Source organism: Camelus dromedarius, chromosome 28, assembly GCF_036321535.1.
Source record: "Camelus dromedarius isolate mCamDro1 chromosome 28, mCamDro1.pat, whole genome shotgun sequence".
In the NCBI taxonomy this organism is placed as follows: Eukaryota; Metazoa; Chordata; class Mammalia; order Artiodactyla; family Camelidae; genus Camelus; species Camelus dromedarius.
In genome coordinates, this window is record NC_087463.1 from 3,593,015 (window position 1) to 3,652,116 (window position 59,102).

Genomic DNA, 59,102 nt, shown 5'->3' on the forward strand with positions numbered 1-59,102 from the left:
GAGTGCATAAAATGCATTAGGAGTTATGTTAATTCCTCCCCTCTGTGGAAGTGTTTATGTAAGATTACTACTATTTCTTGATTAGTTGGTACATAGAATTCAATGATTCAAGCTATGTGCGACTGAAATTTTGTTTTGGAAATGGTGAGATTCTAAAGAGTCATTTTATTTATGTGTTAATTATTTCAGCTTTTAATTATTTTTTTCTGTGTGTTTAGAAAGTTGTGGGTTTTTTTTTTTATAGCAGTGGTCCACTTTGTTTCAGTTGGCAAGTATACTGTCATAAATTCCTTTATCATATTTTGTTATCTTTTTAATATCTATAGAATCTGCAGGGTTGACCCTCTCTTTAAAGTGGATTCTGACAATTTGTTCTTTCTCTCATTTTTTCTTAATCCATTTTGCTAGGTTCTTATCAGGTTTATTAAACTTTCAAAGAACCAGTTCCTGGTCTTAAATAGTTTCTCTATTTTCATTAACTTCTATTTCAATGGCTTCAGTTTCTACAGAGTTCTCTGGGTTTATTTTAATTTTCCTTTTCTAGTTTCTTGAGACAAAAGCTTAGTTCATTCCTTACAATATTTCTTGTTTTCTTATACTTGCATTTAAGCTATAAATTTCTCTCTAAGCACTACTTTAACTGCATCCAGTTGATTTATATATAATAAAATGTATTATATTACATATAGATTTTTATGCATATATATTTCATATTATACCTTTCACATATATTTCTATCACTACTTTTGTCTTGAAAATGTACCTTTCAAAATGTTCATGATTAATTTAGGCATACGTTGCTTAATTTGTAATTAATTAGAAACATATTTTTGTTATCAATTTCTAGTTGAATTACATAATTGTAAAATATATATGTAACAAATATATGTATATATAGCTATAAATATTTGTGCTTTATTAAGTCCTTTGAAATGTATTGCAATTATGTCATGGCTTAGTGTATTGTTTACTTTGGTGATTGCCTCATGAGGTATTTGAGATGAATGGAATAGTTCCACAAATGTTTTCTTTCCCCATTTCCACACTAACACGGATTCTACCAACTTGCCTGTCTGAAAATATATGACAAAGTATGTGACAAACTTTATCTGCATGTGAAACAAACTTCAAATGACTTATTCAGAAATTAGCATTCATAATGTTTTGATATCATCTTCAAACAAAGCTTAAATTTGAACAGATTTGTCTACGTTGAAGGTCATATTTTAAACAAGAGTCTCTATATTTTTTTCTTGCCAATTCTGGACTTTTCCCTTTGGGCAACATGACCTCATTTTTTTATACTTTCCCCCGGGGGACATGACTCTATATAAGTCCTGTTCTACATGGTAATTATCCTATTGGCATCTCTGGAGATAAAGAGTCACCATAAAAATTATAATTAATGTCCCATTGAATTTAATTAGACAAGTATCACCCTTTGAGATACACCAACTAAAAGACTCTGTAACATGTACAGTAGTTCAAATGTAGGTAAAGTGTTTACAAATCTTTGCCCTTACCTCACAGGACACTCTTTCATGAACTGAAATGATGGACTCAAAATATAATAAAGTATGTATATGAAACTGTTCTCCATCCTTCAGGAAACTCAAAGCTCAACAGTGCTGTATGAAGCCAAGAGAGTATACTGATTGAGAATCAAAATATTGGAAAGATTATTTCACTATTTCACTTTCATTGGTATAAAAGACAAAAAGAAAAATTTGTATGTAAATAATTCATACACAATTTACAGTTTTCTCTCCAATCAAAATGTTGAATTGTATTTGTTAGTGATATGAACAAATCCTGAACAACAATGAATCTTTCAATTCTCTGTTCACAATCAAGATTCGGAGTTCTTTAGTAATGCACCATTGATATTCACTTTGAAAATCCCAACTTTTTGAAATGGAATGTTTTTCCAAATGATTGAGATGAAATAGATTTCCTGCAAACATGGAAAAAGCTAGTCACATGGAATCAGTTCAACATGCTGCATGAATCTTGCTCTCTGTGTCCTCAGAGATGGCATCAGTGGGAGAAGACCAAGGGAGAAGACAGAAGAGCCCAGAACGTGGGTTGAATGTCTGTCTGCTTATGCAGGTAACCCAGGAAGGGTATTTATACACAAGATTCTGAGCCAGGCTTTACACTTTGCAAGAGTACATTGGTGGTGTGAGAATGCACTCTTTCAGAAGTCCTCTTTTGTTAGGAATCCTTTGTGATTACTAAGATATGTGGAAATTCATTCTATCCTCTAGTATTCTTTTTAGATGTTTTTGCATTACAATGATCTGGAATAAATTGACCTTCTCTAAGATAAACTAGTCTTAGAAACTAATTTCAAGTGTAATTAACTGGGGATGTGTTCATGGGCAGATAATTGTAAATCTGATGATAGTCTCAATTAATATGTTCTCTACATATTGCTTATTAATCTGATAAAAATTAAAAGATGATGTAGCATCTATAGACCTTGATTGAATGGGTTTCAAGAACCCAAGGTAATGCTGCAGTAAGCAAACTGTTACTTCAGTTTCCACTTTTCTGTTCCCAGCTGAGCTTCAGTGTACTATTATATGTTTGTTGGCCATTGAGATGTATTCTTCCCTTAATTTTTAAATTATATTTTAAATTTCTTTTATATTTAATTTATATTTTTATTACATAAGTGCTTAGAGATCTTTGTCTATTTTAGATAGACAGATCTGTGTAAATCCTCTACAATGTAAATCTCCAAACTACTTTTGTCTATTGACATTGTATCTTTTACTAAATCCTTAATAATTCTTTTTTTGAAATTGTTAAATATATCTCTTAGGAATTGCAATGATCTGTTAAGAAGATTTTTCCACTCATAGAGATGAAAAAATTATCTCCTTAATTGGTAAAAAGTAAAATAAACCTAGCTTTGGCATTTTTCATTAAAACTTTAATTCATTTTTATTTTTGTATCAGGTATTAGCTATATGTACAATTTTATTACCTTACAGATGGAAAGTGATATATGGCTACTTGGTTATTAATAATGTGTGCCTTTCCCATGTATGTCTCTTAATTACTTGCCTCTCCATTACTCTGAAAAAATTTGTGAGGGTAGTGGTAAGGTTTTAATCAACATTGTATGATAATATCTGAAAGTACTGGAACATAAACCATATTGATATTTGCTGAAAGAATAAACAAATTATCTTAAGATTTCAGAAGCTTACTGGTAATAATATTTACAGGTAACTTTGTCCTGATCTCTGCAATAAAACATACAGAAGATTCTATGGAACAAAGGAGGAATGTGACTGAGTTTGTCCTCTTGGGGCTCACTCAGAGCCCCCAGGGTCAGAAAATATTATTTCTTGTGTTCTTGCTCATCTACATGGTGACAATGGTGGGCAACCTCCTCATTGTCGTGACTGTGGTGGTCAGCCCAACCCTGGATTCCCCTATGTACTTCTTTCTTGGCTATTTATCATTTATGGATGCTGTTTATTCTACTACATTCACCCCAAATATGATTATAGACTTATTAAGTGAGAAGAAAACCATTTCATTCCAAGCTTGCATGACCCAGCTTTTTATAGGGCATTTATTGGGTGGTGCTGAGGTTTTACTCTTGGTGGTCATGTCTTATGACCGCTATGTGGCCATCTGTAAACCTTTGCATTATTTGACAATCATGAATCAGCGAGTGTGTGTACTGCTGCTGCTGTTGGCCTGGGTCGGTGGGTTTTTACATGCTTTAGCTCATCCTCTCTTTGTTTATAACCTTCCCTTCTGTGGCCCCAATGTCATTGACCACTTCATCTGTGACATGTACCCTTTGTTAAAACTTGCCTGCTCTGACACCTACACTATTGGCCTCACTGTGGTTGCCAATGATGGGGCAATCTGTGTGGTCATCTTTATGCTCTTACTCATCTCCTATGGTGTCATTCTGCACTCCCTGAAGAATCTTAGTCAGGAAGGGAGGCACAAAGCCTTATCCACCTGTGGCTCCCACATTACTGTGGTTGTCTTCTACTTTGTGCCCTGCATTTTTATGTATGTGAGACCTCCTTCTACCTTACCCATTGATAAATCCTTGACAGTGTTTTATACCATTATCACCCCTATGTTGAACCCTCTAATCTATAGTCTGAGAAATGGAGAGATGAAAAATGCCATGAAAAGGCTCTGGGCAAGTGTAAGAAATTGAGGTGTCAGGGATAGATATAGATAAAGATAGTGTATATCACCTATTTTCAATGAAGAATGTGTTCATTCCAGTAGAAGTCATGTGTGATTATTTAACTGTGGTAAATTTCTCCTCAGGTTTTATAACTTGGGCATGATGAAAAATATTTATTATGTGAGTATTTCAAATGATCATAATAAACTTTTAATACTTTCATAATTTCCTATATATATCTATATATATAGATATAGATATGTATTTCCTAGATAGATAGATGATAGATAGATAGTTTGAAATATATTTTTTAAGATTTTTACAATTTCCCAGGACAATATTTATAGTTTGGGGTATATAATGTCTCTTTTGAGAATATAGATTTATGTTCTACATGATGAGTTAAGCAAGAGTTAATATTGTAGATTTATTTTAGTTAGTGGAAGATTTTCTCTTTTTACTCTCTTAAATTATGTAAACTTTCTCATGATTATTAGGACTCATTGTTAGTTTTCAGATAACAATAGAGGTATGACATAAAAAGTTTATTCACTCCATTCCACACAGAGACAGCCCATATTAACCTTGAGGGATATATCTTTTTTGTGTCTGTAAGGTACTTTGCATATTTTATTTTTTTATATTGCTTAGCATGCTAACATTGAAGAATAGTGATGTTTCAATTGAGATACTAGTCATAAAGTGGTTAACTTTATAAAAATCAGCTGAATGAACAAGGTGTATATAGAGAGGAATAACCAAATCTCATTTATTTTCCCAGTTGGGTAATCATATTTTCTCCTCAAGTGGAGCAGCTTTGTTTGGATTTATATTTTCATACAGATGATCGATTCGTCTTCCCAGTGGTTTAGAATATCTGGTAATACATCTGCTCCTTTCCATATCCCTGGCTCCTTTTTTTTTTTTTTTAACTTACTGTGTTTCATAGCCTTCTACAGAGACACAAGCTCTGCCTCTCATCTGTAAACTTATCATAAACCATAATCCACAAACTTCAGCAGGAACTACAGAACTTGATACCAGGTATTTTGAGTGGTATTACTGTTAAAATAAATGCTGACTATATATGCAATTCTTGTCTCTCTTATTAATGAGATACAGATTGCTAGGTAATCAAGAGATCACTATACACTGTTTTATGTGACATATCAATCATAAAATAGTCTCTCTCTCTGAATCAAGGTTGAAATAAAATATTATCTGCCTCTAAATGGTCAGAAGCATGTGGCCAAAGAAATTTACTATTCTGCCTCCATTAGTTCATCTTGATTTATGAGGGGCAAAGTCTTTGGATCAGTGGGTAATTTTCACTAGTAAATCACACTGTATGAGAAACCTCATACCCTGACTTTTATCCCTGTTAAATGGAGATTTCTTATATTACCTCAAAGTCTTCTCAAATACAATGCTATTCACTAAAAATACCAAGCATTTGCGTTTATCAGATTTTAAGTAGTTTTTTCCTCCACTTTTCAATGTTGCTCAAGACCGAGAGTTGTGTCCCTCTTCAAAATCAGAAGTTAAATCTTTTATAATATGGTGGTATTTGGAGGTGGGCCCTTTAGGAAATGATTAGATCATGAAGGTGGAGTCCTCATGACTGGGATTAATGCCCTTTTAAAGAGACCCTAGGACCCACGACTCTTCTGCCATGTGAGGACACAGCAAGATGGACTGTCTATTAACAGGAAGGGACCTTACCAGCTAGCACCTTAATCTTGGACTTATTATCCTCCGAAACTGTGAAAAATAAATGTTTATTATTTACACCACTCAGTCTCTTGTATTTTTTATTTAGTTATTTCTTCAGCTGATGAGATAAATGTCATTATTGTGTCTGTTCATTGGTCTATAATCTCCCTGAAGTCAGGGAAATTTTCTTAATTGTTTTAGTGTTCTCTGTTTCTTGAACAATATAGAATCCACTCTATAGACTTTGTCAATTACTTGAATTCTTGGCCTATTGAAGTGAGTATTTTTTCCTGATAAATTTTGATTAACACATTCTACATTAAAGATATATAATATTGCTACAAATATTTACTCTTTGATGTTTACTATAAATATCTTAAAATTTTATGCCTTTTATGTTATAATTATGAGTGTTTTTATATAAAGATGTTATTTTAATATTCTTCTACTTTTTGATATTTTATATCACACCACTCTTGGAAAATTTCATAACCTTCCAATGATTTTATCAATTTTAACATTTTTTCAAAACAAAACTTTTCAAAACATTTTATTTTTTAACCCATCTATCATTTTTTTTATGACAAGGAAATAGCTAAGCCCAAACAGTAAAAAAAAAATAATTATTAATTTCTGAAACAATCTGAAAAATTTCTATTTAGTACCTCAAGCTTTACACCATCAAGAGGGTTCCATTTGGGGAAATTTTCCTCATCCTCCCCATCTCTTCCAAAATTTTATGATCATTTTGCAAAGTTTGAAATCTTCCCTTAAAGTATGTTTAGAATGTCATGACACTACATGTTTATTTTGAGGAAAAACTACAAATTTTAATATCTTGTGTTCCCATTCAGGGAAAAAAAAAAACATATTGTGAATGATTGATGCCTCAGTAAAAATTTGCAATCACTTTCATAGAGTATACATAAATCTTCCCTTGTGGTTTTCTTATTTAAAAAGAGGACCCTCTTATTTACATTTGACTCACATTTTCAAAAATCAAGTCAGAAAAGGTTTACTGTCTTTTCCCAGTGTGAATTACAGAACAATGCTCAAAGTCTTAGACATATATCTATTTCCAAACAATCATAGGGTTTTATCGAAAAATATATAATATGTATCCCATCATAGCTCAGATCTGTATCCAACCTCATGAGAATCTCTATGACCACTTGTACATATACTTTTAATGATATGTAGTTCTGTATCTAATTGCACCATGTGTCTATACATAAACACACGTAGGAGCGTATATGATGACACATGGATCAGTAACTGCCTGTCTGAAAGTATTTGCATATGTACATGTTTATGTATTTGATATGGTCACACACAAGTCTGTGTCTATCCATACACAGCTATTTTGCCATTCACTAGTCTGTATCTGACAACATATAAATTTAGGCAGAACTTGACTAAACAATTCTTCTCTTCCATGTGGCATAGATTGAGGTCACTCTCTGGTATTCAGCTGATTGCTGGACTTTTAAGGAGGATCCAAGATGAACTGACTTATATGAATGGTTCCTTGCATGGATGGCTATAAGACTGGGCTCTTCTGGTTCTCATTCCTTCTCCATGTAGATAAAAGGCAATGCAGACAATATCTGCCTAATGAGGCTGTCAGACTGGTAAAATGGCAGCACAGGGCCCCAAGGAGGAGGCAAAAGCTATCAGGCCAGTTAGTTCTCATCCTATGATGACATCAGCTTGAGGTCCAGAATCTCAAGCTCTAAATTCACACTGCTCCTTCACACTGAATGAAACAATCAACAAAATAAAAAGTAACCTATGGAATGGGAGAAAATATTTGCAAACCATATATCTCATAATGAATTAATATCTAAAATATATAAAGAACTTCTATAACTAAATAACAATGAGACTAACCCAATTTAAAAATGGGCAAAAATCTAAATAGACATTTTTCAAGCAAGTAGATATTTTTCATACAAATGGCCAATATGCACATTGGAAGTTGCTCAACATCACTAATCAACAGAAATGCGTATCAAAACTAAAATGAGATATCACCTTACACCTGTTAGATGGCTATGAGACTTATAGAAGACAAAACCTTTTGGTGAGGATATAGTGAAAAGGGAACTCTACTATAGTTTAGTGTGGATATAAGTTTGTTCAGCCACTATGGAGAACATTTTGGAATTTTCTCAAAATATTTAAAAAAAAAAAAAACTACCATATGATTCAGCCGTCTCACATCTTTGTATAAATCCAAGAATATAAAAGCAGGAATCTGCAGAGATATCTATGTTCATTGCAGCATTATTCACAATAGCTAAGACATGGAAAGAACCAAAATGCCCATTGATGGATGAATGGTTTAAGAAAACATATGTATATTCATTTTTGTCAAAAATGCTACTTTAATTCAAAAACTGTTTCTTTTTTCTAGATGGAAAAAATGATGGGTTAATCTAATATGGCTATATAGATTAATTTATGGAAGTTTTATAGAAAGGAATCCCTGAAAAAATAACTTTGTCCATGATCAGCCTGAGATTAGATTAAATTTGATTAGGTAAATGGATATTGTTACTAAAAGTAGGCTGGTGCAGTACCAGATTTAGTTTTTTTGCTAAGAGATTAAGTTGACTTAAATGTTGCTTTTGGATAACAGATTTTGGGAACTTCCTTGCCTTTAAGTGATTTGTATTTGCTCTGGAAAACTTTCGTCGCTTTGGTTTAGCAAATACATATTCACAGTGACCGATGATCCTATTTGACCAAGTGTTTTGAAACTTTTGGATGTTGTTGACAGACTTTCTATCACATTCTAGTTAAATCTTCCAGCAGACCTTGGGATGATTCAGAGGGCTCCTGAGGCATCTCAGAGAGAAATATTACTCTAACTAGGATTGTTTGGTATGCTAAATTACACGGGAAGCATTGTCAAATGAATGATAAGCCACCTTAGATTTTATGGTATGGATAAATGTAATTAATAGACATTCTAGAAATTATATATGTTTTCTTAAATTTAGATATGTTCTGGTATAATGTTTTCCATCATAATCTAGTGTTATCTTAAAATATTTTATGTCACGGAACCTTGATTAAGCTTCTTTGTCAAAAACATTGTAAAGAGATAGTCAATATTGTCTTCTTTAGTCTTTCATCATTCATAGAAGTAAAGTTCATGCTTTGTAAAATTACTTCATTTTCAAGAATATTCATAGAATGAACTTTTTGACAAGTACAGGTTTCTGATAACATTTAAATCATACTGATGAACTGGGTAAGATTTTTTTTAAATCTAATGAAATCAGTTTCATAAAATTGTTATCAAAAATGATTAATTACTTAGGATGGGATAAACTGATGAATATGGTTATAATTTTTTTTAATTTTGTCTGAAATATTACTGACTTTCAATCTATGATTTCCAAATGCAGGCAGATCTTTCCTCTTAAGCTAATTATGATTTGTAGCTACTTTATTATACATTTGTAAGTAAAATTGAAATATTTATCCTCTCTCTCTTCCCAATTTCTCCAAAATTTGGAAACTTTAAGGTTCCTAGCAGGTTTATCATGTAAATAAGGAAAGCTACCTCATGACTGGTGATATTTTGGGGGACTCAAAAGGGGAGGAATTCACCTAAGTCCGTAAGGCAAAATCTTTGACAAGCCCTTTGCATGGCTTTCCTAGTCCTGAAAGGCCTTTTAAAAGTTAAGGTTGATCCATTTTGAGTTCATTTTTGTGTATGTATAAGGGACTGTTCTAGCTTCATTGATTTACATGCTGCTGTCCAGTTTTCCCAACACCATTTGCTGAAGAGACTGTCTTTATTCCATTGTACATTCTTGCCTCCTTTGTCAAAGATTAGTTGACCAAAAATTTGTGGGTTCATTCATTTCTGGGCTCTCTATTCTGTTCCATTGGTCTATATATCTGTTTTTGTACCAATACCATGCTGTCGTGATGACTGTAGCTCTATAGTATTGTCTGAAGTCTGGGAGAGTTATTCCTCCAACCTCTTTCTTTCTCTTCAGTAATGCTTTGGCAATTCTAGGTCTTTGATGGTTCCATATAAATTTTATTTTGATTTGTTCTAGTTCTGTGAAATATGTCCTGGATAATTTGATAGGGATTGCATTAAATCTGTAGATTGCCTTGGGGAGCATGACCATTTTAATAATATTGATTCTTCCAATCCAGGAGCATGAGATATCTTTCTATTTTTTAAAGTCTTCTTTAATTTCCTTAATCAATGTTTTATAGTTTTCTGTGTATAATTCTTTCACCTCCTTGGTTAGATTTATTTCTAGGTATTTTATTACTTTGGGTGCTATTTTAAAATGGATTGTTCCTTTCCTTTCCTTTCCTGTTAATTCATCATTAGTGTAAAGAAATGCAACTGACTTTTGTACATTAATCTTGTAACCTGCAACATTGCTGAATTCTTTGATTAGTTCTAGTAGTTTTTGTGTGGATCTTTTAGGGTTTCCTATATATAGTATAATGCCACCTGCATATAATGACACTTTTATCTCTTCTTTTCCAATTTGGATCCCTTTTATTTCTCTCTCTTGCCTTATTTCTGTAGTTAGGACTTCCAAGACTATGTTGAATACAAGTGGTGATAGTGGGTAGCCTTGGCTTGTGCCAGATTTTAGTGGGAAGCTTTTGAGTTTTTCACCGTTGAGTACTATGCTGGCTGTAGGTTTGTCATATATAGCTTTTATTATGTTGAGATATGTTCCCTCTATACCTACTTTGGTGAGAGTTTTTATCATAAATGGATGTTGAATTTTATCAAAATGGACCAAAGACTTAACCATAAGACAAGTTACAATAAACCTCCTAGTAGAAAATATAGGCAAAACATTATCTCACATACATCTCAAAAATGTTCTAAGGCAGTCTACCCAAGCAATAGAAATAAAAGCAGAAATAAACAAATGGGACCTAATTAAACTTATAAGCTTCTTCACAGCAAAGGAAACCATAAGCAAAACCAAATGACAACCTACAGAATGGGAGAAAATTTTTGCTAAAGATGAAACTGACAAAGGCTTGATCTCCAGAATATATAAGCAACTCATATGACTTAATAAGAAAAAAACAAACAACCCAGTCCAAAAGTGGGCAGAAGACCTAAACAAGCAATTTTCCAAGGAAAACATACAAATGATCAAGAGGCACATGAAAAAATGCTCAATATCACTAATTATCAGAGAAATGCAAGTCAAAACTATGATGAGGTATCACCTCACACCAGTCAGAATGGCCATCATTCAAAAGTCCACAAATGACAAATGCTGGAGAGAGTGTGGAGAAAAGGGAACCCTCCTACACTGCTGGTGGGAATGCAGTTTGGTGCAGCCATTGTGGAAAACAGGATAGAGATTCCTCGAAAGACTAGGAATAGACTTACCATAGGACCCAGTAATCCAGCTCCTGGGCATATATCCAGAAGGAACCCTACTTCAAAGAGACACCTGCACCCCAATGTTCATAGCAGTACTGTTTACAATAGCCAAGACATGGAAACAGCCTAAATGTCTATCAACAGATGCCTGGATAAAGAAAAAATGATATATTTATACAATGGAATACTATTCAGCCATAAAAGATGACAACATAATGCCATTTGCAGCAACATCGTTGTCCCTGGAGAATGTCACTCTAAGTGAAGTAAGCCAGAAAGAGAAAGAAAAATACCATATGAGATTGCTCATATGTGAAATTTAAAAAAAAAAAAAGAACATAAATACAAAACAGAAACAGACTCATAGACATAGAATACAAATTTGTGGTTGCCAAGGGGGTGGGAGGTGGGAAGGGACAGACTGGGAGTTCAAAATTTGTAGATACTGACAGGCATATGTAGAATAGAGAAATAAGATTATACTGTGTAGCACAGGGAAATATATACAAGATCTTGTGGTAGCTCACAGCGAAAAAGAATATGACAATGAATATATGTGTGCTCATGTATAGCTGAAAAATTGTGCTCTACATTGTTAATTGACACAACATTGTAAAGTGACTATAACTCAATAAAAAAAATCTTTTTTAAAAAAAGTTAAGGCTGAGACTACTTATGAAAAGTTCTAGCATAGTCAATTCAAAAGTACCTTTGTGATCAATTCACTTATGTAAGTAATCAGTCCAAAACTCATTAACATCAGACTTCCAAACACATTAATTTGCAAACAAATTAATTTTAATTGGCTAGTTTGTAAAAATGAGGGAAAATTTAGACAGCAAATATGTTTTAGTGGATGTTGACTTCTGATGCTGTTACTTGTGGTCTGCATTTACTTTCTAAGCCTTGTCTCTCAGAACATTCCTTGTTCTCATGCTACATAGTTGTAAAATTTTTTTTGAATTATTAAGAATGGCATTCTAGGTCATTTCTGAGGCTTACTTCAACAACCTATCTTTGAATGAGCACCAGCTGTCCCACGACCTGCAATCAAGGGTTTATGTAAGCTGGAAAAGGCACATTTTAAAGGACCGTTTCCAACCTAGATAAAAGGATCCTTATAGGTCTATTAACTAGCTCATGTGCAATGAACCTGAATGAAATTGACTCTTGGATTCATACTTCCCATTTGACAAGGACCTCTGCATTGGATTGGCCTGTAGAAGGGCCTGCTGACCCCAAAAGACATCCACACCATACTAAGAGTAAGAATACAACAGTGGTGGTCAGGTGACCGAGGATTCTGGACCAGGCCTATAAGACCTATCATTCTAATCTAATTGAACTCATTACTAAATATTTGTCTCACTAACAACTTGAAAATATATGGTTCTACTTCTATTCATACTGTTGCCCCCAATGTTTAGGATAGAAAAAAAATTTTAATGGAGCTGTCACAGAGTATAACTGCAGAGTATGTCTCAATGCTTGCTTTAAGTTTGTTTCTAAAAGTACATGTACAATACTTAAGTGACAATTGGGTATAATTGATAAAATGTATACCTTATATAAAATGTTTCCTTGTCAACATACCTCTGTTATTGTTTGTTATGTCTAATTAGTTTTCCCCAAAGTGAATAACTAGGCAAATGTGTGTGTGTGTGTGTGTGTGTGTATTAAGTATGTCTAGAACCAAGGGACATGATTGAATAGGGGGCAGGAGTAAACACAATGGCTTTGAGAGACATTTGTTTTAATCATCAATACATTCTATTGTAAGATTTACAATCAAAAGCATAAATGATTTTTAAAATTGCACATATTAATGTATGGAGAAGTCATCTTGGCTTATACATGGTTTAACTTTAATTTTACTGACCAGAGGGGCTTGTTTTGTGGCCTTTAGGATATGCATTTTGTATCTGCTTAGGCCATTGAGGAGGGAATGCATTTGAAATTCAAAATGGAGTAGCTGTAGTTCAGACATCCACGGTAAAACTAGGTGGCCATTGTGGATGAGATTTCAGACACTTTCTGTATTATTGAGAACTTGAAGTTTATGAGCAGTGTCAAACTCAAGATGCCACTCATCATTCTCAAAGCAATGTCTGCTGGGAAATGACAGCTGCAATTTTCCAAGATCTCCTTTTGTAACCATTAAGTTTTTAGACAATGAGATTGCTTTAGATCATATGTTAGCAGAAACAAGGAGACTTGTGTAATGACCAATAGCTCCTGTCTTGTATAGGACAATACCATATCAGAAGTTAAAACCTACTTAAATAAAGTAGACAACTGGCTACCTGGCTATAAGTTTCTGCCAAATTTCTAGGTCCAGACTGCTTTTCAAGCTTATTTTCCTGTGTTTCTCAGGGAATGAGATCTATTTTGTCTATTAAAGTTTCAAATATCACTCCTCAAACAGCTTCTAACTGGATCTGTTGATAACAAATTGATGGACTGAGGGACTGAGGTCTTAATCATACTGGACTTGGATGCAAGTCTTGGAACTCAAGAATATTTTCAACGCAATGTGCATTCTCCAAATTGAGGCAGGACTACGTTCCATTTTAGCAGGAAGTGGCCAGAGTGGTCATCGATGCATTCCCAGAAAGATTTGGAAAAGTAAAATAGGATTGGGTATTGAAACCCAGTCCCTGTAAGTCTGAGTTCCTCTGCTGAATTTATGTTTAACCTCTATCAAACTGTTATCCACTTTCATGTCCAACACCTGTTCTCCTCAGGATTGAGGAGTATCAACAAAAGGGGAATATGTTACTGAGTGGGACCCTATGGGGCCTCCTGGGACCCTATGGGGCCTCCTGGGACAAATCCTCCCCCCACATCCTCTGAAGAGGTGCATTAGCATCTCTCTGAAGGACCTAGATAACAGTATTGATACTCTTTTCCCGAGATGTTTTACAGATGCTAAAATCACCATGATCTACTTGGTGATGATTTGCACATAACCCTCAGGACTACTGCAGCCTAAGGATTTACAGTGTTAACCCCTGTGGCACTGTCCTGTTAGCTCACCATCAACTGATCATGACTTGTGCACCAGGTGATAACATTCTTTGCAACAACCTCACCATAACCTGGACTTTAAAATTGCTTTCCTGAAACCCATCAGGGAAGCTCAGGTGTTTTGAGCACTCACTTCCTGGAAATCTTGCTTGGCACCCTGCAATAAATGCTGTACTTTCCTTCATCGCAGCCTGGTGTCATTAGGTTGGCTTTACTCCTGTGGGCAAGCTGACCCAGGTTGGCTCCTTAGCACTCCCACCTCACATTTGTTTTGTTCTTTGTGCCCTGTAGTTTTATGTGTCTGTGACCAGCAGCTATTTTTCCCATGGATAAACCCATAGCAGAATTCTATGTATTCCCATGTTAAAATCCTATTACCTACACAATAAGAAATTCAGAGGTTAAAAATGCCATAAGAATGTTATTAAACAGGAATGCAATTTCAGATAATGAATGACCCAATATGAAGATTTTATTTCTATCATGATCTTTACATTTTCATATTTTATTATTTCAAAGCCTTCCCACACCTCTCACCTGACACTGACAGCACCTCTGCAAGGTAGATATAGTTAGGATTTCTCCTATTTTACAGATGAAGAAAATTGAACTTCAGAAAAGTTAAACTGTCTGAGACACCGCTAGTCTTCAGGTCTGTATTTTTCTAAATTCAGATTAATGCTCTTTCAAGCACTTCAAATGATATCAGGAAAAACACAGCATTTCATCAGACCCTCTCTGGTTTTGTAGTGACTGAAATTTTCCCCTTCCTAATTGCAGAATTTTATACGTCTGTGTGTATAAGCGGTTGGAATTCAGAAAGCTGTATGGCTTATTGGTATCTAGGATAGAGTGGAATATATTATAGAAAAGAAGATGCCCGTATCCTCTTGGCACACACCTGACATACCTAATATTTAAAATTATGCTGGATTTCTTGTTCTGTTGGGTAAAAATTGTCAGTGATTTAAAAAATTGATCACACTGACTTTAAGCAGATATGAAAATATTAAAGTGTTCTCAAGTTACCACATCATAAAATTAAAATTCAGTGTTCCTATTTTACAGAAAAAAATGGAGGATCAGAAAGGTTAAATAACTAGACCACAGAAAATGTAAGTTAGATTTGAGCCCAAATATACTTCCCCACATTGTGTGAACTTTTTGTGTACAGAATTCCTTGGAACTGGTATTTGATTATGGTTTAGTATATAAAATATTTTTTATTATATGCCATTAGATGTGACACTTTATTAGATTAACAAATATTAGTAGCAATTAAATGCAGATGCTTTTCAAAACCAAACAATAAAATATATTCCTAAAACGATTTCACTATTAGGAAGATGACTTTACCCTTAGTCCCTTGAATATGGAATCCCCTTTGACAATTGTTTCAGGAGATTATTTATAAGGGATATAACCCCCCCCAATAAAACAAAAGCAGGTATTATTAGTCCACAGTTGTCAAAGAAAAAAATTCTCAGCTAAACAACTTATCTAACTTATCAGACTTTGTTGTGAATTAATTTTGACTCTTTCCAAAAATGAAGTCTATTAGCAAAATGCAAATGTATGTAAGTCATAGATATGTTTATAGTTTCCTCTTTTGACAAAAAGGCCCAGCCTCCCACTTTATGGATACCACATATTTTATTGAAGAAATAATGGGCTCAGTGATGTAACAATATTTATCAAGCATATTACGGTTATGAAAATGTGATGGAGAGTAAGAACACTAGCTTCAGGATCAGGAGACATGAGCTTTACTTCACACTATGCCATCATCTTATTCCATAACCTTAAACAGCTTCTCTTATTTCCACAAGTAGTTTACTTAGGTAAATTTGAAGATGTTTCCAAATTCTGTAATTCTGCCCAAGCCAAAATGTTTATTGTCATCAGTACTGTTAGATTGTTCCTACGTCAATTAGAACTAAAATTAAAAGATTTATGAGAGCACAGCTCTCACTTCCTAAAACTTTTCTATTTCTGGCAAACAGGAGATGTCCCTTTGTGATAAAAGTGCCTTTAGATTGGACTAGACAATATAAGCTCTGCTTTTGAGTGCTTAGTTATTTTGAGGACATGATTCTCTGCCTAATGAGATGCATGAAGCTGCCATGAGAACACTTTGGCAGGTACCCAGCTTTTGTGAAATTAGTCCCTGAACCTATAAAACAAGAAATCATACCTCAGCTGGTTTCTGATCAACTGTGATAAGATTCACATATAATTTGTCCTGCTCTCTCATGCTTGAGAACCTCTTTTGCTGTTATCTCCAGGGTTTTAAACCACTCTGTCTTTGGATTTGTATTCTGGAAACAGACTTGCCTGGTGTGGCTCCAGAGACTCCTCTTTTGAAAAATTGTTTCATGGACAATATTCACTGATTTAGACCTAACTCTTATCTCTTTGCATTTCATGGGCAACTCTAGGACTTGGGGAGCTAGACTAGACAGGTGTAAGTGTTCTAAAGCCATCTCTCTCTCCATCACTGTATTTATTTAAGTAGAGGCTGAGACGACCACTTTATGGGCCATTGTGAATGGATCTTAATTTTTTATGATGTTGAGAATGATGACTTTACACATACTAATTGTCTTATCTGAGTCTTTCATTCCGCAGTTGAAGACAAGTTCAAGACATTTTCATGATGACATGTCAGGAAATCTCATATTCCTTATTGTTCTTTAGACAGTTTCAAGTCCTCATTTAGACTGTTTTTGGCACTTGCTATCACAGATATTACTATGGCACTTTATTCTAAAGAGTGTAGTCAGACCAGGTTTGACACATGCTGCTCACAGTGATCCCATTCTCTGGAGGAATCCAGAAAATAAATTGTTAATGTGAAACTTATTTTTCTTGTTATTAATGCAAGCATATTTGAACATGGTCAGTGAGTTTGTGCTATTTGGGAATATTTACAAATTGAACTGGATTAAATTAATTTGAAAATAATTTCAAATGTCAATATTTATTTATTTTAGTAGATAATTATAATAGGCTTCACAGTTGGTGGCAAAGTAAACTTGCCATGACAATAATTAAAGGTTGTAAAACAATAATTTAAAGGTAAGTATCCTGGCCCAGTATTTAGTGACCTGGCTACTTATTTTGCCTTAGCAAACGGCATTCTGATTCCTTGTCTTCTATTTACTTGTTATAAATTGTGGATATAAAATTTATTCTTTTGCATTCCACAGGATATTATGAAATTAAATTTAAATGACTGCAAAAAGTGCATTCTACCATCTCTGAATATAACTGAAGACTAGAATTATTTACATGATCATGTTAATCTAATTCCAGAATTGGTACAAGATACAACCAATTTGAAAGAGTTCTGTAAATTTTACCTTCTGTGAAATGCCAATATTACAATAGGGCTTGTAATTTTCACTTAATGTGCATCTGAAAATAAGTATTTAAACACTATAATTTGTATAAATTATAGACTGATTAAAAACAAAATATTATAATAAACATTTTTCAGAGAGTTACCTACATAAATCATTAATTTACAGAATATTATGCAGACTTAATATTAAGCTCATTTGGTATCCAATATCTAAATCCATAAATGGTCAACTCTTTTTTAATATTTAAATAAACTTATTTATTTATTTATTTATTCTTGATTTAACATCCAACATTTTAAAAAAAAATTTTATTAACATTTTTATTGATTTATAATAATTTTACAATGTTGGGGCAAATTCCAGTGTAGAGCACAATTTCTCAATTATTCATGAACATATATATATTCATTGTCACATTTTTTTCCTCTGTGAGCTACCATAAGAACTTGTATATATTTCCCTGTGCTATACAGTATAATCTTGTTTATTTATTCTACATTTTGAAATCTCAGTCTATCCCTTCCCACCCCCTGCCCCCTTGGCAACCACAAGTTTGTATTTTATGCCTTTAGTCTATTTCTATTTTGTATTTATACTTTGTTTGCTTTGTTTTGTTTTGTTAGATTCCACATATAAGCGATCTCATATGGTATTTTTTTTTCTCTTTCTGGCTTACTTCACTTAGAATGACATTCTCCGGGAGCATCCATGTTGCTGCAAATGGTGTTATGTTGTCAGTTTTTATGGCTGAATAGTGTTCCATAGTATAAATATACCACATCTTCTTTATCCAGTCATCTGTTGATGGACATTTAGACTGTTTCCATGTCTAGGCTATTGTAAATAGTGCTGCTATGAACAATGGTCAACTCATTCTGTTTTTCTGTTGTCATAATGTTTTGTCTTCATGTAGACATAATGAGGAGTTCACAATTAAAGAGGAATGCTGTAAGAATTCTCTGAACTTCAGTTAAGTTATGTGAAATAATTGAGTTGTTGGCAAGATCTGCTAATGATGGTGAAATACCCGAGGCCCAATTAGCCACAGCTAACAAACTTCAGATAATTGGCCTAAAAACAGGAAATGTGGTAGCACTTTTAAGGTTCAAGAGAAAGGCCTTATCCAATGGTACTACTTAGGAATCAGCAAACCAGATTTGTAGCTGGCTAGTTGCTATTTTTCATCTTATAACTTTCTTTCTTTCTTGGTGAACTATCAACTTCCTGGGGCCTGAGCCATGGAGCTATGACAGACAAGTTCACAGGTAAGATTATTTTTCCCCAAGAAATCATATAATTACAGATGCTCAGGTTTAAATGGATTTACAAATTATATAATCACTGCTCATCCTCATCAATCTGAGTTTTCAATGAAAATTCAGCCTGAAAAACATTAAGAAAGATAGACTCAACTACAATACTACCAATTCAGAAGTAAAAATTATTTGGGGTCTTTTTTTCTTATTGATATGTGTTTAAATTAGTTAGAAGAATAATATAGTTAGTTAGAATTAAATTAGAATAACTATATAATTCAAATTTGTATCCAAAATTTTCCCAACTCATAGTACATCAGAATTTTCTTATGATACTGCACAATTTTTTAAAAGACCTCTGTTAAAAACACGAGTCAAGGAGATGCACTATATTTTAATTATCCATTTGTCCAATGTTGAGTATTCCATTTAATGTCTACATTTTCCACAGCTCTTAACACATTTAGTTAAACATATTTGTAAATAATGGTTTTCCTCTTTTGAAAAGACTTTCCTTTAGAATTTAATCCTAGAAAGAGTATTGTGGAGCCAAAGGAAAAAGAAAGAGTAATGTTTACTTCTTCATAAAGCTCTTTTATCCACTTATCTTTGAAAGGAAAAGACATATTTTTACTAGAATACATTTTATTATGTTTTCCCTTCTCTTTGGGAAATTTATGTCCCCAAAGTTCCTCATTCTATTAGTAATGCAGTATCTTGTAACCAGGAATGACAGATGATGGATGCTTTGAGAAAATGGGAGAAGGAGGCATGAGAATGCCTGTAGCAGAAACAAAGGAGTGGGAAGCTCATTCACATCATGGAGGGATGAGTTACTGAGTTTTGTTAATGAAATTTCAGGGAAGGGATTACTAAAGACACTTCACATGGACAATTTTTATAACTTTATGTTTACACACATATTAATATATTAGTATACACAGTCAGTATCCAATAAATATGTGTTGAATGAATGAACTTTTAATAGGTACTTATAGTAATAGATTTTACATGTGTTTGTGCTATGTGTATATGTATTCATGTGTGTAATACACTACATATCGCTCTGTCTTATCTGGAAATTGATTTCTTTTTGTTCTCATAATAAATTTTTGCTTTTAGAACTTTGAAAATAAAGATTTCCTTACTTGACAGATCCTCCATGTACTGAACACTTACACGATAGTTTCTTTAATCCAAGTCTACTGTTCTGTAAACTTATTGAATATGTCTCTGTCATTGAATATGGAACAGAATTTTGAAGAATAAAAAAAAATACCAATTAGCAAACACTACAGTTATCTTGATAATAAAGTGACCCAATAACATACTCATTCCTAGTGGCAATTAATATTTTCATATTACCTGATAAAGTGTGCCAGAAAGTATTAACCTGGAAGGCAGCTTTCTTTCAAATGTTTATTTGTGTTTCTCATAAAGTAGAGAGTAATGATAAACAGAGCAGGAGGATGAGAACACCTGAATTCCTGGTAGATTTATGGCCTGAAGTAGAAGGTGTATTCTCACCCATGGAGAATGGCAATTCACCAAGCACTTACTCATCACCTAACAGGTTTCAGGCAGCGCAGACATGCCAGGCAGTATGGTAGGTGCAGTGAGGAAACACACCTGAAATAGCTTATGTGTTCTGGTAGGTACCAGGGAGAGCCTGTTGCCCACTACTTATATACATTTCCCTAAACTGCCTGCTTATGGGAGATACATATTCATGGTGTCTTTCTTTCCACACTTAGAGCTGAGGGTTCAGATGTGAATACTCGTGGAAGAGGAACTATCTCTTGCCTGTGTGCAACACCTCTTAGCTTACAAGATACAACTGACAATAACAGTGTGAAGCCTCACAGACACAGAGGAGGGATCAAAATCATAGGACACAGAACTGATGTACCAGAGACACATGGAGTTGGAACCAGAAAGGGAATCCAGATCTCACATAGACAGCCCAGGGTTTTCTCAATAAATTACCCATCAAATGTTGCCCTATGTATGTTTTACAGGTGACAGGTACTAGGTGTCTGAAGAGATGGAAACATCATGGAGGAAGTAAGAGAGAACTGAAACAAGCACTGAGGCAGGAGTGTCAAGGACGTGCTCCGCAGGAACAGTGACTGCTCTAGTTTTGTATCAGATACTCAGACCACAATCCTTTTATGATTAATGAGTATCATTCCTTATTCTTGTAGATAATTCAGGCCCCAGGAAGGTGTAACTTGCTGAATGGACCTCCTCACCCCTCCCAACAATGTAACTGAATTTCTTCTCTTGGGACTCACACAGAATCCACACTTGCAAAAAATACTTTTCATTGTCTTTTTGCTCATTTTCCTATTCACCCTGCTGGCCAGTCTGCTCGTGGGCATCACCGTCTCCCTCAGCCCCACACTTTCAGCTCCCGTGTACTTCTTCCTCACTTACTTGTCCTTAATCGACACCATATATACATCTGCCACCACCCCAAAAGTGATCATTGACCTGCTTTACCAGAGGAAAACCATCTCCTGGGGTGGCTGCATGACTCAGCTCTTTGTGGTACACTTCCTGGGAGGATCAGAGATCATCATCCTGGTTGTCATGGCCTATGACCGCTATGTGGCCATCTGCAAGCCTCTGCACTACACAACCATCATGCGCCTTTGGCTCTGCCAGCTCCTGGTGGTGGTGGCCTGGACTGGGGGGATCCTACATGCCACTGTGCAGGTTCTTCTCACTGTTGACTTGCCCTTCTGTGGTCCCAATGTCATTGACCACTTCATGTGTGACTTTTTCTCACTGTTAAAACTGGCCTGCAGTGACACTTACAAGCTTGGCATTGTGGTGGCTGCTAACAGTGGGGGCATGTGCTTACTGATTTTTTTCATGCTACTTATCTCCTACATAGTCATCCTGAGCTCCCTGAAATCCCGTGGCGCTGAAGGACGGCGTAAAGCTCTGTCTACATGTGGCTCTCACTTCACAGTAGTGATGCTCTATTTTGTCCCTTGTATACTCACCTACACATGTCCTGTGGAGACTTACCCTGTGGACCTGTTGATGAGTGTGTTCTTTATAATCCTCACTCCCGTGTTAAATCCTATCATTTACACAGTGAGAAACACAGAGGTGAAAAATGCCATGAGGAGTTTGTTGAAGAGGAGAGTAACTTAGGTTGTTCGTGATGCCAAGAATGTGATGATTTATATACATAGGAAGAATTATAACATTGTAAATTTTGCAGATCATTGGCAGAAGAAAAAGACTCATAAACCAGCATTTGTTGATAATTTAATATTGGTTAGGCATTTATTAGGCATTATGGTTACTTAGACTTTACCAAGTCTTCGATGTTCGTGATCATAACTTTAGAATAGGTAATGGAGAGAACAACTATAGACCCTTAGTTGGTGATTGTAGAGTATATTTTTCTTCAGATTCTTACTGCTACTTTACTAAATACTTCATATATGTTACTTGGATAAAATTGGTTTTTCCATAGGACCTTGATATCAGAACTTCTATGTTTGCTTAACCTATTGCAAAGCAAATAAGGCATAAAAATTCTTAGATAGAAAATGGACAGATGTATGATGGAATCATGGCTGATTTTTTTCCCTGCACTATTAATTTACCAAAAGCAAAAAGAAAGATGCCACAACAGGAGGAAATATAATTCACAAACTACTTCTAATTCTTTTATTTGCAGAAAAACAAGCCAGAAATTTTGAAATTACTCTTAATTTGGACTTAATTTCTTAATATCCTTGTGGCTCACAGTTTTTCTTTAATATAAAGGACATGCTTTATTTTTACATACCAAGAATTGAGTAGCCATTTGAAACATGAGTAAACATTATTTTATCAAATTTCAACAAAGAAATCTATGGTTAGATTCCAAAGCTAGTGAACTATGCAATGATACACATTAGTTGGTTGTTTCCAACTCTAAGACATTATGAATAAAACTGCTAAAAATATCTTTGTATGGTTATTGATAAAAGAAGTAAAGAAAGCAGAAATATATGAAATGATTATTTTCAAGACACAAGATGTCAGAAAAATTGACATTGATCACCAAGAGATGGGAAACAAGTTGGGCTCTAGGATTTTCCAGTTTATTACCTTTAAGTTTTCTTGCTGTGGTACAGAGAAGGGTACCTCAGAAGGTCCTGGTATATTGCTTCAGTTGAGGAGATGAAGTTGAGTTTCTGTGGAGACGAAGCATCTGAAATTGTGAAAATGGAATATCACAGAGCATAGACCTATAGACCTGCATCAATGGTGGGAAAGAGAGACAGGCAGATAGACAGAGAGACAGACAGACAAACACTGAGAGAGGGAATGCTGGAGAACTAGAGAGAATCCCTCTCAGCTATTCATAAAAGTACTGATCAGTGCATGCATTTGAGAAAGCTACCTGAGGCCGGGGAATGATCTGCCCAGGTAGATTAGAGAGAAGGGTGCTGGTTCCTCGCACTGAATCAGGGATAGTGCCTATTCTTACCAGCTGGGAAACCTTATAGTTCATGAGGGTGAATGCTTAGGAAGATTTTGCATAAGTAAAGGGATAATAATTAGCCCTAGGCAGAGCACTTCTCAAGACCTGCCTCAAAAACAAATTAGCAAGAATAAAAAAATCCAAAAAGAAAACATCCAAAAGAATCAAATTAAATATTATGTTCAGAATTTTATGTCTTTGTAAATATAAGATATTAATCTGATTATTTTCTTTGTGATAACCTTTTTTTCATTCTAGTATAAGGGTTATGATAGGTTCATGAAATGTGTTAGGAAGTATATTAATTCCTCCCGGCAGTAAAAGTATTTATGTAAGATTGGTACTGTTTGTCAATTAGTTGTTTATATAGTATTCACTGATTAAAGCTATATGGGAATGAAAATTTTTTTTTGGAATGGTAGGATTCCAAAGAATTAACTTATTTAGGTCTTAAATTATTCCAACTTAGTTATTTTTCCTAGTGCATTTAGAAAGTTGTATTTTTCATAGCAGTGGTCCATTTTCTTTAATTGGCAAGTATACAGTCCTAAGTCATTTATCATATCATTTTATTATCTTTTAAAAATATGTAGAACCTGTAGTGATGACCCTGTCTTCATTGTTTATCCTAATAATTTGGTTTTTTGTCTTCTTTTTTTCTTAACCAGTTTTGCTAGAATCTTATCAAACTCTCAAAGAACTCATTCCTGGCTTTAGATACTTTCTCTATTTTGAATTCATTTCTATTTCAATGACTTGTCTTCTATTTGCTATTTCCTTTCTACAGTGTTCTCTGCATTTATTTTTTTCTAGCTTCTTAAAACAGAAGCTTAGTTCATTTCCTTTAATTTCTTAGTTCATTTCTTTTCTGTCTTCTAATACTTGCATTTAAGCTATAAATTTCTCTCTAAGCATTCCTTTAACTGCATCCAGTTGATTTATATATAAAAATATGTACTATATTACATATAGTTTCTATATATATGTATATTTCATAGATACCTTTCATATATCTTTTACATTCATTTGTGTCATTATCTTTGTGTTGAAAATATACCTTTTAAAATGTTCACAGTTAATTTAGGTTTATGTTGCTTAATTTGTAATCAATTGGAAATTTTATATTTTGTTGTCAATTTCTAGTTGAATTATATTATTGTAAAATATATACATAACATATGTTTATATACCTATACACATTTGTGCTCTATAATTTATGTCCTTTGAAATGTATTGCAATTATGTCATGACATAGTGTATTGTCTACTGTGGAGAATGCTCCATGAGGTATTTGAGATGAATTGAATAGGCCCACAAATGTTTTCTTTTTCTATTTCCACAGTAACACAGATTCTATCAACTTACCTGTCTGAACATATGTGACAAATTACGTGACAAACTTTATCTGCATTTGAAACAGACTTCAAATATCTTATTCTGAAATTAGCATTCATAACGTTTTGGAAATTAGTTCAGATATCATCTTCAAAGGCAAAGCTTAAATTTAAACAGACTCACCTACTTTGAAAGCCATGGTTTAAACAAGAAAGTTTTTACATATTTCATTTCTGCCCACACTGGAATTTTCCCTTTGGTGACATGACCTCAAGCTGTTTGCTGTAATTTTCCCCAAGAGGACATGGTTCTATAAGTCCTGTTCTACACAGTGATTATCCTATTGACATATTTGGAAGCAGTCTACCATAAAAATTATAATTAATATCCCATTGAATTTAATTAGACAAGAATCACACTTGGAGATGCACTAACTGAAAGGCTCTATAACATGTACAGTAGTTCAAATGCAGATAAAGTGTTTACAGATCTTTACCCTTACCTCACAGGACAAATGTTCATGAACTGAAATGATAGACTCAGAATATAATAAAGTATGTATATGAAATTATTCTCTATCTTTCAGGAAACTCAAAGCTCAACAATGCAGGAGATTATAACTGATTGAGAATCAAAATATTGGAGACTATTTAACTACTTCACTTTCATTGGTATAAAAGACAAAGAGCAAAATCTGTATGCAAACAATTCATTCACAGTTTTGTGTTTTCTCTATAATCAAAAGGTTGAATTAATATTTGTTCATTATACAAACAAATCCTGCAAAAATGAATATTTTGGTTCTCTATTCACAACCAAGATTCAGAGTTCTTTAGTAACAGGCCACTCATATGCACTTTGAAAATTCCAACTTTTTGAAAAGGAATATTTTTCTGAATGACTGAAATGAAATAGATTTCCTGCAAACATGGTAAGAGTTGGTCACATGGGAATAGTTCAAGATCCAATGATGCTGCATGTACCTTGTCCTCTGTGTTCTCAGAGATGACATCAGTGTGTTAAGAGCAAAGGAGAAGACAGAAGAGATCAGAACATGGATTAAGTGGTTGTCTTCTTATGCAGGTAAACCAGGAAGGGTACTTATACACAAGATTCTGAACTAAGTTTTACATTTTGCAAGAGTACATTGGTAGTGTGAGAATTCAGTCTTGTAGAAGTTCTCTTTTGTTAGGAATCCTTTGTGATTACTAAAATATGGGAAGATTGATTTTATTCTGTCGTGCTCTTTTTGGATATTATTATATTACAATGATCTGAATGATCTTTATCTAACATAAAGAATTCTTAGAAACTAATTCCAAATGTAAATAATTGGGGATATTTTCATGGGTAGATATTTATAAATCTGATGATAGTCTCAATTAATATGTTCTGTAAATATTGTTAGTTTGTTAAAAACTAAAAGATGATGTAGCTACCTGTAGACATTGATTGAGTGGTTTTCACGAACCTAAGGTAATACTGTAGAAAGCAAGCTGATACTTCAATTCTCACTTTTCTGTTCTCAGATAAGCTTCAGTGTACATGTTTCAAGGCCATAGAAATGTATTTTTTCCTTAATTTTAATCATATTTTAAATTTCTTTTATTTTTATTTATATATTTTTATTTTTTATTTCAAATGTTGTTTATATTTTTATTTGTTAATTGGTTACAGATCTTCATCTATTTTGATGTTAACTCTTGTGTAAATCCTCTACAATGTAAATCTTTCTCCAAACTACTTTTGTCTATTGACATTGTGGTATCTTTCCCTAAATACTTTAAATTTTTTGAACTTGTTAAATACATCTATTTTAAATTTCAATTATTATTTAAGAAGACTTTTCCCACCCCTAGAATAAAGAAAGTTACATTCTTAATAAATTTGAAGTAGAATAAAGGAAATCTTGCTTTGCTATTTTATTAGAACATTAATCCATTTTTATTTTTGTGTAAGGTATTAGATATATGTACAGTTTTATTACTTTCCATATGGAAAACTAGTTATGGCAACTAATTTATTGAATAATGTGCTATTTCCCCACATATGTCTCTTAATTACTTGCATCTCCATTACTCTGAAAGATTTTTGAGGGTAGGTGTGAGGATTTAATCAGCCTTGTATGATGATATCTGAGAATACTGGAACATAAAGCATATTGCTTATTTGCTGAAAGAATAAACAAATTATCTTAAGATTTCAGAAAGTCACTAGTATTAATTACATTTACAGATATTTTTGTCCTGTACTCTAAAATAAAGCATCCAGAAAACTCTATGGAACAAAGGAGGAATGTGACTGGGTTTGTCCTCCTGGGGCTCACTCAGAGCCCCCAAGTTCAGAAAATATTATTTCTTGTGTTCTTGCTCATCTACATGGTGACAATGGTGGGCAACCTCCTCATTGTCATGTGTGGTGGTAGTCAGCTCAACCCTGGATTCCCCTATGTACTTCTTTCTTGGCTGCTTATCATTTATGGATGCTGTTTATTCTACTACAGTCACCCCAAACATGATTGTAGATTTACTCTGTGAGAACAAAACCATTTCCTTCCAAGCTTGCATGACCCAGCTTTTTCTAGGGCACTTTTTGGGTGGTGCTGAAATTTGTCTTCTGGTGGTCATGGCTTATGACCATTATGTGGCCATCTGCAAACCTTTGAATTATTCAGTGATCATGAATCAGCGAGTGTGTGTACTGCTGCTGCTGTTGGCCTGGGTTGGTGGGTTTTTACATGCTGTAGCTCATCCTCTTTTTGTTTACAACCTTCCCTTCTGTGGCCCCAAGGTCATTAACCACTTCGTCTGTGACATGTACCCCTTGTTAAAACTTTCCTGCTCTGACACCTACACCACTGGCCGCACTGTGTGTGCCAATGATGGGGCAATCTGTGTGGTCATCTTTACGCTCTTACTCATCTCCTATGGGGTCATTCTGCACTCCCTGAAGAATCTTAGTCAGGAAGGGAGGCACAAAGCCTTATCCACCTGTGGCTCCCACATTACTGTGGTGGTCCTGTCCTTTGTCCCTTGTATTTTTATGTATGTGAGACCTCATTCTATGATAAATTCTTTGCTGTGTTTTTTTTTTTACCATTATAACCCCTATGTTGAACCTTCTAATCTTTACTCTGAGAAATGGAGAGATGAAAAATGCCATGAAAAGTCTCTAGACCGGAAAAAGAAATTGAGGCTGAAGGGATATATATATCCCCTATTTTCAATGAAGAATTGTTATTTCCAGTAAAAGTCATGTGTGATTATTTAACTGTAGTAAATTTCTCCTCAGGTTTTATAATTTGGGCATGAGGAAAAGTATTTATTATGTGAATACTTCCAATGCAAAATATATTTCTAAGATTTTCATAATTTACTAGTTTGAAATGTGTTTTTAAGGTTTTCACAATTTCCCGAGGCAAAACGTATGGTTTTGAGGTGTAAAATATCTCCATTAAGAATATAGATTTATGTTCCATATGATGATTTAAGCTATAGTTAATACTGCAGATTTATTTTAGTTAGTGGAAGGTTTTCTCTTGTTACTCTCAATTAATGTAGACTTTCTCATAATTAATAAAACTCATTACAGGTTTCAGAAAATAATAGAGACATGAAATAAACAGTTTATTCACTCCATTCCACACAAAGGTAGCCCATATTGATATTGAAGTTGGTATCTTATTTTTGTATCTGTAAGACACTTTGCATATATTATTTTGTGTATATTGCTTAACATGTTCACATTAAAGGAGAGCAATGTTTCAGTTGCAATACTGATCATAAGGTGGCTAAGTTTATGAAAAACATCTAAATGGAGAAGGAGTTTATGTAGAAAAATAGCCAAATCTTACTTCTTTTCCCAGTTGGGTAATCATATTATCTCCTCAAGTGGACCAGCATTGTTTGGAAGTATATTTTCATAAAGATCAATCATTAATCTTCCCAGATACTTTAAAATATTTGGTAATACCTCTCTGCTCTTTTGCAATATCCCTGACTCCTTTTTTGCTTTTAATATTTCATAGTCTTCTATAGAAAAACAGGCTCTGTCTTTCATCTGCAAATATTGCATAAACTATAATCTACCAGCTTCAAATATGAACTACAGAACTTGACACTAGATATTCTGGGTAAGATTGTTAAGGAAGATGATGACTATATATGCCATCTTATCTCTATTTTTAATGAAATACTGATTATAGGTAATAAAGAGACCAGAATATATTGTTTTATTTGACAGGCATTTATTCACAAAATAATTTCTATCTCTGAATCAGTGTTAAAATAAAATATTATCTACCTCTAAATGGCAGAAGCATGTGGTCAAAAAAATTTACTGCTCTGCCTCCATTATTTGGTCTGTATTCTTGCGGGTTAAAATCTTTGGAGCAATGGGTGCTTTTCACTAGTAAAATACAATGTATGAGAAACCTCATGTCCTGACTTTTATTCCTGTTAAGTGGAAAACTCTTATATGATCTCACAGTCTTCTCAACTACATTATTATTCACCAAAAATACTAAGTATTTGAGTTTATCAGATTTTATGTAGTTTATTCCTCCACTTTTCATTGTTGCTATAGAGTGAGAGTTGTGTCCTTCTTCAAAATCGAAGTTAAATCCTTTATAATATGGTGGCATTTGAAGGTGGGCCATTTGGAAGATGATTAGGTCATGAAGGTGTAGTCCTCATGATTGGGATTCATTTTCTTTTGAAGAGACCCCACGAGTGCACTTGACCCTCTGCCATAAGAAGACACACCAAAGCGGTGGCTCTCTATCAACCGGGAGGGGACTGTGCCAGACATGCCACCTGCTCGCTCCTTAATCTTGGACTTCTGAGCCTCTGAACCTGTGAAAAATAAATGTTTATTGCTTAAACCACCTGGTCTAGAGTATTCTTTATGTGCCCAAATGGCCCAAGTCAGATATTAGTTAATTTTCAAATTTGTGTAGTTATTTCACTTGATGAGATAAAAATCTTTGTTAATTAGTCTGTGTTCATTGGTCTATAATTTCCCTGAAGTCAGGCAAATTTTCTCTTTTTTTTAAACTATTTTTTAACATTTTTTATTGATTTATAATCATTTTACAATGTTGTGTCAAATTCCAGTGTAGAGCACAAGTTTTCAGTTATACATGAACATATATATATATTCATTGTCACATTTTTTTCTCTGTGAGCCACCATAAGATCTTGTGTATATTTCCCTGTGCTATACAGTATAATCTTGTTTATCTATTCTACAGTTTTGAAATCCCATCTATCCCTTCCCACCCCCTGCCCCCTTGGCAACCACAAGTTTATATTCTATGTCTGTGAGTCTATTTTTGTTTTGTATTTATGCTTTTTGGTTTTTTTTTTTTTTTTAGATTCCACATATGAGCAATCTCATATGGTATTTTTCTTTCTCTTTCTGGCTTACTTCACTTACAATGACATTCTCCAGGACCACACTTGTTGCTGCAAATGGCATTATGTTGTCAGTTTTTATGGCTGAGTAGTATTCCATTGTATAAATATACCACTTCTTCTTTATCCAGTCTCTGTTGATGGACATTTAGGATCTTTCCATGTCTTTGCTATTGTATATTTTTGGATACAACCTTATGATTGTTTGGTAATAGTTACATGCCCAAGACTTTAGGATTGTGCTGTAATTCACATACGGAAAAGACACTAAGTCCTTTCTGACTTCATCCTTGAAAATGTGAATCAAATGTAAATAAGAGGATCCTCTTTTTAAATAAGAAAATGACAAGGCAAGATTTATGTATACTCTACGGAGATGATTACAAATGTTTACTGAGACATCAATCAATTATTCACAATATATGTATTTTTCTGGGTGAGAACACAAGATATTGAAAACATAATTTTCTTCAAAATAAACATGTAGTGTTGTGATATCCTAAACATATTTTATGGGAAGTTTTCAAACTTTGCACAATGACCCTAAAATTTTGAGGGAGAAAGGAAGAAGGATGGGAAATGCCCCCAAATTAAACCCTCTCAACAGTGTAAAATTTGATGTCTAAATAGAAAATTTTCAAATTGTTAAAGAAATTATTAATTATGTTGGCAGATTATTTTACCTTTTGGAATTAGATATTTCCTCATCATAAACAAACAATAAATTATAGATGGGTTAAAAATTTGTTTGAAAATTAGTTTTTCTAAAAAGGTTAAAATTTACAAAATCTTTACGAGGATATAGAATTTTTCAACAGTGATATGATAGAACTAATAAAAAAGTAAAAGAATGTTAAAATAATATGTTCATATGAAAACATTCAGAATTATAAATGACATAATAAATATTTGTAGTATACAACAAAGAAAAATAAGTATTTGTAACAATTTTATGCATATATATATAGAATGTAGAAAGTGTTAATCAAAATTTATCAGAAAAAAATACTCACTCCAAAAGATCAAGAATTCAACTAATTGACAAAGTCTATAATCTGAATTTTGGGTCCCTTCTATTGTGCAAGCAACAAAGAACACAATGGCAATAAAGAAAATTTGTCTGTCCCTTACACCACACACAAAAATAAACTCAAAATGGATCAAAGACTTAAACATAAGACAAGATACAATAAACCTCCTAGAAGAAAACATAGGCAAAACATTATCTCACATACATCTCAAAAATGTTCTCCTAGAACAGTCTACGTGAGCAATAGAAATAAAAGCAAGAATAAACAAATGGGACCTAAGTAAACTTACAAGCTTCTGCACAGCAAAGGAAACCATAACTAAAACAAAAAGACAACCTATGGAATGGGAAAAATTTTTGCAAATGAAACTGACAAATGCTTCATCTCCAGAATATATAAGCAGCTCACGTGACTTAATAAGAAAAAAACAAGCAACCCAATCCAAAAATGGGCAGAAGACCTAAACAAGCAATTCCCCAAGGAAGACATACAAATGACAATAGGCACATGAAAAAATGCTCAATATCACTAATTATCAGATAAATGCAATTCAAAACTACAATGAGATATCACCTCACACCAGTCAGAATGGCCATCATTCAAAAATCCACAAATGACAAATGCTGGAGAGGCTGTGGAGAAAAGGGAACCCTCCCACACTGCTGGTGGGAATGCAGTTTGGTGCTGCCACTGTGGAAAACAGTATGGAGATTCCTCAGAAGACTAGGCATAGACTTACCATAAGACCCAGGAATCCCGCTCCTGGGCATATATTCAGAAGGAACCCTACTTCAGGATGACACCTGCACCCCAATGTTCATAGAAGCACTATTTACAATAGCCTAAATATGTATCAACAGAGACTGGATAAAGAAGATGTGGTATATTTATACAACGGAATACTACTCAGCCATAAAAACTGACAACATAACGCCGTTTGCAGCAACAAGTGTGGTCCTGGAGAATGTCATTGTAAATGAAGTAAGCCAGAAAGAGAAAGAAAAATACCATATGAGATTGCTCATATGTGGAATCTAAAACAAACAAACAAACAAAAAGCATACATACAAAACAGAAATAGACTCACAGACATAGAATATAAACTTGTGGTTGCCAAGGGGGTGGGAAGAGATAGACTGGGATTTCAAAATTGTACAGTAGATAAACAAGATTATACTGTATAGCACAGGGAAATATACACAAGATCTTATGGTAGCTCACAGAGAAAAGAATGTGACAATAAATATATACATGTTCATGCATAACTGAAAAATTGTGCTCTACACTGATATTTGACACAACATTGTAAAATGAATATAAATCAAAAAAAAATTTCAAAAAACTAAAATGAGGAATCACTTTACACTTGGTAGATGGCTATGAGATCTATAGCAGACAACACATTTTGGTGAGGATGTAGTGAAAATGGACCTCTACTATATCTTGGTGTGAATATTATGAAGGTTTCTAAAACTATTAAAAATAAAACTCCCATATCATTCAACCATCTCACATTTGTGTATACATCCAAGAATATGAAAGCAGGAATCTGCAGAGATACCTGTACTCTCATGTTTATTGCAACATTATTTACAGTAACTAAGACATGGAAAGAACCAAACTGTCCATTGATAGATGAATGGGTAATGATAACATCATTTATATATATATATATATATTCATTTTTGTCATAAAAAGTTACTCTAATAGAAAAACTTTTTTTTTTCTGGATAGAAAAAATGGGACAGACTAATATGTCTATAGAAATTTATGGAAGGCTTGTAAAACAGGAGCCCTGTAAAAGAAATTTTGTGTATGGTCATTCTGAGATCAGATTGAATTTAATTGGGAAGATGGATTTTGTTATTAAAAGTGGGCTGGTGCAGTACTAGGTTTGGTTCCTCTCTGCTAACAGATTAAGATGCTTAGAATGTTACTTATGGATAACAGACCATGTGAACTTCCTTGCTATTAAGTGATCTATATTTGCCTTTGAAATCTTTTGTCACTTTGGTTAAAGAAATACATATTCACAGTGACCGATGATCCTATTAGACCAAGTGTTTTGAAACTTTTGGATGTTGTTGACAGACTTTCTATCACATTCTAATTAAAATTCCTAGCTGACTTTGGGATGCTTCAGAGGGCCCCTGAGGCATCTCAGAGGGGAATATTACTCTAACTAGAGTTGTTTGGTATGCTAAATTACATGGGAAGGATTTTCAATGAATAATAAACCTTCATAGATTATACTGTATGGATTATATAATTATGTAAAATTTCTAGAAATTATGTAAAGTTTCTGAACTTAAATATGTCCTGGTGTAGTATTATTGGTCATAATCCAGTTGTTATCTTAAAATGTTGTGTCATAGCACCTTGATTATTTCTTTGTCAAAAACAATGTAATCAGATCATTAACCTTGACTTTTTATGTCTTTTGTCATTCATGAAAGAGGAGCTGATGCTTTAAAGAATTGCTTCAACTTCAGGAAGATTCATAGAAAGGGCTTTTTTGAGAAATACAGGTTTCTGATAACCTTTTTTATTGTAATTATTACTTTTATTGAGTTATTGTCGATTTACAATGTTGTGTCAGTTTCCAGTGTAGAACACAATTTTTCAGTCATACATGAACATATATATATTCATTGTTGCATATTTTGTCACCGTGAGCTACCACGAGATCTTGTATACATTTCCCTGTATATACAGTACAATCTTGTTTATCTATTCAATATATAGCTGTCAGTATCTTCAAATTTCAAACTCCCAGTCTGTCCCTTACAACCCCCTTCCCCCTGGCAACCACAAGTTTGTATTCTATGTCTATGAGTCTGCTTCTGTTTTGTATTTATGTTCCTTTTTTCTTTGGATTCCACATATGAGAGATCTCATATGGTATTTTTCTTTCTCCTTCTGGCTTAATTCACTTAGGATGACATTCTCCAGGAACATCCATATTGCTGCAAATGGAATTATGTTGTAATTTTTATGGCTGAATAGTATTCCATTGTATAAATGTACCACTTCTTCTTTATACAGTCATCTGTTGATGGACGTTTAGGCTCTTTCCATGTCTTGGCTATTGTAAATAGTGCTGCTGTGAACATTGGGGTGCAGGTGTCATTTTGAAGTAAGGGTCCTTACAGATATATGCTCAGGAGTGGGATTCCTGGGTCATATGGTAAGTCTATTCCTAGTCTCTTGAGGAATCTCCATACTGTTTTCCACAGTGGCTGCACCAAACTGCATTCCCATCAGCAGTGTGGGAGGGTTTCCTTTTCTCCACAGCCTCTCCAGCATTTGTCACTTGTGGACTTCTATATGATGGCCATTATGGCTGATGTGAGGTGATATCTCATTGTAGTTTTGAATTGCATTTATCTGATAATTAGTGATATTGAGCATTTTTTCATGTGTCTATCGATCATTTGTATGTCTTCCTTGGAGAATTGCTTGTTTAGGTCTTTTGCCCATTTTTGGATTGGGTCATTTGTTTGTTTCTTATTAAGTTGTATGAGCTGCTTATATATTCTGGAGATCAAGCCTTTGTCAGTTCCATTTGCAAAAATTTTCTCCCATTCCATATGTTGTCTTTTTGTTTTAGTTATGGTTTCCTTTACTGTGCAGAAGCTTGTAAGTTTAATTTGGTCCCATTTGTTTATTCTTGCTTATAGAGCTAAATGACTTATTCAGTAAAATCCTGGATAGCAGGAAGGTGAGAGCAATGTATTTAGGAAGTGGCCCTGGGTTGTCATTTTTAAGATGCAGTAGTGCCCTGTGCTCCTCAGAAGCCCTGTGCCCTGAGCATGTGCATCATCAAGACTGTCTCTAGTGCAGGGCTTTACAAGACTTATTCCTGTCAGGAAGTATTTCTAACTCACTGTGCTTTTCTTGAAAGATAAGTGGACATGGAATTATCTGCAGTAGAAATTTCCATGGACAAAAAATTAATATACTTTGATAGATAGAAAATTTAATTCTGTCTTAGAATGCTTCCAAAAGGAAGAAGCTTAATTCCTGAACAACCTAAGACATCACCCATAGCACTAACATACATGTATATACATATATACATGCATATATAAGTGTATATATACATACATCTAATTCAATGTATCAGTTTCATTAAACAATTATAATAAATATAAACTGACCAAAACAGAAAGAAAAATACCACATAAAGTCTTTCCAAAACTGATTAGTAGAAGAATAAAGTTAAAGGAAGTTGGTACCAAAGAAACACATAAATATATATATACATATATAACATATTATATACATATGTATAACTTATATAGTACATACACACACAGAGAAAATTGCTTTAAAGATGGAAACATAAAATCTGTCTTAAAGTATACTATACTTTCCAGCAACTCCTGTTCTTCCTTTTCCTAAGACACCATGTACGAAACAAACACTTTTATTTACTGATCTCATAATCTGGAAAGAGTCCGAACGATGGACCCTTAAGTTTCCATAATGCCAAATAAGATGAAAGTAAATTAAGCTAAAGATTGTTGATAGCTCAAAGCTCTCCATTCTGAGGCAAAATTTGTTTATATAGACAAAGCAGGTGAACTGACTCATTTTAAATATAATTGTACATGCATATAAGTGATTCAATTATTTCAAAATATTTTAAAATTAATAATATCATGTTTAATACTCAAAAAGTTTTTAAAATCACCTCCACAACTCAGTCTAAAATCAGCTGCCTGATGGTCCCCATAAATATGAGGCAGAGATTGTACCAATGAACTTTCTAGGATCAAGTCAGGGTAACCAAGGGCCTCAACTCATTGAGGATGTACTCACACAAACTTTTATGTATAAAAAAGCTGAGACTTATGACACATTAGAGTTTCAACTTAGCAAATCCAAGCATGGAGGTGAGTAAATCAGGACATACCCTGGGAACAAATCACCCAAATATTTAATGGGAAGTCATTTTGACAGAACCAGGATTCCTAATGTTTTTGAAGAATTTTCAAATGACACAAGATTTCAACATGTGCAGAGTTGCATCATTTCAACTGCATCCCTTTGAAGCTGGGTCTCTCCTGACTGAGGCACTAATCAGCTTACAAGTGAATTTCCATCCATCCCTGCAATGATCCAATTCTCTCAGGGGCAGAGCTTCACTGGAGCCATGCCAAGCTGATGCTTCACCAGCACAAAGCCAGATCATGGTATTAACAGTTCGCTTATTTTTTCCACAACTAAACTCTCTTTTTCAATAGAAGAATGGCCACACAATGATCCATCTCCCTCTATTAACAAATGAAAAACTGTCAGTAGGACTTCTTTTGGCCACCTCACTGCTACCAGAACTGAATTTTTCTGTTACCCAATCTGGCTCTCTGCATCTTTCAAGACTATTTTTAAAATTGTGACACATCTAACTGCAGGATAGTTGCCGTGATAAAGGATTTTAAAATGTTTCTTAGCCAGAAAAAATAAGAATTAATTTTTTTTCTCACTGCACAAGAATTAGTATTCTTAAGGGATTTGTTTTCGATTTAGAAATATTTAGGGTTATAGCCTTCATTCTATTTCTACCTTTAAAAGTAAAAATTACTAATACCCTACATTTATAGCACACTTCATAGATTACAACTGGGTCATTACTCTGAGAAGTCTCTTGAGAAAGAAGACTCTTCCAGTTGCACTAAATATGATCCTCACAGATGACTGGCCAACCTCTGTGTTTAGAGTACCCTTACTAACACCCTAAAGTTACCCCATATGCTGACTTAATTATTTAGACATGGTTCAGGGCAGAATTCCTCAATCAGTTTTTCACTATTGCCCCACTAAGGTGCTTTTTTAGACATTTAGACCCTTAGACACTTCACCCTCTAAAATAGTAATGTTACAAAAGTACTATTTATGTCTGTGATTTATTTGTGTCTGTGCCTTGTATATAAGTATATCTACAATAAAAGATGTTCATCCTTCCAAAACCATTTTTACCTACTTAGGAGAGATAGTGCTCCCATCAAATGCATGTTTTTAATAACAAACTTATTTTAAAAAATAGAAGGGGCTTAATGTGCTTATTTAAATTTTGACCAAACTGAAATTCTTGCTGTGCTTCAACTGCACAAATCTATACCCAAAACTTGATGAAATGTTTTTCATCAAACCCACTGAACAGTATTTTTTGGTTAAATAAGTCAAAATTTCCTAAACTGAATTGACCATGGAGCCATTTTCCCCGTAATAACTGTTAACAGAATGGGACAACAAGGGGAAAAGCCCAATGGAAGGAGCACCTGTTTAGCTCTTGAAGGTGCTGCCCCCAATCCTCAATGATTGAGTGGCTCACCTTTCCTCCAAATATCTCTTTCACACAAGGGTCACTTCCTTTGAAATTCAATCATTTGAATTTCATTTCTTGAGCCTGTTACATCCCACTTTCCATGATGCCCACGAAGGGTAGTATATCTGCACAAATGAGATCATTACATGGCTTTTCCCTGACATGAGAGAAATCAAAAGAGTATAAGCAGCCTGTTAAATGGAAGTCACACACAGCCAAAGAGAAGAAACGCCCCTCACCCAAACCCTACAAAAATAAATAAATAACTATAGGAAGAACACGATGACAATCTCCACAACATAGCCAACGATCAGATCAATGTTTTGGTATTTTTTATATCATGATATTGTTATGGGAGTATAGGTTCTTGCCTCACATGGGAAAGAATTCAAGATCAAGGCATGGTAAAGCAAAGCAAGTTTATTTAGAGAAATACGTCCTCAGCAGAGAGTGGGGTCCATTCCACTCAGAAGGGAAAATGGCTTAGGAGATGCACACTCCCTAGGGAGAACGTGGGCCATCTCAGAAAGGTGAGAGGGAGAGAAGATGAGGGATGGGGGGTGTTTAGTTTAAAGCAAAAGTAGATACACACTCCATAGACAGAGTGCAGGCCAACTCAGAAGGCGAGCGGGACAGCAACCACAAGGTGCAGATTTGTTAGGTTTCATAAGCTTGGTAATTTCATATGCTAATGAGTAGGAGGATTATTCCAACTACTTTGGGGAAGGGGCAAGGATGTCCAGAAAATGCCCCCCACCCACTTTTTGGACTTTCATGGTCAGCCTAGGAATTGTCGTGGCACCTGTGGTTGTGCCATGAGGCTCAAGGTCTGCTGGAAGTTGAATTTTCCACCATCTTTGTTCCAACCAGTTTGTCCTGTCCTCAATTTCTGTGTCATTCCTCCAGTGGCTGTGCTCTGCAGCCTTTCCTCCCACTTCAGTATCAAGGAATAGTGTGAAGCAGGAAGACTAGAGGAAAGAGTCTGAAAGACTTGGTATTGTTGCTTAACTTCATTGAGTCTTATTTTCCTCTTGTATGAAGTGGAGTAAAAACCTCACTAATGATACCTTTGCTATATTAAGAAAATGAAAGTATTAAAGAACCTATCAAAATGTGTGCCTCATGGTTGGAATTCAACAATAATTAGCTCATTCCCCTCAACTAATGCCTAATATTTTCACTAAATTAAATTCCAGATTAAACAGAAATCAGAAGGGGATGTTTGCTTTAAAAATTTTTTGTTACCATATTAATGTTGGTCTTTTGTAAAAGTGAAGTGATGTAACTCAAAATTTCAAAAAAAGGAAAAACTTGTAGTGCTGAAAAGCATAACTACAGGTGAGACAGGGCTACAACAAATTAGACGACATCTTCTTGGAGGTCAAAGTGAATCGTTAAGTTTGCATATAATTTTTCTTATCTATAAACAGAAACATACCAGAGACAATTGTGATTCATTGAAAGTAAGACTGAGTTTTAAAGACCTGGATTGGAAGTTTGTGGCTGAAACATTTGAAAGGAAGGTGCATGACAGTGTAATAGTTCCTGACACACTTTATGGGATAAGTGAGTGTGATGTGAGGCAAGTAATTAATAAATTTCTCTTGGCTTCAATTTGCTTCTCTGTAAAATGGGGACACTAACAATGGAATTACCAGTTTAGTATATGGATGAATAAACTGAAGTGACTTTGCCTGGTAAGGTGTTCATTTAATGTAAAAATAAGTATCAGACCTATAGAGTAATAGTTTTAGAACTTAAATATATACTTTTTGTTTAAATGTGTAAGTTTACACTTTTTGTTACAAGTGGCTCCTTAAGTCTTGGTATAAACATTTTTTTATATTAAAAAAAAATATATATATATAAAACCCATAAGGATGCTTAAGAATTTAAGACCAAATTAATAATAAATTTCTAATTTCTCATTTATTTGTTGTGCCATGAAAAGGTAGAAAGGAGAGATAGATTTTGAATTATTCTTTCCTCCCTTTGTGGAGTCTCTCTTTTTGCTTTTGGTAAACGCAGAGTGCAGGGTAAAAACAATCAGCTGTGATTTCTTCAAACAACTGTCCCTTCCACATGTACCCATCTAAGAATTTCTATCCCTTATTGGCTTTGCCAAGACTAAGCAAAAACAAGAGTTCTGAGATGAAGGTCCGATAGAAAAACTAATTTCATCCAAGTAACATGTATGAAAAATGTGGTGAAGCAGCAGGAAGACTCTGGAGAAAAACATACTCTACAATCATCAAACCAGGGGTTTCTAGTTGTTCTCTCCATTGGCTATTCTGAAGATATGACCATGAACATTCATTAAAGCTTTGGTACAGTACATTACAAGTCATAGAAAAATGCCTAATAAATGCTTAGCCAATAATAAATACCCAACAAATGTTAGCTTCTAGGCCCTGTTTTCCTGTCAGTGATCCACAAAACTTCTGAATTATTTTTTTCACAATTTACAACAGGTATAAACTTCCCTATGTATATAAATCATCACATTCTTGGCATCATGAACAACCTAAGTTACTCTCCTCTTCAACAGACTCCTCATGGCATTTTTCACCTCTGTGTTTCTCACTGTGTAAATGATAGGATTAAATATGGGAGTGAGGATTGCAAAAAACAGAGTCACCAACTTGTCCATGGGTAGGTGGTCACAGGACATGTGTAGATGAATATACATGAGACAAAAGAGTGCACTGCTGCTGTAAAGAGGGAGCCACATGTAGACAGAGCTTTGCATCATCCTTCAGTGCCATGGGATTTCAGGGAGCTCAGGATGACTACACAGGAGATGAGTAGCATGAAAAAAATCAGTAAGCACATGCCACCATGTTAGCAGCCACCACAGTCCTAAACCTGTAAACGTCACTACAGAACAGTTTTAAAAGTGAGAAGAAATCACACTGAAGTGGTCAATGACATTAGGACCACAGAAGCACAAGTTGATGAAAAGAATCTGCAGAGTGGCATGTAGGATCCCCCTAGTCCAGGCCACCACCACCAGGAGCTGGCAGAGCCCCTGTTGCATGATGGTCGTGTAGTGCAGAGGCTTGCAGATGGCCACATAGTGGTCACAGGCCATGACAATGAGGATGATGATCTCTGATGCTCCCAGGAAGTGTTCCAAAAAGAGCTGAGTCAGGCAGCCACCCCAGGAGATGGTTTTCCTCTGGTGAAAGGATTTTCCTTATGTACATCTATTTCCTCTAGGGGTGGGGACAAAGGTGAAAGAGACATCTAAGAAGGACAAGCAAGTGAGGAAGAAGTACACGGGAGCTGAAAGTGTGGGGCTGAGGGAGATGGTGATGACCACGAGCAGACTGGCCAGCAGGGTGAATAGGAAAATGAGCAAAAAGACAATGAAGAGTATTTTCTGCAGGTGTGGATTCTGTGTGAGTCCCAAGAGAACAAACTCAGTCACATTGTTGGGAGGCATGAGGAGGTCCATTCAGGAAGTAATACCTTCCTGGGGCCTGAATTACCTACAAGAATAAGGAATGTCACTCATTAATCATAAAAGGATTGGGGTCTGAATATCTTGGTGCAAAAACAGAGCAGTCAGTGTACCTGCGGAGCACGTCCTTGACACTCCTGCTCAGTGCTTATTTCAATTCTCTCTTACTTCCTTCATGATGTTTCCTTTTGTTCAGACACCTAGTACTTGTCACCTGTAAAACATCTATAGGACAACATCAGAAGGGTAATTTACTGAGAAAACCCTGGGCTGTCTACATGAGATCTTGATTATTTTTCTGGTTAAAACTCCATATGACTCTGCTGAATCTTCTCTGTGTCCCATGATTTTGATCCCTCCTCTGTGTCTGTGGGCTTACAAATTGTAATTCTCAGATGTATATTGTAAGCTGAGAGCTGCTGCACACAGGTAAGAGGTATTTCCTCTTCCTTGAGAATTTATATTTGAAGCCTCACTCTAACTGTGGAAAGAAAGACATCATCAATAAATATCTCCCATAAGCAGGCACCTTAGGCAAATGTATATAAATATTGGCAAATCAGTCTCCTTGGTACCTAACGGAACACATAAGCTACTCAGATGTGTTTCTTCACTGCACCTATCATAGTGCCTGGCATAATGTCTGCAGTGCCTGAAACCCACTGGATAATGAGTGAATGCTTGTTGAATTTCCATTCTCCGTGGATAAGAATACACTTGCTTCCCCAGACCATGAACATAAGGAATTCAAATGTGCTTATCCTCCTACTCTGTTTATCACTGCTCTGCACTTTATGAGAAACACAAATATTTGAAAGTAAGCTGCATTCCAGCGTAATATTTTCAAATACACTTATAGGGTAAATATGAAATATTAATACCCTCTAAAAAAGAATATATTGGTGGGTCATTTTACTGTCAAGATAATTATAGTGTTTCCTAAACAATAGTTTTTTTCTTCAAAATCTGTTCCACATATAATTTAACATAGTCATATGCAGTAAATTTACAGATTTCATAGACTTGAATAAAAATAGTCTTTCATGGGTGTTCAATATGCAAGGATCTATCAAGAAAAAAATCCTTTTCCAATGTTCTAAAAATAAAAATATAATGTGGAGAACAAAAAAAAAAGTCTTCTAGATAAGACAGAGAAGGAGATAATGTACTATATATCTACACATATACACACATAACCCAGACACATGTAAAATCTATTAACACCTACCTCAAGTTCACTCATTCAACAAATATTTACTGGAGACTTACTATGTATATTAATGTATGTTTGTTTACACAATCATGAAATGTGTCCTTGTTAAATGTCCTTAATGACTGAAATTTTGTTACCAAACAGCAGCAACCCATCCCTCCATGATGTGAATGACCTGCCCATCCCTTTATGCTTCTGCTACAGGCATTCTCATGTCTCCTTCTCCCATCTTCCCACAGCATCCATCATCCATCATTCCCAGTTACTGAATACTGCATTACTAATAAATGAGGAAATTTGGGGACATAAATTTCCCAAAGAAAAGAGAAAACATAAGCACAATAAGGTGTATTTTGCCAAAATTATGTCTTTTCATTTCAAAGATAAATGGATAAAGATTTTATCTTTTGATTTCCCAAGATGAAAAAAGTATCCATATGTGAAAACAAAGGGCAGTGGCTTCACTGCATTCCCTTAATCTCAGGTTGACTTACCCAACAGGTCAGAAAAGCATATACTATACATATAGTAAGAATTAGACATAATTAATAAAAGTGGTTTAGAAATAACTAAAGAAATAAAAATTGCTTTTTTCTTTTACCTTTGGGTCCACAATACTCTTTGTAGAAATAAACCCTAAAGAAAAATATTTTTAAAACAAAAAAATAATTATTTACAAATGTATTCAACACAATTTTTAAGAGTCATGGAAAATTTGGAAACTACGTGGACTGTTCAACATTGGAGAAATGAATAATTAAAATATAGTGCATCTCTTTGATTCATCTGTAGTTTGTAACAGAAGTGTTTTTAAAAATTGTGCAATATCATAGGAAAATTCTTACATTGAATTATTAAGTAAGAAAAATGTTTAATGTAAATTTGCATTATATAACTGTTATAACTAATTTAATTCTAACTATATTATTTCTATAACTAATTTAAATATATAACACTGAGGAAGGAAACCCAAATATTTTTACTTCTAAGTTGGTGGTATTATAGTTGAGTTGAGTTGATCTTTCTTGACATTTTGCATGTTGGAGGATTGAAATCTCAGATTGGTGAGGATGACAGGTGATTATATAATTTGTAAGATTCATTTAAATGAGAATCTATGATTATATGAATTCCTGGGGAAAGAGAAATCTTACCTATGAACTTGTCTGACATAGTCTTATGGCCAAGGCCTCAGGCAGCTTTTAGTTCACCAAGAAAGAATAAAATGGTAAAATGAAAAATGCCAACTAGCTCAGCTACAATCAGTGTCCTTGCTGATTTACCTTTGGATAAAGTCTTTCTCTTATGCCTTAAGAGTGCTACCACATTTCCTGTGTGTAGGCCAATTTGGTGAAGTTTCTTAGCTGAGGATGGTGGACCTCAGGAGTATTTCACCATCATTAGGAGATCTTGCTGGCAACACAAGAACTTCAGAATAGAATTCTTATAGCATGCATCTTTAATTTTCAACTTCTCATTAGCTCCACGTGAAGACAAAACACTATGATAAAAGAAAAAAAAAATAACTTTGCCACTTCTGAGTTTAAGTATTTGATAACAAATGTGTATAATATGGAGTTTGAATATTGACTATTGTATGAATTAATAATTTGGGTGGATAACTATCTGATTTAAAATTTCATGAATGTATTCTGTACATTAATTGCTCTACCATTAATGCTAATCATAACCTTAGGTATTGTTTTCAGATGTACATTAAGTGATAATTATGAATCTTATTATATTGGCACTTTACAGCTTGTAAAATTCACAGCAATTTTCAAAGTAGTTGGATCTTGTCTCATTCTGGAACTGAGATGCCATGATAATGATAATGATGAAAATAATTTCATTCTTCAATTGCATTCGGAGATGATAGAATGCATTTATTTGAACTATTTAAATGTAATCTCATAATATTCCTATGGAATAGGAAAAAAAAGCATCAATATGCACAATTTTCAACAAGTTTATATTACAACAGGAAAATGCAAACACCATTTGCCATGGGGAAATAAGAAGCTAGGGCACTAAATTCTGGGACAGGATTCTTATGTTGCATTTACAGTTTTATGACTAAAGTGTCATGATACTCTTATACTGCCACCAATTGTAAGGCCTATTGCAATTATCTACTAAAATAAACAGAATTAAAATTTGAAATTATTCTTAAAATTAATTCAGTGCAATTCAACTCATGAACATTCCTATATAGAACCACACTAAATCATCACATTCAAATATGCTTGCATTAAAAATAAGAAAAAAAATGTACATTACTCTGTATCAGCTGCAAAGAATGTGGTCACTGTGAGCAGCATGTGTCATGAAGGGAAAGAGTTTGAGAAAACTGAAACCACATAAGTAAACGTGATTTGACTAGACACTTTAATATTATACTGTCAAAATAGTATTTGTGAAGCTAGGTGCCAAAGATTGTATGAATGAGGACTTGAAACTATCTAAGCAACTATGGGGAATATGGATTTTCCTGAAGTGTCATCATGAAAATGTCTTTCAACTTGAATTTGTCTTTCAACTTTGGAATGAAAATCAGAGTCAGGTCAGAGAATTAGCATGTACAGAAAAAGCCATCATTCCAACCTCACAAAAGCTTGGCATCCATTCACAATGGCCCATTAAGTAGCCATCCAGACTCTACTTAAATAGCTACAGTATTGGGCAGAGAGATTGCTTTAAAACCCCAACCCCTGCCTAGTCTAGCTCCCCAAGCCATAGAGAAGCATGACATAGAAAGAGAGCAGAGTTAGGTGTGAATCAGGGAAGATTGTCCACAAAAACAACTTTTCAAAAAAGGAGTTCCGGGAGCTCTACCAGGAAAGCTGTACCCAGAATACAAATCCAAGGTCAGAGTGTTGTAAACCCTGAAGAAACAGCAAAACATATTCTCAAACTTAAAGAGTAAATCAGAAAGAAAGCAGAGGAAATTTTGTATGGATCTTATCACAGTTGATCAGAAATTAGATGAGAAATGGTTTAATCTTGAGGGGTTCAGGGACTAATTTCACAAAATCAAGGTACCTGCCAAAATGTTCTGATGGCAGTGCCATGCATTTCAGTAAGTAGAGGAACATGTTCTCAAAGTAACAAAGCACTCAAGAGCAGAGACCATGTTGTCTTAGTCCAATCCACAGGCAATTTTACTGAAGAAGAGAATCTCAGAAGTTGTTTACCAAAAATAGAAAAGTTTTAGGAGGTGGACTGTGGTCTCATAGCTCTTCTAATTTTAACTCCAATTGAAGTAGAAGCAAATATGACAATGTTTATGGCAATAAACTTACTGACTCGGGCAAATCACAGAACTTGGAAACATCTTCCAACTTACCTAACTAAACTACTTACAGAAATAGGGGAAGCTGTTTAAGGTTATGGGAAAAAAATGATGGCATAATGTGACATAAAACTCGTATCTCCTGATTCTGAAGCTAGTGTTCTTACTCTCCATCATGAAAATAACCTTAATATGCTTGCTAAATATTGTTACATCATAGAGTCCATTGATTTCTTCAATAAAACGTATGGTATCTATGAAATAGAAGGCTGAATCTTCCTATCAAAAGAGGAAACTAAATACTATTACAACATATGCACACATATGTATTTTGGTAGTGGACTTCATTTTTGAAAAGAGCCAAAATTAGTTCACAACAGAGTCTAATAACTTAGGTAAGTTGCTAAACTGAGAAATAGTTTCTTCTGTCAACTAAGGATTAATTATTCTTGGGGCTTTTTTTTTTTCATGCCCATCATAAATATTCTCCTAAAGCAGTTTTCAAAGACAATTCCAGATTCAAGGAACTAAATGTAAGGCCAACATTTTAATAGTGAAATTGTGTTACGAATATATTTTTCTGTGTTTTACAATAAAATTTATATATTTACAAATATATTTTACTTTGAAAAACACCTGCATTTAATCACTACTAATAATTTCTAATAAAATATATGGTCACTTCCTATGGCATATAATAAGAAAAAAAAATTATATACCTAACCATAGTCAAATACCAGCCCCAGGGAATTCTGTGTAATGAAAAGATCACAGGATGTGGGTAAGATTATTTGGGCTCAGAGCTGACTTTCATGTTGTATGATCTAGTTATTTAACCTTTCTTATCCTCCTTTTTTTCTGTAACATAATAACATTAAATTTTAATTTCAGAAAGCTGTTATGACCTTTTGAGAGCACTTTACAATTTTCACATCAGTTTTAATACTGTGCAATGTATTTCTATGATAACTGAAAACTTTTACTCAACAGAACAGGAAATCCAATACAATTTTAAATATTAGGTATGTCAAGTGTGTGCCAATAAAGTACTGGCAAGTATCTTCTTTCTATAATATATTTCATGTTATCCTAGACACCAACGGGCCATATAGCTTTCTGAATACCAACTGCTTACATACAAAAGTACATTACACAACTCTCTAATTTGAAAGGAATAATTTTCAATCACTACAATGCAAGATAGGTTCTGATGAAATTTTTTTTCTAATATCTTTTGAAATGATTGAAGAGTATCAGATTTGGATTTAGATAAAAGAAGATCTGAATGCTAGCTCTGTCTCTGATACTGGACAGATTATTTAACATTTTTGAACTTCATTTTTCTTCATGTGTAAAATAGGAATAATCCTGATAATATCTACCTTTCAGAGATGCTGTCAGCATCAGGTAAGAGGTATGGAAAAGGTTTTATAATAAAAAAAATATGAAAAGTAAAGATCATCTTGGAAGTAAAATCTTAATATTGGATCATTCATTATCTAAAATACATTCCTGTTTAATAACATTCTAACGGCATTTTTTACCCCTGAATTCCTTACTGTGTAGATGACAGGGTTTAACATGGGAGTAACAAGAGTATAGAACACTGCTATGGATTTATCCATGGGAAAAGTAGCTACTGGTCACATACATAAAAATACAAGATGCAAAGAACAAGATGACGACTGTGAGGTGGGAGCTGCAGGTAGACAGGGCTTTGTTTCCTCCCAGCAGAGATGTGAGTCCTCAAGGAGCACAGGATGACCACATGCCATTCCAATAACATTACAAAATTGAGCACAGGGATTACCCCACCACTGACACCAACCAAGAGACCAACAAGGAAAGTGTCAGTGCAGGCAAGTTGTATTGGGGGAAAATGTCACACATGAAGTGATCCATGGTGTTGGGGCCAAAGAATGGGAGCCAGAAAGTGACTAGGATCTGTCCAATAGAGTGGAGAAAACCCACTGCCCAACACACTCCCACCAGGAGGCAGCATGTTTGGTGATTCATGATGGTCACATGATGCAGAGGTCTACAGATGGCCATGTAGTGGTCATAGGCCATGACCACAAGGAGGACAATCTCTGAAGCTCCCAATAAATGTTCAGTACAGAGCTGTGTCATGCAGCCACTGAAGGATACCATTTTGAATTGGAGAGCAAGTCAGCTAACATTTTAGGGATTATGGAAGAGGAGTAGCATGCAGCTATCAAAGACAAGACGGTCAGGAAGAAATACATGGGGGAGTTCAAAGTTTGGCTGCAGATAATAGTAACCACAATAAGCAGGTTGCCCATGACAGTGACAATGTAGGTGATAAGTAACACCAAAAAAACAACAACAACAAAAAAAGAATTCTCTGCATCTGAGGATTCTGTGTAAGCCCCATTAGAATGAATTAAGTCACATTCATTCCGTCTTTAATTTCAATTCTGATGATGAATTTAGGATTGGGGCATTAACCTATAAAGAAAATATTTTCAGTAGCAAAGTAATGAGAAATTAAAGTTTTGGGTTTTCAGATAATCCAAAGCTTTTTGATAATATAAAGTATTTTTTTCCATAGTGTGCATGAGAAGAAACATGATAAAATTGAGTGAAATTTTGAGGCTGTTTAATTTAGCCTTTTACAAGGATGCCCAAATCCTTCAATGCCATCTGACAGTTGGCCCTTAGGCTTTTGCTGAAGGATGTCTAGTCACAGGAGCTCACAATATAATAAACCTGATTGCTTTTCAGCCACTGAAAATGGCTGAAACCTCATTCTTAATTATTAAAAAAAAAAGTTGTACAACTATTGGTTCTGGTTCTGCACACTGTTGATATACAGATTAAGTCTAAATCACCCCATTTCATTTAAAAGCCACTTAAGTAAATCTAAGATATACAGGTCTGTATCTGTCTTCACCAGCACTTGGTTCAGTGTCTGACTCACATTGCCATTCAATAAAACTAAGTGAATAAATAAACTGGCAAACTCATTTCCCCCATGCTTTCTTTTTTCAAGATAACTCCCAAAATAACATTTACTCCCTTACTTCAAAAAACAAAAACTGAACAAACCATTGGAAGTTCAAAAATTATACTTCTGTCATCCATTGAGATCTCTCACTCTCTCTGCCTTGAGCATCTATCTTTCCTGGTCAGCTTTAACCAGCTCCCTTGTCTTCTGGCCAAGAGGTAGCAACAGCTGAATATTCCTGGGCAGATGGGAAGAAAAGAAGGAATGTCCTGGTGCATATTGTCGGTTCCCTACTGTAGTCTGTCAATGGCTGAGTGCCTTTCACTGAGGCTTCTCTCCTTGGATGGACCTTTTGGGTTCCTGTTATCTCTCTCCCTGCTCTGTGAGGCTCTATTGTGGTAACAGCTTCCTACTGTTACTAACCCTGGGATGAGTTAGTTTCCCTCAACTCTACCCACCTTGACAAGTAAACATATTAAAGTCTTTTTAATTTCCCATATTAAGTGTGCTGTTGCTTGTTCAAACTCCAATGGATTCAGAATTTTTTTCCTTTGTAAAAATGTAAATGTGAAAGCATTTTCTTTATGCACATTTATTTCATTCATGAGGCTTCTGTACTTCTTTTGACATATTGCTGCTAAATAAATGTAACTTGTGTCTGGAGAAAATATTGTGAAAGACAGAAATATAACATTAAAAATATGTGTGTTATCTATATCATTCCTTTGGGGTCATAATTCTATGGGATTTATGCCTTTTATTGACTTTAAGCTGTTTTACAACTCTTGAAGTTATAGAAAACTGACAATAATGCAAATAATTCTTGCCCATAGAAATGAAGAAATGACATGTTGTCTGGTGGAAGTATGACTGATTTCCCTGACCATTACACATAAAGCCAACTTTGCATTTATTTGTAAATTCATTACACATCCCTGAGTGAGTGATGTTAAGAGTGATACACTGGATTTTCCTTTCTACTGATTAAACTATCTTAATAATTCCTTCATTAATCAATGAGATTAAAAACACTTTGTCATATATTCATCTTATGAGAGTCATGATTTTACTTTTTTAAAAAGTGTTTTTCCTCTGGATATTGGAATAACAACCATTTTAGAGAGATAAGCTAAAACACTCATAAAAATTTAGCTATTCTTGCCTGTGTCTTAGTTCATCATGGGTTTGCTGTTTTATTTTGTTTGGGATTTATTTCAAGTTCATTGATTTATAAAAATCTCCTTTAAAACTTGCTTTGAAATAAAATGTACCAGTAGCTCCTCTCAGTTTCCATTTTGGTGGTGTCTGAAACGTTAAAAGTCTGTGATAACTAAGGACTAAAGAGCCTGCTTTCATCTTGAGGGATGTTGTTATTTGATAAATTATAAAGTTGTATGAAGGTTAGCAATTATTATTATAATGATCAAAACGTAATATAGACTGCCTCATATATGCTAGTCATTCTGCAAAGAAATTTATATAACTTATCTAATTTGATTTTTTTTTAAAGAGTTCTATGCGATTGGAAGATAGGAAACTTGGGACAAGGAGAAGCCTTGTACTCCAGGACAATGAGGAGCAGACCCGAAGATATAATTCAAGACTGACCTCAAGTCTTGATCTTGATCTTGGCTGCACATTACCTCCCATGTAAAAACTTACCAGATAGCAGGATCCTTCTTTAACGTTCATCTTTCAGCAAAGGTTTTCAGAAGACTATTTCTCATCCTGATTTGTGCAAACATTAAAAATAGATTCAAGAAGCACTCGGGGATTTGAAAGATGCCACCTTCTTCCTCTGAGAATTTCCTATCTCCTCTCTCAGAATTTATAATTGTAAAGATATTTTACTTAGTTTGTTAATTCAGTTAATAACACATAACCCTGTCCATTTCTAACCTACAATAAATTTGCTATTTAAAAATGTCCACACGCTGGGGACTTATTATTTGCAATCCTCTTTCACATTTAATCTCAAAATAACCCCATGAGATGAATACATTATTCTCAATTCATAGATGTAACAGCTGAGGCTTTGAAAAGTTTATTTCATTTGTCTAGGCTGGGGTAACCAGCATGTAGTAGAAATAAAAGCCTGTTGATTCCATTTCTGTTCCAAGTTGTTAGCTGCTTAATTTAAGAGCTCACCAAAATGAGAAATCTCTGGAAAGTGTTGGATATGTTTCACCATAAACAAAATAATTATCCTGGATTTCATATTATAGTATAAATGAGCCAGTAATTAAAGTGCATGGAAACTAGAATTTGATCTGAAAATAAATGAACAAATAACAAAGTCTGTTGATTTGTTGATTGGATGGGTTATTAGAGTGTATTCAATTCATTATTTTTATTTTGCATACAAAGAATGTGAGACCCAGGGGAGGAAAGAAACATTTCTAAAATTGCACATTCTGATGTTGGCAGATTAAAATAAGAATTCAAGTTTCCTAAATTCCAACCTGTTTTATCTTTTCCCTACGTGGAATAGCTGATATTCTCACTTGCTACAGAGTAATTTAAACAAAAGATATTGTTTCCTTTGCCCAGCTGATCTATGTAATTTATGTAATTACATCAATGAGCTTCATTGTTTTCCTAGTGAGATCCACCTAGGGAAATGAAGATGTTGAGAGATAATAACCAAATGCCTCGTTTGACTCTACCCTATAGGATTTTCTCTTGTAAAGGAAACACACAAAGAAAAGATTAATGAAACAGGATTTTTTTAAGCTTTCATTTTCCCACACCAATTTAGCCTGTCTTTACACTTTAAACCAAACAAGTAAATTACATGGGAACATGATAAGACTTATTTTCTGCATCTGTCAAATTTCTCTAATGGCACAAGAATATGGTGCTGCCTTTTGCATACTATTTTAGAAAGGGAGGTTAGTTCAAATACATCTACCCAGTCCTTTACACTGAAAGAAATTTACTCAAGCATCAGGGACCTGATATGGAAATTTAAGCCTTCTGTAGAATACACATAGTCTACTAGACTATGTGCAGAACTCACCCTTTGGGAGAGATTTGGGCCAATACTCTCTCACCTTGTTAAACAGTTAATAAACAGAAATTCAATCAAATAGAGTTGGGGGACAATAAGGGGGAAATCTGTCCTGCAACATAGCAGAGACCTACAGGAAGAAAAAAGGCTCCTCTTCTTTCCTGGCATGAGTTCAGCCAATGAAAAGCCATGGGTCCTTTATTTACTATAGCTCTCTCAAATCCCTTTAAACCTCTGTAAAAGAATTCTTCTTTCTTTGCCATGAAGAGAAAATTTCACATGGTTCACTATGGTTGCATGCCCCCTATTGCAATTCTTGCTAATCCCAAATAAGCCCATTTTTATGAAGAAATATCTAGCAATCTGTTTGTTTCAGGTCAACAAACATCAGTTGGCTTTCTGACCATTGGAGCACAATGGCATACTGCCACCCAGGAGTGAGTGTTAGCTTAGAACCTACTTCAAGTAATCTCCAGAAAGATTTTAGTATATCTGTTTGCCCAGAGCACAGTTACCCTGGTAAATGGTCTCAGAGAAGGATTAGGTTGGAGATCTGTACCACCTATCTGTGGTGATATCACAGAGCTCTCATTCAAAAATACCCAAGATATCTTTTATTGAAAAATCTCTGATTTGGAAATTATCCACATCTGGTGATTGACTGAGGAGCCATGATTTTTCTGAAATGAATCCTGGTGACTCAATTCAGACCTCTGTTCACCAAAAATAGATTACATTTCATCATCATCATCATCATCATCATCATCATATTCATCATATTCATTGGTTTGGGTTTTCATACCAAAACACTACAGATTTGGTAGCTTAAACAACAGACATTTATTTTCTCACAGTTGTAGAAGCTGGACATCCAAGATCCAGGTGCCTGCAGGGTTGGTTTCTGGTGAGAACTCTCTTCCCAGCTTGCAGATGGCCACCTTCTCTGTCCTCTGTCCTCACATGGCCTTTCCTCTAAGAAAACATCAGAGAGCAAGCTCTGGTGTACTTCCTTTTTCTTATTAGGACACCAGCTCTATTGGGTCAGAGCCTCACTCTTATGATTTCAAGCAGTACCAGCTAGTCCAATCCCCACTGCTCATGGCTTTCCAGCCTGTATGACTGGTATATGAGCAAAGAAACTTTTTAGATGACTTCCACCTCAGCCAGTGTCTAATCACAACCTCAGCAGTGATGCTGAGCCTGAAGTTGCAACTGAACTGATCAAATTCCTGACCCACTGAAACCATGTGAAATAAAGTGAATATTAGTGTCTTAAATCACTAGATTTTTGAGAGATTTTTTAATACAACAATGGTATCTGAAACACTGCCATAATTTAGACATGATAGTACTGCCTCGTGGGTAGATATATTTTAACAAACTGGAAAGCTAAGAAATAGAATATTAGCTGTATAGATTTTTATATATGAAAGTTATAATATTGTAGACTATTTGGAAACAGAATTGTTATTCAATAAATGTACTGGGAAAATATTATGTATCCTCTGATCAGAGAGGATAGTATATATCCATTCCACACAATACATAAAACTGTGTATCCTATGTGTTTGGAAAATGTAAATAAGAAAAAAAAAAACTTTAAAATGTTTGAAGAAAATTATCTTTATACTCAGAGAAGGCAAGGAATTTTGGAAGTACATGCAGAGATGTTTTATCCTGATTCCAGCATCCTCATCCCTACGTACAGCACAGGTGGTGAGTGCTTGATCCCAGTCATGCTCCCTTTAATGAGCATCTTCAAATCCAGCTGTCAGCTCCTTCAAATCTGATAATTATTGAAGTTTTGAATTCACTGTATTAGATTATTTTCTAATTAAAAGTTCTAGAGTGCTTTTTATTTAGTTCACTAAAGAATAAATGAAACTTTATTGCTTGCATTAATTCAGTAAGTCTCAAATATTTGGAGCCATTAGTATTGCTTGGTACACTAAATGTATCCAATAATAAATTGAGAAAACCCCTTCACTTGCTATACTGGATATTTGTTACATACACCTGTATAGTTTGAATATCAGCAATAATTCTATTAACTCCAAAGCTAATTTTGAAAAAAAAATTATGTTGGTGCTGATTTCATATGTGGATTCTTAGGGATAGATAATTTATTCTTTTTCTGCAAAATCCTAATGTTGTGGTGTGTATGCCATAGTCATTTAGGTAAACTTAATTAAATTCATAAAATTGAGTTCATCCAAAGAAAACTTCATAGAACCATGGGGCCCAGGCAAACCAGTGTCAGCCTTTGTCTTTAGAATTGAGAGAATGCTGTTCTCAGAGCCTGGCTGCTCTTCCTCTGACAGTCAGGCTCAAGAATCTCATTTCCCATCTTGATCTTTACCATTTTTATTCCTAGATGTGCTTTAGCCAAAACCAAGAGCTGAATGGTATCTTGAATCCCAGTTCAGTGTTGAATCACTGCCTTCAGATCCTCTTTGTAATGTTGTCTATTTCTTTCCAGTGTTCCTCTGAGATGTCATTACTCAAAAGACTGTTCATATAATAAAGTCGGGTATTACATTTCAGTGACTATCTAATTATTACCTAGGTTGTACAAATTTCTCATTTAATAGCATGTCTCTTAGTACAAGATGTTCAAGGCAGTGCCCTCTCCATAACGAGGGAGACAGATTAGCACTCTTGAAACAATGCATGTGCAAAGTAATTTCCAGAAGGGGAAATATCAGTATGTTTTATAGACTTCAAAAAAGATGAAATGAGCTAGTCCTTGACACAGGAATACAAATAATTCTAAACTTATACAAATGTATAATTTACAAACTGAAAAATAAGGATGACAGAATTAACACGTCACAAATTAAAAATGGGAAAACATGGTGTACATTGTCAAAATTTAGGGACTTTGACATCAGAAAACCTGGGTTTCCTTATGGACCTTCCAGGGGTGTAATTAACTAGAAGTTATTTATTCCTCTAAATCTCAGTTTCTTTTCCACAGTTGTTGTGTTGAACATATTAAGTTCCTACACTTATACTTTAAATTTTAATATTCAACCTTATAAATATTAAAATGTGATTAAATATGATATTAAATTATAGTTTAGATGTTTGTTAAATGGTATAATTTTCTGGCACATTTTGTGTGTCTCATTAAACTTAGTTACATTCCCCCCAATGAATCCCAGACGTGAAGTGTCTTGAGGAGATGCACCTTGCCAGGCTGGAGTTTGGTTGGGAATAAGTAGTAAGAGCTATAATCTTAAAGAAACCTAAGCAAATTCTGGATTTTCACATTAAAGTTAGTTTTTTGTTCTGAGTACCTATAATATGTCAGACAATCTTTCTATGCCTCAGTTTCATTCTCTGTAAAATGAGAAAGTAATGTCACCTATCCCACAGGGTTGTTGTAAAGATGAAAAGATTTTATAAATATAAAAGGTTTTTTTTTTCCCAACATGGGGAGAAAGCTGCTGACCATAAACTACTTTAAAACAGGTCTCCTGCCTTTGGAGCATGTGTTTTTATATGCATCAATCGGATGCTCTGTTGGCTATCAGGACATCAGCTTAATGACTGACTTTTCAACACTTGGCAGGATGTATGTTTTTGAATTAACTTTAAACGAAATTTTCCAAACCCATTTTCTAAAACACATTTCTAACCAAAAGTAGAATAGTTCAAATAAAATGATTTATTTTTATAAATTGTTAAAGTAAAACATGGCCCATGGAAAATAGTTCATATAAATAGATTGGTAGAAAATTTAAAATCAAAGGACCTCTCCCAACCATAAGCCATCATTCAGCCTTCTATTAATAGTTTAGGGCATGCTCTTCAGAGCACAGATTTATGTATAGTCATTAGGTACTCTATATAAAAGTACATAAATGAAATATTAAATTTGAAATTCTAGTTACAATCTGTATGGGCACCATTTGTCATTATTTATGAATATTACTTTATTTTAATTGAACATACTCTTTCATTTTGTGTTTACAACCTAATTCCCTTAATGAGTCCACTTTTACTTGGAATCTATTTTATTTCTAATTCACTGCCTTACACACATGGCCACATGAACATCACTTATAGACATCTTCAATTATTTCTGTTGAATAAATCCATGTCATCAACAAGACAAAAACTATGCATATCTTTAAATTTGACAGATTTTATCACATTGTTCTCAAAATCTTGAAGCATATTTTATTCTCATAAATTGTGTATTAAAGAGTAATTTTCTCCACAACCTTAATAATACTAAATATTGTCATTATTGAATATATTACCCAAACAATAAGTTGAAAATTATTTTAATTTGCATTGATTCATAGAATTTTATTGCTGACATAAATGATAAAAGTATTACAGGGTTCAGATACAGTTAAATGCAATGTAATATCTATATACAGATATATAACATATAAACATATCCAAATCAAAATAATAATAATTAATAATAATAATTCAGTACATGCTATGTACCAGACATTTTGCTAGTACTTTGCACACGCTTTCTCATTCAGTCCTCACAATTAGCTATGATGACACACATTTCATGGCTGAGATAAAGCAAAATAATTAATTCATTTCTCACTATACAGTTAGTACTTGATAAACCTGGATTTGAATTCAAGAAGCCAATATTAAAGCTATGTGTTTCTTGTATTTGAAATTCTTACAGAGCTAAATGACTTATTCAAGAAAAGCCTGGATAAGGTGAGAGCAATGTATTTAGAGAATGTCTCCAGGTCATCATATTTAAACAGCAATAGTGCCCTGTGTTCTTCAGAGGACTTGTGTCTGGAGCACATGCGTCATCAGTAGACTATGTCTCTAGTGAAGGGTTTTGAAAGGATTATTTCTGTTGATAAGTGTTCCTGAATTGCTTTGCTTTCTTAGAAAGACGAATGGAAGTGGAATTACTGACAGTAGCACAGTTTTAGTATGGAAGTAACTACACCATTGTAGAAACAATGCTTGTTTTAAATGATTCCAGAGGGAGAGGGCTTAATCCCTGAACAACTTTTCTTGATTTCACCACCCCAGCCCTGAACAAGTCATCAGCATCTCCCTGAGCACCAGCACCAACACCAACCCTCTGGGCAGAGTTGTTCACAAATAGATATGGTTTTTACATATGTGTTTGTGTGTGTATGTGTGTGTTTGTGTGTGTAATCCAATGTATTGATTTCATTACATAATTAGAATCATTAACTGATCAAAACAGAAAGAAAAATATCACATAAAGTCCTTCTTAAAGGTTATTAGTGGAAAAATTAAGTTAAAGGAAATTGGTACCGAAAGAAAAAATATATATATATACACATATACATACACATATGTATATATATACATACATATGTGTGTGTGTGTGTGTGTGTGTGTGTGTATAGAATATACACACAAACAGAAAATTGCATGAAACAAGGGAAACAAAAAAAAAAATCTAACACTATTCTATCCATTAGTTCCTCTTGTTCTGAATTTTAAGACATGTCTCTGAAAGATAAATACACACTTTTATTTGCTAATCTTGTGATCTGGATAGAGCCCAAAAGGCAGACACATAAGTCTGAAAATTTGCTAAAAAAGATTATAGTAAATCAAGCTAAAAATTGTTGATAGCTCAAAGTCATTCATCTTGAGGCTACAATTAGTTTATACAAACAAAGCAGGTGAACTACTGGCACGTTTTAAATATAATATAATTGTGCCTGATTATAACTGATTTAATTATTCAATAATTTTATAATGGTAGTTCAAATTAATAAGAACATGCTTAATATTTGGATAAGTTGTTAAAATCACCTCCAAAACTCATCTTATGTCACCTATGTGACATCTAAAAGCCAAGTACTTGGTAGGCCCCATCAGTAGGACACAGAGATTGTGCAAGTAAATATTCTAAAACCATGTCAGTGTAACCTAAAACCTTGCCCATCAAGGATGTACTCACACAAACTTTTCTCTAAAAAGAGCTAGGAATCATGACATATTCTGGGAAGATTCCTGAGAAGGAAGGCCTCTCAATTTTACTAAATATGATCCTCACAAGTGATAGGTCAACCTTTGTGCTTGGAATACCCTTACTAACATTTTAAAGTTACTTCATGCTTGTACCTAAACGTTTAGACATGCTTTGGGACAGCATTGCTTAAACATTTTTGTTCTACTATTGTCCCCTAAAGGTGCTTTGTTAGGCATTATGTTCCCTTAATCACCTCTCCCTCTAAAATAGTAATGCCACAAATATGCTATTTATGTGCTTTATGTTTATCTGTGCATCACATATAAAAACAGTAAGAAATATTCAGCCTCAAAGAAATTATATTTACCTTATTGGGAGAGACATTACCCCCATTTCAAGTGCATACTTTTAAATAACCTAGTATTTTAGAAAAGAAAGAGTTTAATGTGGTTATTTAAATTCAGAGTAAACTGAAATTCTAACCGTGCTTCAAACAACTGCAAATCTATACCCAATTCTCTCTTGCATCTCTCTTGTAAAATATTTTTACCTTACTCATTAATAACAAAATCTTGTTTATTTATTTACTTGCTTATTACCCATCTATTTCCCACTGAAATTTAAGTTTCACACAAAGACAGTTTTGGACTTTATTGTTCAAAGTTGTATACCCAGTTCTCATCACTGTCTGGCCCATTTTAGGCCCTGAACAGTATTTTTTTAAGAAGTTAAGTCAAAATTCCCTAAACTGAATTGACCAAGAAGCCCTTTTTCCAGTAATAAGTGTTAACACTATGGGATGACAACGGGAAAAGCCCTTTGGAATTAGCCCCTATCTCCAGGCCCACACAGAGGATCAGTCTCCTAAATGACTGAGTTGCTTATTTTTCCTTCAAATATCTCTTCCACCCAAGTGTCTCATCCACTGAAGTTCAACTCTTTGAATTTTGTTTCTCGAGCCTGTTACATCCCACTTTTCCTGAAGCCCATGAAAGATAATATATCTGCAGAAAAGAGATCATTAAATGATTTTCCCTTGACCCTAGAGGAATCAAGAAAATGCAAGTAACTTAGGAAGTGGTGGCCAAAAGAGAGCCAAAGGGATGAAAGTCCTTCACCCACCCAAAATAAGAATCTCTCAATGGCAGTTTCCACAGCGTGGACAGTGGTCAGATCTGTGTTTTGGCATTTACACACCATGATAACAAAGAGTGTTGTGAAGTGGGAAGAGGAGAGGAAGCAGATTTTAAAAGACTCTAAATTATTGTTTAACTTCAGTGAGTCTCATTTTCTTCTTGTATGAAATGGAGTAAAAGCCTCTCTAATAATACTTGTTTCTACATGAATAGAATTAAAGTATGTAAAGAAACTATCAAAATGTATGCTTCATAGTTGGCCTTCAACGATAGTCCACTCATCCCCCTCACCTAATGCATAACAGTTTTACTGAAGTGATGTCCAGGTTAAACCAAAGCATCCTTACACAGCAGGTCCAAGCATTATTTATCTCATTAATTTTAGGATAAATGTATTTATTATTTTATATGACTTTTTAGTACCAGAAATAACCAGGTTGCGGTCAGTCCTCAGGAAAGAGTCTTGATGATCAGTGCAAAGGAACATCTTAACAAGCTTTAACCTTACTCACTAACCAGCAGGACTCTGTTCACTGAGAA

The 59,102-nt window shown here is 34.4% G+C and overlaps 2 protein-coding genes and 2 pseudogenes across 3 annotated transcripts; 3 read left to right on the forward strand and 1 right to left on the reverse strand.

The window, feature by feature from the left end:
* The first annotated feature begins 3,280 nt into the window (after positions 1 to 3,280).
* On the forward strand, positions 3,281 to 10,868 carry LOC116149748 (olfactory receptor 4A15). Of its 2 annotated transcripts, XM_064480285.1 has the most exons (2): positions 3,281 to 4,180; positions 10,726 to 10,868. In XM_064480285.1, exons 1-2 carry the CDS (start codon positions 3,281 to 3,283, stop codon positions 10,822 to 10,824), a joined length of 999 nt encoding a protein of 332 aa, XP_064336355.1. In that variant the 3' UTR covers positions 10,825 to 10,868. The 2 variants fall into 2 exon arrangements, with proteins under 2 accessions (XP_064336355.1, XP_031297535.2); XM_031441675.2 differs by lacking the exon at positions 10,726 to 10,868 and having other exon boundaries at positions 3,281 to 4,269.
* A 10,297-nt stretch (positions 10,869 to 21,165) lies between these two features.
* Positions 21,166 to 22,098, forward strand: LOC105106554 (olfactory receptor 4C3D-like). The gene has a single exon (XM_011000366.3). The coding sequence runs from the start codon at positions 21,166 to 21,168 to the stop codon at positions 22,090 to 22,092; it is 927 nt and encodes a 308-aa protein (XP_010998668.2). The 3' UTR covers positions 22,093 to 22,098.
* A 4,935-nt stretch (positions 22,099 to 27,033) lies between these two features.
* Positions 27,034 to 28,074, forward strand: LOC105106557 (olfactory receptor 4A47-like; annotated as a pseudogene).
* Positions 28,075 to 40,054: 11,980 nt separating this feature from the next.
* On the reverse strand, positions 40,055 to 40,999 carry LOC105106555 (olfactory receptor 4C3D-like; annotated as a pseudogene).
* Positions 41,000 to 59,102: the final 18,103 nt, after the last annotated feature.

What these genes read in the sequence shown, in the direction of transcription:
- LOC116149748 (XM_064480285.1), top strand. Translation starts at nt 3,281, where the DNA reads ATGGAACAAAGGAGGAATGTGACTGAGTTTGTCCTCTTGGGGCTCACT. An exon ending in ATGCCATGAAAAGGCTCTGG is followed by an intron (nt 4,181 to 10,725) that starts GCAAGTGTAAGA and finishes AGTAGAAAATAT; the next exon opens with AGGCAAAACATTATCTCACA.
- LOC105106554 (XM_011000366.3), top strand. Translation starts at nt 21,166, where the DNA reads ATGGACCTCCTCACCCCTCCCAACAATGTAACTGAATTTCTTCTCTTG.